The following is a 51821-nucleotide window of genomic DNA, read 5'->3' on the forward strand; positions in this document are numbered from 1 at the left end:
GTGGGGGACACCAAACAGCAGTAAGATCTCCTATCCTATTAAAGATGTGCTAACTGGAGACGCAGCCCAGGCCTGGAGCACTTGCCCAGAACTGAGAGGCCCCAGGTTCAACAACCCCCCACCTTAACTCCCTCACAAACGAAACATGACACAGAATGTACAATACACTTCTTCTGGCAACCTTTTTTTTTTTTTTTTTTCCTTGCCACTGAAATGGCTTTTATTGTCAATTCTTCCAGAATGCAAGCTGCAAGAAAACAAGGCCTCTATTCCACCCATCAGAGCTCCTGATTGTGTCCTGGGCATCCTTCAAACAGAAATGAGTTTTCCTGTTTGCGGAGGCTCAGCCAGTGTTCCAAACCACAGCCATGCAGGGCTCTTCTGGCAACTTTTAATCTACTTTGTCTCAGCCAGTGGTTGTCTAGAACCAGGTATTACTCACTGGTTAAAAAAAAAAAAAACAAAAACAAAAAACTGGCTACATATTTTAATTTAAACCTCCAATGAGTAGGTACAATGTATTTATTGACTATTTTCTTTCTTTTTAGAAAAAATTATTTAGTTGTATGGGTATTTTGTCTATAGGTCTATGAATCAGCTGCATGGCTGGTATTTATGGAAGTCAGAAGAGGGCATCAGAGCCCCAAGAACTGGAGTTACGATGGTTTGGAGAGGCTATGTGTGCGCTGAGAACTGAACACAGGTCCTCTCTAGAAAAGCAGTAAGTACTCTTAACCACTTTCTCCAGCCCCTTCTGGCTACTTTTTAATTTCAGGAGCCATACCCCAATCTGCTGGAAACCAGTGCACTTTCAAAACGTTACACATTCACAGCCAAGCTGTGCTTACAAAGGAACTCTTCAAATTTCAGAATAAGTGAGTCTAACTTCTCCATAGTCTCAGACTGCAGCAAGGGAAGACTAATAGTCCAGCTTCACATATTTCTTTTTCAGAAGGACTGCTCAGCAGGGGTGTATGTCTGATTTAGGTTCCCCTTATGTGCAGCCTTCCTAGGCGTGCCTTTATAGGCATGTCTGTCAGAGCCAGCTCATACTTCAAGCTCATCTTCTAAGGCTCCACTCATTAGGTATAGTGCTGATACAAGGCCGTGATATATTACAACTACTACCATATTGAAGATTCAGCACACCCTTCTGAAATGCAATCCCATCACTCATTTCAAGAAATAAAGGCTCTGATACAGAAATACTTGCTCCCAGCTGGAAAAATTATTCATGTACTTTCATTTGCCAAGCTGGCAGACCACACTCTTCTCACTGCTGCCAGTTTTTCTTCCTTTGGCTGTTTCTTTTTATCCTGTTGGGACATATGGGATGCACAGAGCAGCAGGAGCTGTTTCTCTTACCATTTCACTTTATACTTTCCTTCCTTGTTCACTAACTGCAAAAAACTGTGGCCTCACAATACAATACCATGACTGAACTCTGTGCTTGAAGAATAACAGAAACGACTGAGAACACGAACAGTGCAATCACAGCAAGGCCAAGGTAGCTGGCTGGTGAAGAAGCCAGGAGTGCAGCATCGGGAAAGCACAGATTCCCTTACATTACCAGGAAAGACCTCATCTGAACCATCTCAGAAACTACATCAAAATGCAATTTCTTAATTTATTCATTTGTCTATGCATTTATTTATTTATTTACTTTTTTTTTGAGACAGGTTTCTCTGTGTAGCCCTGGCTGTCCAGAAACTCACTCTCTACACCAAGCAGCTTCTTCCTCCCATGTGCTGGGATTAAAAGCATGCACCATCACTGCCCAGCAAAATGTATTCTTTTAAAAGCTCCCATCACAGGCTGCTGGAGAGATGGTCCAGAGGTTAGAAACTCCTAATGCTTCAGAGGACCAACTGTGAGTCCCAGCACCCATATCTGGTGGCTTCCCTGTGACTCCTGTTCCACAGGATCCAGTGTCTCTGGCCTTCTTGGGCAATTGTACTTACATGCACAGACCCACACACAAATGTATACATACACATAATTAGAAATAACAAATCTTTAAAACAAAATAAGGACCCCCAGGATTGAGGTGGATGATGTTGTTTTCAAAAAATGAGTTAGTTTTAAGATATTCAAATGATGCAACCAAGGGAAAGAAGAGGCACCAGTTTATAAGGCTCTTCCTTAAATTCAGATGGACAATTAGGAATCCTTCCAATGCCATGCAAGCATGAAATCCAGGCCTGGTATGTCACAGGCTCACTTTTTCCAGGTGAATTCAGTGGCTGGTGAATATCCATACCCATAGAAGAGCAAGCCATGGAAGAGGTAGGTCACTGCACTCATCCATCCACCTGGGCTCTTCAGGATTTGGATCCCTGAGGGCTTCTTCAACATTTTACTAGCTCTTTGTTGGTTGAAGGTGCTGGGACTGTTTCTCCGCACATAAACTGATCCTAAAACAGAAGAAGAAATGCTATTGGCCACCAGGTTTTTGTCCACAAATGCATTAACATCACTTTCAGAATTCAGCTATTAGTTTTTTCACTACTGTCATTTCTCTCTCTCTCTTTTTTTATTGCTAGCAATGAAAAATTAACATGTGAAATTTAGGGGAAAATCCACTTCTACTATTATAAAAATTCCAACAAATTTAAAAAGTTTAAGACTTTATGTACCAAAAATTAACTATTGTCCAGAAATGGACTGTATGCCCTAAGATGTTAGCAGCACCCTTGATGTACCCGAAAGATACTAGCAGCTATCCCAGTCAACGCAACTGGAGACAAGGAAGCGTTTTAAAGAGTTCTTTTTATTTTTACTTATATGTATGTACATACCCCATGTATGTGTGGTGCCCGTGGAGGCAAGAAGAGGGCATCAGATTCTGTACGGCTGGCATGACAGATGGCTGTGAGCCACCATTGTCGGTGGTATAAATGGAACTCCAGTCCTTTCTGGAAGCTCTTAACCACTATGCCATCTCTTGAGCCCTAAAAGCACTTCATTTTTGCACAAAGAGCTGGCATCAGCACTAGAACTAGAATCTAAAAGCACCCTGAATTCATTGTTTAATTAGCAGTATCTTATAAACATCTGTTTGCGGGGAGCAAACAATTCCCAGAAATAAACATGTCACATCTTTTAAGGTTTTGCATTAATCAGCTCAATGTCTGGTCATTCCAATATATACCCTCTTCAAAACGGACAACAAAAGGAATAACCACCCCAGTTACTGCACATCTCCTACGGTGTGGTTCTGGAGTCAGCCTCTCTAGTCTGTCCTCGTTATTTCTTTGTTCCATAGGCCATTTTAGTCCAAGAATGGATCATTACCTTTCTACATTATTGTACAAATGAAAGCCTGCTTCTCCCATGAAGCTCTGTGCTTTGCTCCAATTTACCCTATACTCATTTTAGAATTCATCCTTAACATGTAAAATTTTTTACTTTTGACTCCAAAGCACTAACTGAACTTTGGGTGGGAAGTAAAAGCATTTACCCCTTTTCTAGGGTTATCCTTATTGGAAACAAAGGAACATGAATTTAACATGAAACTGTAAAATTGCAACTAGGAGGATTATCTCAAACAAGATAATGTAGATTCTATACATAAACCAGGGAAGCAATAAAATGCAATCTTTTTTAAAATGTCCTGGAGCTCTGAACAAACTTAACTAAATATTAAATACAAAAGAAAGAACATCAGTTAAAATAATCTCCATGAGAATTTTTCATTCCTGATTAAGTCATCAATTTTCCTTACAAAGCAATTTCTTTATTGCCCTTTCCAAAGTGAACACAACGTTTAAACTTAAACAAGAGTATCATACAGCTACTTACTGACGTTTTTTAAAGCTTTTTAAAAACAGCCCTTCATCTAGCACAGGGTTAAAAAACACTCTTCTGGGTGTGGTAGCACACACACACCCTTAATCCCAGCTCTTAAATGCAAAAGCAGAAGGATCTCAGCGAATTCAAGGACAGCCTGATCTACATAACGAGTTCCAGTACAGGCAGGGCTACATAAAGACCCCATCTCAAAAATCAAACAACAAAACACACACACACACACACACACACACACAACAACACCCTTCTTCACTTTTATATTAGACAGGCTACTTTAGGCCTCTGTCATTACCTCCCGACACCCGCCCCCTTCAATGCCTCCCTTACTTTGTCATAAATCACTTTTATAATGAGAGAGCAGCTAGGACACGTTGCCACATCTTCTCCATTCTCCAGATCTTCCTACAACGAAATCAAACAACAGGTGGTCAGCACAGCTTCCCTTTCGTCATCCTCCCACGAAGCTCTCCCACGGCTAGGTGCAAGCCCTGGGTTGGATAACAGCACAAACAACTTTCCCCAAGTGTCACCTAGGAAAACTGAGGAAATAGTCTGGTTCGGTCGCCTCCAAAATTCTGGGGTACAAAATCGAGTTCCCTTCTCCAAAGAAGTTCCCAGAAACAGATTTTAAGGGTGAGGCTACGGAGAAGTGCGCCCTTAACCATTCTGCGTTCCCATGACAGCTTAGGTAACAACTTCAGGGGCGGGGGTTCAGAAGAACACGTGGGTGACTAAGCCTTCCCAGGGACACCGGAAGCGAAACGCGCAGGCTCCAGAAGTCGCCGGCCGGCCCTAAAATTACCTTGGTGATGGCGAAGTTATCCCCACAGGGGCAGGGGTAGAAATACGTCTCCGAGTCCTCGTCGTATTGAAAGTCCTCGATCTCCACCTCGTCGTGAAATACCGCCATGACCACCCGATCGGCACCGCATCAGCCTGCCTAACTCCGCCCGTGCGGGGTAGGCCGGGGTTTCGCGGGCGCCCTGGAGCAGGGACAACCACTTCCGGGCGCACAGGTGATGACGCAACCTCGGCCGCCGCGGCCAAATGGGTGACCCGGTGGCGGTCGCCAAGGAGATAGTCTAATCAGCGGCAAGATCGCGCTTCCTGCGCAGCGGGGTTGCGCAGGTCTCCGCCTACTCGGTGGCAACGACCAATAGTGTGAGGGGCTTCTTCACACGCCCGCTACGTCACTCTGGGGCCCGGAGCGGTTGGGGCCGGGCGGTAAATGAGTTTGTCATGCGTCCTCGTCGCTGACTCCGGAGAACCTTGGAGGAGTTGGTTGCAGGCTGCGGCCCTCAAGAGAGAGGGTCGCCTCGTCACTGAGGCTCAGGGAGCCACCCAGCGTCCTCTCCGGCCCTCCTCGGCACACAGCGCCCCGGGGGTTGCGTTTCAGGCGGCCTTGAGCTCTGACTGATGCCTGGCCTGTTACAGTTCCTGCTCTCAGGTACATGGCCGCCTGTCTCGCCCCAGCCACTTCCAGATACCCTGATTGTGTTGTAGAGGACCAAGATCTGCAAGAGGGGCACGAGTTCTAGCCATATTTTAATTATTGTTGCTTTTCGTGGGCCACCTATGCCTAAGTGTAAGTCTGTTGATCTGGGGTTCAAAACTACATTTTATTCATCTTTAACCCAGATTAAGAGACTGGGCAGCCTGCCCAAGATTATATACCTGGGCCATAATGAAGCGCCTGGCTGTCTCCAAAGCCCGGGAACAAATTATGTATGTGAACTTTAGTTCTTGGTAAAAGGAGTGGGCTGAAGAGATGGGTCATCAGTTAAGAGCACTGGCTGCTTGAGGACCCAAGTTAAATTCCTAGCACCTATGTTGAAGCTAGTTATGTCCATAGCTTCAGTTCCAGGCCACCTTTTTCTGGCCTCTGAGGGCACTAGGCATGCATATGGTGCACAGATGTACTTGAAGGGAAAATACCCGTGCACATAAAACGGTAATAATGAAAAAAATGGAGCAGGAGAATTGGCACAGTGGTCAAAAGCACTTGTTGGCCTGCTCAGGGACCTAGATTTGATTTCCAGCACCCACATGGAGACTCACATCTGTCTGTAACACCAGTCCCAGGGAATTCAACTCCTCTGACCTCCATAGGTAACAGGCACACACATACATGAAGGCAAACATTCATACATATAAAATAATAGCATAAAAAGATTTAAATAATAAAATAAATTTTTAAAACATTTCTTTTTACTAGTAATGGTGGTTGAACCTTCTATCTTTTACATGCTAGATACATGCTGTACTAGCTTAGCTATACCAACAAGTCCTGATCTCTTAGAAAACAATTCAGACTCATCAAAAACAATTTTTTGGTGAATCTTAAAACCTGAAGTTACAGAAGCTAGCTAGCTTTATATTAGAAAGCTTTTTGGCAAGTAAGGCTTGATGGGGCTTTTTCTGTTTTCTGTCTTTGTACTTATCAATTTATTGTCTCTGCTATTGTAGGATCTTTGTGGGAATTTCAGTATATGGAAAACTCTGTGTTTCAGCTGGTGTGAATCCAGAGGTCGTAGTGTAGTGCTGGAACCAAAATACTGTATCAGCCAGCTGAGCACTCCCAGAATTCCATGGGTTTCTAAAGTAAGTTCTGCTTGCTCACTTTCAGTGACTAACACATTGTTTTTGGTTGGCACATTTAAAGGGGAAAAGCTACCTTATCAGTCTTGCGTGAGGTAGCAGAGACCTTATACCTCTTTCACTTACTGGAGATGCCTAGCCGTAGCATGTTGATTCTCAACATTGTCAAACTGTACTGTGATAAGAACTCTGTCTATCTGAATGAAGACTACTCTAGGGAGCTGTGGCTTTGGAAGCTTTCTTCAAACCTGCACTGCCAAAGGTTAGACGAGCGCCTGCTTCATATTGATCCCTTAGTGGTTTCCATTGAAGGAAAATATTCTCCTAACACTTAACTTACCATAGTCAGTTTATATAGCGCCTTCTAAAATGCTTTGGGAAGACATGTTCACAGATCCTCCCACCTGATCATGCAATTAAGATATCAAGTGATGCTGGGCGTGCTGGCACATGCTTATAATCCCAGGACAAGGCAGGAGGAGCCCAAGTGTGGGGCCAGCTTAGGGTACACAGTGAATTCAAGGCCTGGCCGCTTAGTAAGCTTATCTCATAAGCCCAAACAGAAAACAAAAGTAGAGTGTTGAGACTCCTTCTGTTTTGTTTTATCGCATTTTTATTAAAGTGTAACATAGGAAGTGTCCGGCACCTACAGGGACAGCATTCGCGCACTATAAATAACAGCGATGACGGCGCATTTCACTTACATGCAGCAATATCCAGTCATAGGCTGCAGGTAGCAAATCACATGAAAGCAGGTAGACTCCACCGAGCATATATTCTTTGATACCAGCTACATAGGGTGGCAAGATAAACAAAATAACCTATAATGTTAGAAATCGGTCCGTCTTGAAAAGTGGCTGTTAAGAGTGCTGTTTCTGTGTACAGGTACAGGCCTCAGTATGTCCACTTTGGAAAATCTTTAAGCTGTCCTTGTGGGTGGGTGCTTTGTGTTTATGTGTATAGGTGTTTTTGCCTGTGTCTGTGTCTGTGCACCATGTGTTGGTACCTGCAAAGATCAGAAGAGGGCATCAGATCCCCCAGAACTGGAGTTGCAGATAGTTGTGAGCTGCCATGTGGGTACTAAGAGTTGAGCCCTGGTCCTCTAAAAAGCAGCCAGTGTTCTTAACCACCAAATCATCATCTCCAGCCCACAAGCTCTTTTTCATCTGCCCCTAACATAGTCTGGCGTTTTTCTACTTTCTCTGAAAATGGTTTTAAATTTCAGTTACCTTTGCCCACGAAGCACCATGGCCCATGTCGTGATTCCTTGGCTGTCTCGTGGTCCCGTGGGAGCCATCTGCGCTCAGACTGCTTTGTGGAGATTGACAGCCAGCACTTTACGTCACTTCACCCTAACCAGGTGGGTTGTCAGCCTCTGGTGTCATGTGGGTTGCTTCTCAGGGACCTGCTCTGCCCATGGTTTGGGAGGGCCTTCAGGCTAAAGAGAGTCAGCATGCTGGCCTCAGTGAGCATGCCGTCAGATTGGAAACTCCATTGAGTGTGCAGCTTAGCACTCGCAGAGTTGCAGTATTTTGTAGAATCCACAATTAATTGTTTTTTCCATAGCTTTGAATTTTTTTTTTTTTTTTTTTTTTGGTTGGGGTGCAGGGGAAGCTAGTTTTATTATTATAAGGATAATGCTTAATTACCTAATTTTACCTTCTTTTAAAAAGCATAATGAAATCCAAAAGGAAAACTGATCATTTGGAGAGAACTGCAAGTGTCCTCCGACGGGAGGTTGGTATCTTTGGGGCATGGTGGGTTTTCCTGGTTGAGCAGCTTGCATACTCGTGACTGGCTTATAGGAGAGGCATTAGGTGAGACTGGTCCCCATGAGGGACAGTCAGAGAAATTTTATTTTCCTGTTCTGGAACCTCCTGAACAGGGTATATGGTAACGAATTAGAAAGCAGTGGCTAAGCAGTACTAAGGTTTTCCACCAAGTTTGCCGTGAGCTGCCTGTTTCAGTGAGGGAACACAGCCGAGACCAGGCCCCCTCCTCACAGGTTCACTGAAGCATGCTGTAGGAAAGCGAACTTGTAGAGCCTACATGTTAAGAATGGCTTACCTTTTTTCTTTTTGTTTTTGCCATCATGTCTCAAAGTCCTTGTTCGTCCCACTTTAGAAGCACCTGCTAGCTCATCAAAGCAGCACTAACATCTGAGACAGGAAGGTGGACAAGCCCATTGCCCTGCCCCTGCAGACTGTCAGTCACACTCAGGCTATAGAAAGCTAACCTGCCACCTGAAAGGTGCTGAGGACTGGGCAATAGAGGAGCCTCACCATTTATCTCAGTGAGTAGCCTTGTTTCCCCTTAAAACACACAGTGCATATTTGCTTTTACTTTTTGAGTTATTTCAGGTGTATTTAGCTTAGTATTTTAAGTCTCTGTATAAGCCAAGAAAAAAAACCTGTTTGTATGCACTTCTACAAACATGATTAGAAATTGTATTGTCAGCATAGTTTCATTTTATGCTTTAATACAAGGAGATACTTTAACATATATATTATTTAGGTCTTACTTTTAAAACTTAATTCTACTGTAGAGAATTGCTTTGGTACTAAAGGTGATTGTTGATTCTATTTTAAGTTTTTTTTTTTTTTTTGAGAAGTATGTAAAGCTAATTCAGCAGAGTTAAATTTATAGGCATATAAGAATAAGAAAGTAGACTTTTCCCACTGAATCTGAAAACACGTTTTTCAACACACAAAAAGTGCTGATAGTGTAAATGTGAAGCTTGTTAATGCTTTCTTTATGAAAGTAAAGTCCTGTCAGTTGTAAAGAAACAATGGTTTATATCATATGCTTATGTGTACTCTTTTTGTGGTATGTGGAGGAGGATAGATAAACTTTGTCCAAAGATCCAGATAGTAAGTCATTTCATCACCAAATAGCATCTCTGGAAGGATGTAAGCAAATCAGGCTTGCTGTGTCCAGTCAAACATGACTCACCAAAGTGCTGAGATTTGCCCTGTAGGTAACAGTAACCAGTGTTTGAATTAGAGTCGCCATTTCAGGATCTTATCAGGCAGAAGTATTGGGACTATTGGGAGGCTGTTATGATCCCAGTTTAGGACAAGAAAGGCTGCTGCTATTACAATTGAAAGCAGAGTACCTGGTTCTGATAGTATTGCTATCTTCAGGGGAAAATTCTAACTCCCTTTTCCCCTTTATTTATAATTTTTATTCTCCCAAACATAACGAGAAGTGAGAGGAGATGGGAGGAACTGAAGAAACTAGATGACTTCTAGGGCCAGCACCCAAACATTATGTGGTATCAGTCCCTTCCAGAGGGTCTTCCCTCAGAGCAGAGGCTTGAGCTTGGGCTACACAGATCCTCATGCTGAGTTGTAGCAGAACTGGACCAGTTCTTTATGACCTCACCTTCTGCTCTTTACTTGATAGAACATCTCCCCTTGGAGACTGCAGAATGAGGGTTGGCCATGTTAAGTGGAAACGCTAATGCTGGAGTCCAGGAGGACCTCACGCTGGAAGGGTTCCTGAGGATATCTGCTTCTTTTCGTCTCCTAGCTGAGTGATAGAAGGCTTAGGATGTCTTTGAGCTAGAGGATAAAGTGAATTGACCCAAAAGGAAGCTAAAGTAGTGATGAAAGTGAAGAGAAGAAAATTCTTAGGACAATTGAAGGCCAGAGAAGGAAAAAAAAAGAAAATTCATATATGTATATGAGCTGAGTCCATGGAACTTGGATGTGTTAGAGACAAAATACTAGAAAGAGCGAAAGAACGTTTGTGATTTTATATCACCTGAAAATGGACTTGACCTTGTTGAGCCCAATAGAGTCAAGGATTGACTCTCAATAGTGGAAGAAGCTGGTGTTGCAGGGGTATGAGGCTGGAGTAGGTTTCTCCTGTGCGTCCCAGTTCCTTCTCCCACGCCCAGATACTTGGAATTGACCAAGTTTGTGGTAGGATCTGCACTGCATGCAAGAGACTTTACTACCGGGGACAGCTGTCAGAGGGTTAAGTGCTAGTGTGGCCTTGATTCGAACCTGGCTCAGCATTGCTAAGGCAGTTTTCTTGAGCAAATATGGAAACTTTTTTTTTTTTTTTTTTTTTGCCAGCAAGGGGAAGAATAATAATATTGGCTTGAGATATTATCAATATCACTGAAATAAATTAATGTACTTAAAACATTGAACCCAGTACCTTGTATGTATCTAGAAGAAAAGTACCTTAGGGACTGGCTATCCTTACTCACAGGGAGTGTCATTGTAAGCCTTAAGTAGCAGAAAAGGAGTGGACAGAGGGTGAGGGCCTCGGGCAAGGAATGCTTGCATTGAGGAAGTGGGAGAAGGAAGAAAGCACCAGGTCAGAGCTTAGGAGAGGCCCTAAAGAGGACCATGTCAGCTCTCCCAGCCAAGGAGAATTCCTGGGGGTGAAGCTCAGCAAATTCAGAGGCTGGGATGGTGAAGTATGCCCTGGGAGGGTTTGCTGATGCTGGACACTGAGTGTGAGTTTTAGGACTTCTACCAGCCTGGGAAGAAGTAGTTTGAGGAGAGCAGAAGCCAGGTTCCTGTGGTTAAGAGCAACAAGAACAAAGACCTGGGGAGTCCTATTGAAGAAAAGGCCAGACTAAGCTAGCATCAGAATGGGAAGTTCCAGAGTATCCCTGGGGCCCTGGTTGGGCACCCTCCATTGAGGGTTTGATCAGCTCCTGCCCAGGAACAGAAGGAAGTTGAAAGGAGTCATGTCTGTCTTCTACTTTCAGAATAATGGAGAAAGAGACGTTCAGAACATAGATGGAATAAAGAAAGTGGGGATATGTTTACATTTGATTCGTACTGAAGCATAGATTACCCTTCACTGAATAGTTCCCAAGTCACTCGGTTTGAAAGTTTTCAGAAAGCAAATGCATCATCAAGAGTAGTGCTTCCCCAAACTCCTAGTAGGAAAGGGCTTTGTTCTTGTACTAAGGTCATGTACTGTTTAATATTTTGGAAAAATTTAATAAATTATAAAGTAAGTACATGAGTCAACCATGATGGTACACACCTTAATCAGCACTCAGGAGGCGGGGTCGAGTGAGTTCAAGGCCAGCCTATTCTCCTTAGTACCAGGCCAGCCAGGGCTACATAGTGAGACCCTGACTCAAAAAACAAAAGGCAAGAAGGAAGCTTATGCATACAAACGCAGTTTTCTGTTTCTTTGCTCTTAAAAAGGTGCTGGATGCTTTCTGTGACCGCTGCTGTTAGGGTGACATGGACTTCTTATTCAGAAGCAACTGGGACCTTACCTGGCCCGCTACTGAAGGAGACTTCAGAGGCCAGGCAGAGTGGCTGAGGGCATCCCACCCACAACTCTTCAGGGTGCCTAGCCTAGTGCCCAGATGGAGCTGGTTACATAGTCCATGTAAGGGATGATTTTTGTATTCAGAATAAAATAGCATTGCAGTAAGTCTCGGTTTCTCACCCAGTGGAGGGCAGAGCAAAGTAGTGTGTGCTTTGCCTTGGACAATTTTTCAAAACCACGTTTCTAGACCATAGACCTCTCTGCTTCAGGTCGTGGCAGCTGCTAAGGTGTGTGAAATCACCTACCAGTCTCCATCAGTGAAGAGCCTCCGCTTGCTTGTTGCTGATAAAGACTTTTCCTTTAAAGCTGGCCAGTGGTGAGTGGTGTTTCCCATGACCAAGTATATATGAGTTTACATACTGTGTGTGTGTGTGTGTGTGTGTGTGTGTGTGTGTGTGTGTGTGTGTATGAAGGTGCCGTCAGGTGTTACATTTTCTTCTGTAAAGTTCTTCTGTAAAGGACTTCTGTGGCTGGGTATTCCCCACCCAGAGAGAGGAATTCCGTGTAATTTCTGTTATGGCATGGACAACGTGATTCTTTTCTTGGTTGGAACCCATGGTTCCCTCTGTCCTATCTGAAACCGATTTTCATAGGCCAGCTTCAAACAAAGCAAAGTGCTGATCTGTGGAACCACAGCTGAACAGTTATGTCTGCAGACAGGCTCAGTAATAGAACACATTGCAGTCACCTGATCTGCTCTGGTTGTGGTGCCGGGCAATCACTTGTTTCTAAAAATCAGTCTCTGTTTTACTGCAGTACATAGAGTGGCTGAAAGAAGGGCCTTGGCCTCAAACTCAGATCTGCGTGCACCACCACACTTGGTACCTTATATTTTTGAGAAAAGTTTCTCATTGAACCTCATACTCAAGTTGATTTAAATTAAAAAAAAAAAACAAAACTAATGAGGTCAGATCTTAAGCCAGCTTTATATTCTTAGGATTTTTCTGTCTTCATTAAATGGATTTTGATCTATAGTTTTCATTCAGAGTCTTTGATTATCAGGATAATATCAGCTTCATTGGAGTAAGTTCCAAAGTGTTTTTTTCTTCTGTTTGGGGTAGTTTTTGAAGGGTTGGTATTAATTCTACTTTAGGTGTGTGATACAGCTCACCAATGATGCTGCCTGAACCAGAATTCTTATTGTGAGGTTTATTAATTCACTTCTTTGAGTTTATGTAGATCTGATCAGGTGTTTCTATTTTTTTAAATAATTTAGTTATTTTTTATTAAATGTACATTGGTATTCTATCTGCATGTATGTCTGTGAGGGTGTCAGATCCCCTGGAACTGGAATTACAGACAGTTTTGAGTTGCCATGTGGGTGCTAGGAATTGAACCCAGGTCCAGCTGGAAGAACACACAGTGCTCTTAACTGCCAAACTATTTCTCCAGCCCCAGGTGTTTCTGTTTCTTCTTGTGACATTGATAGGTTATGATTTTTTAGTAATTTGTGTAGTTCATTTAAATTAACTAAATTTTAGCATACCAATTTTTCATAAAATTCCTGAAAAATTCCTTTTCTTTTTTTAAGATTGGTTATGGTTGTTTCTCTTTTATTAGTTGAGCAGTTTATCTATTTCTTAGTCTAACTAAAATGTTTCAGTTTTATTTGTTGCCTGCTGCTGACAGTTGTTTAAGTTATTGCAACAGTGATGGTTTGTTTGTCCTTTTAGGGTTGATTTCTTCATCCCAGGAGTCTCAGTGGTTGGTGGGTTTTCAATTTGCTCCAGTCCCCAACTGTTAGAGCGAGAGAGAATAATAGAATTGGCAGTGAAATACACAAACCACCCTCCTGCTCTCTGGGTTCACAATAAGGTAAGCAATTACCTTGAAAAAATAACTTTAGATGTGTTTATTTGTATGTGTATGGGTGTTTTACCTGCATGTTGGTTTGTGCACCATGTGTATGTCTATTTTCCTCAAAGGTTGGAAAAGGAGGGGCTGGAGAGATGGCTCAGAGGTTAAGAGTGATGACTGCTCTTCCCGAGGTCCTGAGTTCAATTCCCAGCAACCACATGGTGGCTCATAACCATCTATAATGAGATCTAGTGTCGCTTCTGATATGTAGGTGTACCTGCAGACAGAACATTGTATATATAATAAATAAATAAATCTTTTTTAAAAAATGGTTGGAAGAGGTATCAGATTCTCTGCGACTGGAGTCACCCATGGTTGTGAGTCACCATGTGGGTGCTGAGAACCGAACCTGAGTCCTCTGTGAGGATGACAAGTGCTCTGAACTGCTGAGCCATCTCTGCAGACCCTCAACTACCTTTTATATTTGGAGATCTGAGTAGCTCTGCCTCCGATTAAATCTGTATCCCACTCATTTGGTTCACTTGTAACCCGGACCTGCCAGAAATGAGGGTCCTGAATGGCAGGGTGTCAAATGGGAGGATCAGGGATGAGAAATAAACTTACGCCAAGCAAGTTTACTTGGAAGTACAGCATTGAATATACTAATTGCAAGAGGAAGATGTCCAAGGTCAGCAGAGAGCTCAGTCAGACAATGCTGGCAAAAAGAACACAGGATGCCTCAGACATAGCTGCCTACAGATTGATAACCATAGCCAAGGGGGAAGAGTCAGGCTCCCCAAAACTACCACCTTGACTTCTTTGAGGCACTGACTCCAGCCTCAGACTTGCCTTGCCAAGTCCATTCCTGGACAAGGACATAGACCGCAGTTCTTTGTCCTTTCATCAGGGTCTCTGAGACAGTCTTGGATCAGTCTGACCCATACACACTTGGTGTTGGCTATGTAGGGTGCAAACTTACCCTGAGCTCCCCAAGAAGGTCGAGAAACAGAACCTTGTTGGTGAGTTAGGTTTTAAAAGGACTGGAAATATTTTTGTTTTACCAAGCATTCTATATGAGTGTTTGAAAATTAACTTTGTTATGTAAATAATCTTACTGTGACTATCCTAAAGGAAGGAACTTGTGTCTAGTATTTGGAGGGAAACCATCTGCATTTACTGATAGTGTTCAGAGGTCAGTAAAGCTGAATCTGTGGTGTTCCAGTCTGTCATGGGGGGGGGGAGGGCTCTTCACATGAGAGGTTCTGAGAGGACCCAGATCTAATTATTGCTTGTAACTGGTGCTGTATCACAGGCTCAGCTCCATTCCTGCATACGCCAGCCACCATTACCTGCTAGAAAGCCAGGAAAAAAAATGAACTTCAGTATTTACCCTTCTTTTGTTTCCCTCTTCTTCCTTACCATACTGTGTCTTTTGTATTTTCCTACAGGTTTTCTTATCTCCTTTACTAAAGTGTACCCAGAAACCAAACATTGTTTCATTCTTTTCCTGAGAATCATTGATAGTCAACAAAAAAAAAAAGAACAGAAAACAAAAATTAATTTTAGTCTCATCACTGTGTTTTTAAAGGTGGCAGAGAATTCTTATTTGAATAGGAACCACATGAAAGGAGAGGAGTGAAGCTAATAGTAGCAGAGCCAGAGTGCGAGCAAAAATGCTTGATAGGGTATGCATGTAGCATTGTTCTACAAAACAGCTAGGAAAAGGTTGAATTTAGAGGCTACAGGTTGGCTTGGTTAGAAGAGCTAAACAAAGAATCACAGACGTGCCATATTTGTAGAAAGTAACATGCCCTGTGGCTGAAGAGACCTTTTGTGCAGTGAAAACTTGGAAATTCAGTCACTTTCTTGGTCCGTCACCTAGTATAAGACTAAGTTTCATGTGGATCTTCAAGAAAAACAAACAAAAATTGTCCATCACAGTCTCATGAAAGGAATCAAGGTATACAGTTTTCCTGGATTGGGAGACTCAGCACAAGGAAAGCGGTTCCCCTTAAATTGATTGATGATTTGTTGTAACATACAACAAAATCATAACTTTTTACAGATACAGACAAGTGACTTTAGAGTTATGAAGGGCTCTAATTAGCCTGGGCACGGCAGACAGAGCTCTGGCAGGATTTGCCCTTCCCTCGTTCCCTCTTTCTTGGTTAGATTACTTTCCTAAAGCTAGCCACCAATGTCTAGTCCCTTATTTGGCCATTTCCTTTTTCTTTCTAAGGCTAACTACCAAGGTTCAGCTATCAAACTATTGAAGTCAGCAATCAAAAGCCCCCTTTGGCTCACCTAATTAACATGCCCAATTAAAATTAAACACCTAACACAGGGTTTCCCCTTTCCCCTTTATAAACCGCCTTTTTTTTTTTTTTTTTTTTAGCACAAATAATCCTCCCCCTTCTCCCTTGTTCCCTTTTCTTTCTCCGTAGTCCTCTATCTTCTGTCTTGTCTCATATTCCCTGCCCTTTGTCCCTCTGGAACAAATCAATCTCCTTTGTGCTGAGAACATGGTCTTGGGGTGTCTTGTGCCAATACCCATCCTCCCAGTATATGTAGGGAGAGAAGAACTCAAATAACTAGAACAATTCTGAAAAAGCACAGAATAGGAAGGTCTGGGTGGCACACACCTGTAATCTCAGCTGGAGGTTTGTAGTTCAGAGCTAGCCCGGTCTACTCAGTGAGCCCTGTCTTAAACCAGCAAGGACAACAAAAAGAAAATTCCCTTAAAATTTTAGGTGCAAAGCAAAATGATAATAATCAGAAAGGTACAGTATTGATAACAGGAGACACATAAAGAGTTCAGAAAGAGACTGACGTGTATGGCCATTTCAATTTGAACAAAGGTGCCAAAGAAATGGGTGGAGAAAGAATAGCTTTTTCAGCAAATAGCATAGAAACAACTGTACATTTAAGTAAGGCACACATAAACATTGGACCTAAATCTCATAGTTTACTTCAGAGTTAAAATGGCTTGTAGATATAGATGTGAAACATGAAACTAAAAGTTCTAGTTGAAAACACTGGAAACATTTGGAACTTGGAAGTAGAGAAAGAGATATACGTGGCACTAAGAGGGAGAACTATAAAAGGAAAATAAAATAGATTAGAGTTCATTAAGAGAAAAGCTTTTCTGCAAAAGACCATTAACAGAATTACAGATAGCCTACAGCTGGGCAGGCAGGAAATAACATGTTGACTGTCGTTAACCAGCAGGGAAACGCAGACTGTAGCCATACACAGTGGGATACATACAGTGCCCACTGCCTATTCTGCTCTGCCCAGTGGGAGTTGCCACCAGCCATTATGAATTCAGAGTTGTCCTGCAGCCATTTTCAGGAGGCTCCTTCCCTCCTGAGCTGTTAGGGCTGTGTGTTGTCCTGCCTGCTCAGATGGAAGGTTGTCTTGAGACTCAGGAGCCCAGGAACCACACAGCTCTGAGGTGGAAGGCATCCTGAGGCATGGGAGCCCTGGAACCACACAGCTCTGAGAGGAAGCCTCCTCAGCCAGAGGCATTGCAGCTCCTAGGGGAGGGTATCCCCAGCTGAGCTGAGGCACTCAAGAGCCTATTAGAGTCCTGCTCTATTTCTTCACTTCTTCTCTTCTGTACATTGCTTCTTGGCTTCTTGTGATGAGTCACACCAGGCAACAAATATAAGAGATTTATTGAGAGTTTCCAGGGTGTAGAAGGATGAATACAGGGTTGGCCCTGCCTCGGCTCTGGGGAGAATACAGCAGGAAACCCAACAGACACTGCCTTTATTTAGGTTTGGGGGTGGGGGAGTAGAGCTTTCCAGGGCAAGGATTGGTGAAATCCACTTGGGTGGATTTCAAGTTCTAAACTTGGAGGAGCTCAGGGATTGGTGGGGTTTTGTTCAGACCTTTCACCTAAAATTAGCATAATGTGGGAAGAAGCCTATGGAGGGGCTGAAGATGACCTTTGTGACAGTTACAGAGGCTGGAAACACCTTTATGACAGGGAGATCTGGGGCTCCTGGAACTCCTCAGGCAGGGCTTCCAGGTCACTTTGCTGCTTTGAGGATTTACAAAGTTTACAAAGGGAGTCCCTGTTTCTCATGTCAGCATGAACAGCCAACACAGTGGAAATGTGTCTAATGGCAGCAGGCTGCTCAGTTGACATGGGATAAAAGTGCTTAAAGTCATCTTCAGATGGCTGCACCGTTCTGCTCCACTTGCTGTGGAAACGTAGAAAATCTGTATTCAAATTTAATACAGTGGTCTCTTTGGAAGACAGGTCCTTTTACCTGCTTGCATGTTAGGGCAGTGATTTGATGTGTTCATGCTTCACCAGCAGTTTCTGTTTGTAAACAGAAGACAAAGGTAGCTTTTTATTCTCACGTTTCTAAAAACAATGGGCAAAAAAAAAAAAATTGTTTTTCTAAAAACAATGGGCAAATGGCTCTCTTTGTCATTATTGCTGCGCACACCTGGAAGAGGCATCAAAGAAAATGATCCTTTCTCATTCTCAGAGTCTCTCCTCTCACAGGACTGAAGAGAAACTTGCTATGCGGTGAGCAGGGCTGCAGCAAGGGGCAGAGCCTGGGATGCTTTAGCTTCTCCTTTCAGGGCTTGAAAGGAAGGAGCTTTTTTAAAGCAGTGCGGTAGCCAGTGCAGCCATGCCTGGAGTTACGTTCTTCTGAACCAGCAGCTCCCATGCTGCCTTTTCTGTCAAAAGCACACTTTATCACCTAACACTCTCCAACATATTTAAAATAGGTCAGTTCAGGTGTTTTTCCCCAAGGAACAGCTTTCCATTCATTTAACAGTTCTTTACCAAAAGAGGACTTGTTTTATGAATTTAAGGGATTGCTTAGATTTTTTTTTTTTTTTCTGTAAGTTTGGTCATCATAAGTCGTTGAACCTCAAATTAAGTCCCTGTCCGGAAATGTCTCATACTCACCTGGTACATGATGCCCAAAGACTGAATGCCAAGGCTTTGACCCACCAAAAGCATGTGATCTGTCACTGCTTCTAAACTCTGTTGACTTATGCCAGGAGCTTGCAATGAGGCAAAACTGTGGTTTCCATGTATATGTATTTCTGGATTCTGGTTTTAGAAGGAGGCAGGAAGAACGTAGACATACCCAACAGTGTTTCTTCTCTGAGAACCACGGTGACAGAGACTACTTTTCATACACAACCCTATGGTGTGTCGTGGTGGCCGGTGGGATCCAGTCTACTGGCCTATTTCTACACTTGCCCCAGAGGCTCGGAAAGGGTTAATGATTGTGCTTAAGTTAAACCTGTCAGATCCATTCTAGAACCATCCTGAAACAAAATATATAATTATAGGAAAAACGCATAAAACAAACTTAAAAAAAAAAAAGGCGCCCAAAATTCACAATTCTCTAACTGAAATACAAAGGAGAAGTAAGGGAAGGAAAGAGAGGCATAATCAAAGAATGTTTATTTCTGAATACTCATGTTTTGGCGAGTAAAAACCATCAGATAGAGTGAAGCAATCAGAGGACTTTTACTAAAAACAGCACAGTATGTGGTCTATAAATGTATCTGGTGTAGGCCTGCTCTGTGGGTGACAAAAGGACACTCATGTCGCCACCTGGGTTGTGGTCTTTCAGAACAGTGAACACAGCCAGTATAGTCTACACACTACTTACATCCTGGGAAATCCAGGTGAACTTAGATCTGAGCTTATATGTAAGATGAGTCATTGTTGATGTTAATCTTAATTGTGGGCTTAATGGAGAAGAGAGTACAAGATTAATTAGAAAGGCTCACCTCTGAGGTCATTTCCAAGAGGGTTAACCAAGAGTAGAATATGCTCCCTCAATGTGGGTGGGCAGCATGGGCTGACTAACATTTGACTAACAGATTGAGAATGTGGCCTCAGATCATTACAAACTGGCATTTGCCTACATGAATAGCCTATGGGTCACTCAGAAGTCATCCTGACAGTCCTGTGCATTGTAATAGTGGCATGCAGGTAATCCAGCTCCAGTGCTCCGAATTTTAAAAAGCCCATAATTTGTAGTATGTGAAAAGTTCTGTGTTCTGAATATTCCCACTGTAGCTGATTCCAAACAACTAATGAAGAATAGCTCACTGCCGATTTACCCGTCAGTTTACTAGGAGCCAGATCCAGGAAGCCTGCAGTTACATGGGACATCTAGCCCTATCCTCTAAATGTCACTTAAGTTCCTCAAATCACTGTGACGGTGAAAAAAGAAATGTCGCCACAGGTTTCCAGAACACCCCATCAGGAGCAATATAGGCCTCTGTGGAGGCAGTTGTGTGAGTGATCTCACCAAGTACTGGAACATTACCCAGGCGGGCTGGTGTGAGACAGCCTGCGTGCACAGCCTCCTCCTGCCTTTCTGTCTGCTAGAGAGAGATGTGTGAACACACACAACTGGTACCACAGTGCTGGGCTTTTAAAAGCAAGCCTACAGTGCTAATCTGACTCAGTCTGCCCAGGTCAGGAGGGACCCCGCGGCCTTCCAGCTTGAGGACAGCAGTCTCATCATATTTTATGGCGTCAGAACACAGGAACATGACTCTAATGAAGAGATGCATACCCCAGAGGTTGCCCTCCCTGAGTCTATTGCCACTTTTGTCAGCTCAGCTCCTCATCTGTGACGTTAACGGCAAATCTCTAAGGCAAGTCCCCTTTTCTGAATGACTAAGTTGTAACAATAGCAAGCTGCTAAACAAGTAAAATCAAGTCCCAGGACCCTGAGAGAAATGAAAACAAGCTGTGTAGATCTTCCAAACACTGATACGCAGGCAGGTCAGCCCGTGGTCTCACTTCATAGAACATTTGGTCTGAGACTTGCTCTGCACAGGACCAAAGGATCTTCTCTTTCTTGCTTCAGTGCACACTTGATTCTGAAGTGGCTGTCAGAGTGGGCGGAGAGTTCTTCTTTGACCCTCAGCCCACAGATGCCCCTCGAAACCTCGTGTTGATTGCTGGAGGGGTTGGGATTAACCCCCTGCTTTCCATCCTGCGCCACTCAGCAGATCTCCACCGAGACCAAGCAGACAGAGGAAGGAGCCGTGAGACAGGAACAATAAAACTGTTCTACAGTGCGAAGAACACCAGTGAGCTCCTGTTTCAGGTAAGGTGGGAGATATGCTTACAGAATACTCCAAACAAGTGTACATAATTGTGTAATCAGACAATAGGTGATATTACAAGATAGGTGCAAAGGGGGCTAGTGAGTCTGAAGGGAACAGATGAGAGCTCGGGACAGGAGCAAAGAAGTGTGTGTGGTGGGGCGAGCAACCAGAAGACAGTTCGTATCAAAGTGCCATAACGACACCCAGTACTCCGTATGCTAATTAAAGCGTGAAAGCCATACAGGTGTGTAGAACAAGAAGGAAGTGGGACTACCTAGGGGGCTGAAGAGGAGTAAAGGGAGAAGGGTAGGTGAGCATGGCCAAAGCATGAGATGTACTCCAATGAAAAGCCCATCACCAAACAATATATGACAATAAAAATAAATAAACATGTAAATAAATAGGAAATGTTTTTTTCTGTAGGTTCAGATTTTTCTGCAAAAGTTCACTTCAAATGAGAATTAACAGACACATTTCACCCAGGACAGTTAAAAATGTTTTCAGTTAAGCAGCAGGGAAGATGAGATTTGGTGGCTGTCTTGGATATTTTTCTATTGCTATAACACTGTGACCAAGGAAACCTGCAAAAGGAAGTGTTTAATGTGGGAATTCTGGCTTTAGAGGGTTAAGGTCTATGACTGTCACAGCAGCAGGCAGGCATGGTGCTGAAGCAGTAGCAGAAAGCTCACATCTTGAGACACAAGCAAGAGGCAGAAAGGGCTAACTAGGAATGGGAGGAGTCTTTTGAAACTCAAAGTCCACCCCAGTGACACACCTGTAACAAGGCCATACCTCCTAATCCTTCCCAAACAATTTCACCAACTGGAGCCAAGTATTCAAACTTTGGGCCTGTGGGCCCATCTCATCACCACAGTGGGATAGAATTTAGAAGGTAATGGAACAGAAAGGTCACTAGAGCCAGGCATGGTGTCACACCTGAAGTCCCAGCAGTTGGCAAGCTAAGGCAGGAAGATCTGGCGTTTGTGGCTAATCTCAGCTACATAGCAAATGCAGGGCTAGCTTGAGACTCTGTCCCAAAAAACAGGAGGAGGAAGTATAGTGGTATCAGATGGTGGCTTTGAGACATCAGCCTTGACTGGTCTTGAACTCATAGAGATCTGTCCACCTGTCTCTGTGTGGCGTACCCAGCTATGCTTTGATATATATATATATATTTTTTTTTTAATTGTAGTTTGACCCAATATCTTTGACATTCCAGAAAGATATCCTCGACTTAGTGCATGAATTTCCTGAGAAGATTACTTGCAGTTTGCATGTTACAAAACAGACGACACAAATCAGTGCAGAACTTAAGCCTTACATCACAGGTGAGTCCTCAAAAGTGATTTTGGCCAGTGATGCCTTACTGGAGAGACAGGCCAGTTGGTTAAGCAGAGATATTTTACTGTTAGAGTCACCTGCTGGGAGGGTCATTCCCAGGGGAACTGAGACAATTCATATAGAAATTCTTCGTTGGATTTTGTATTATAGGTAGATTCCTACTGCTTATATTAGAAGTGTATTTTTTACAATTTTTACAAGGCTTGGCATCATCATAGAATACAATAAAAAAAAAGTATACATCTTTGGTTGAATCGGTTCCATATGCCATTAGTTTCCCTATTTAGAAAGAATCTTTAAAGTTATCTGTTTGTTTGTTTTAGTTTTTTTGAGACAAGGTCTTACTGTGTAGCCTTGGCTGGCCTAGAACTCATAAAGATCCACCTGACTCTACCCTCCAAATACTGAGGTTAAAGGTTTGCACCACCATACCTAGCTAAAGCTATTCTTAAATAATAACCTGTATGTGTGTCTCTGTCACTGTCTCTCTCTCTCAGGTGTGTGTGTGTGTGTGTGTGTGTGTGTACAGGTATATATGAAGAGCAGAGGACAATGTTTGGAGTTGGTTCTCTCCATCTGTGAGTCTCAGGGATTAAGCTCAGGCCATTGGACTTGATAGCAAGCTCCTTTACCTGCTAAACTTACCACCCTGAAAGGACTTTCTGTCTGTCTTTCAAATTTTCTCTTTTCTTTCTTTCTTACTGTATTTATTTACTTACTTGCTTATTTATTTAGATAAGTGAGTAAGCTTATGGTCCCTGTCTAAAGAGCAAGTGGTGATAAGCCTTCTGCTTTGCTTGTTCCAGGCCTGGGAGCCTGGAGAGACCCGCTCACAGTGCTGCAGGTGCACCCTCCACCCAGCTGTCGTTGGTCATGATACAAACATGCCTGGCCTGATGTGCGGTTTTTCTGTTTTTTGATAGAAGGAAGAATTACGAAGGAAGAGATAAGAGATCACGTTTCAGCAGAGACTCTGTTCTATATCTGCGGCCCGCCTCCAATGACGGACTTTTTTTCTAAGCAACTGGAAAACAGCCACGTTCCCAAGGAACACATTTGCTTTGAGAAGTGGTGGTAGGAAACAGGCACAGAAGGCCTGAGAGCCACTCAGATGAGTGACACTCTCTTAAGTGTCCAGCACAAGACTGAAAAAAGAAAAAAAGAAAAAAACCAACAACAGATTTACACCATAAACTTTCTACACACTTCACTGGGCAAGCTATTCTAGACTATATTGATTTTTCTTTCATTAATACCTATTTAATTATGTCATGATATCCCATTGTTATAAAGAGTTTCTGACCCCTAGGATAGGGGTCAATTATAATTAAAAGATGTATTCGTTACCCACTAGCTGGAAGACAGTTTCAGAGCCAGATTTGAGTTTGCCATAGAGAAGGGTATGGGGAAAGGCTTTTTAAAAGCAAAAAAAAAACACAGGAAGGACTTCATTATCTATGTAAGCAAGCAAAAACTGATCTGTTCTGCCAAGTTTAAAGAGTTAAAGGAACTCAAAACAATCTTATCTGTGAAAGCAAGTTACAGAAGCAAAAACAAAACCGGTTATAGCAAGTAAATGGTCACGGCTGTACATTTCTGGGTGGGGGTCACTGAGTCACAGTTGTTTTCTGGGAACCAACCATTCTGGAATTTTGAGTGAGTCTAGGGCAGATTGTACTAAGAGGTACTGAGGTGGAAGTCTGGTACAAAATGGAGTTTCTCTGGTTGGCCTTTACACCATCAACTGATTGATACAGATATTTTTGCCCTTGGGGGCAAAAGTAGTTTACTTACATTAATTAAAGGAAAATGTGGGGTTTGTGTGAACTGTATACTTCTTTAAATTATTGTACAGGAAGTCATAAAACTTATGTTTGGTGAATTTATAATTTTAATTACATTCTTAATTTTATTTTGAAAAGTCTTCATGTGTAATGTTTTGGTTTTCTTTTACAAGGCCTGGAGCCTTGTCAGGAAATGAAAAATCTTTAGGAAACAAATTAGGAATAGATAAACTTCTTCTTGAAACTATTAGTATTACAAATCACTCTAGTTTCATTGACATCAGCGTGGATAAATAGTTTTCCAACCTTTGCTTACATTAAAAATCTGAAATTTTTTTATATTAATGAGATTGTACACATCTCCATTTTTCTATCTGTGGATACCTAGTGTGCCAAAATCACCTTAGATGAACAGTTATTAAAGTACTCACCTAAAAGTCTTTACCATGAATGTTCAAATGAAACATTGACCTTGTTGCAACTCAGTTTCCTAAGTTATGAAAAGTTTGACAATCAGGATAAGACATAAGTATCTGTCTTGATTAGATAAAAATTTTTAAGCCAGTTCTTGTTGTGCTATGCCCAGTTAGTGAGACTCCCAAAGACCACCAGGAATTGACTCAGCTGCAAATACATGAGGGTTTATTGTATACATGCTCTAACACGGGTCACAAACTTTCTGTGGAAGCAGGAGAGGAATGTGGCCCTTTTGTCTAGGGGAACAAGGTTTTTAAAGGAAAAAAGCGCAAGCAGGGAGTTACATGCCTTGGCATTACATGATTGGGTAAAGGAAATTGATTTTTGAAATGATTGGTTTCCTTTAGGCGCCAAGACCATAAGCACTTCTGGCCTGGCCATCTGGGTCGGTTTCCTAGCAATTGTATCTCTAGTGATCAGGGAAAGAATGCAGTAAAGCTAGTTCCTTTCCCCAGGTAGCTGGACATATCTCCATTTGGCTGGCCTTCACTCTGGCTTGTGCTCCAAACCCCAAACTAATACCCAAAATAAGACTTTCCAATTATTTGGTTTCTCATTCCCTCCTTCCCATGATCGTTTGAAGGCCCAATCTTAGGTCTTCCAGATATGACCCCTGGAGTCCTCCAGATTTTTAAGGCCCAAAGATAAAAATCAAAATGAGTAGGGGTCCCATCAGAGTGTATGTAAGGGTAGTAAGCCAAGGAGAACTATTAAAAGAGGATTTAAACCATCCTCTGGAATGTTTTCTCTCTAGGCTCTCTCTAGGCTTTTTTTGTTATTCTTGCTAAGGATTTCCTAATCATTCCTGACTGGTTTACATAAAAACAACATTTCTCTCTAAGGGCTGCACATAGCCCATCCTGCTGTAAAAACAACGGATCTAAGCCCCTTGTGTTTTGCAGTACTTTCTACCAAGGAATTAACATTCTTTCCTAAATGGGTGATTGAGTTCTAAAGGCACTGAATATCTTTATCAATATCTGCGTTTAAGATGTTATAATTCGGGCTGGAGAGATGGCTCAGGGGTTAAGAACACTGGCTTTTCTTCCTAAAGGTCCTGAGTTCAATTCCCAGCAACCACATGGTGGCTCACAACCATCTATAATGAGATCTGATGCCCCCTCTTCTGGCATGCAGGCAGAACATGGTATGCATAATAAATAAATAAATGAATGAATGAATGAATAAATAAATAAATCTTAAAAAAATGTTATAATTCTGGCTTTGTACATCCAGTGCTGCAATGCCAGTTCCTACATCAGCTAAGCAGGTCTCCAAGACAATAGCTGATGTCAGGGATCCCCCTTTGACCTAGCATTTCAGCTGATTCCTAGTGGCCTTTGGGGGTGTCACAACTGGGCATAACAGTTGTAAATGTTATCAAGGGCAAATCAGTATCTTGGGGGAAGCTCACCTGTTTAAACAGGTAGTAAGATTCTGGTGGATATCAGTGTGTACTCTTTAGTCATCATGTATGTGCCGTCTTAAAGTTTCATCCTCCACCAACCTTGTACAGCTTACTCAGATACTCTATAACATGATTAAGCTACCTGTTGTTCTCATGTGTTTTATCTTAGGACAGAAATTTAACTTGCCATTCAAAAAGACTCTGCTTCCCATCCCCACAAATGTCTCTTTTCTTTTCAGCCCTTCTACGGTGAATTTTCATATCCATATCATCCTTCACATCTCTTTCTCATTCCTATTTACAGATTCCTTGTTACTCTACTTGTTTTATACATACCAAAGACAAAGCAGCCCAACATATTCACCAACTTTGTAAGAGAATTGAGTCTACACAGACTTTATTGCCATCTGCACTTTTTAAAAAGGTTCATTTACGCATTTTTGTCCTTGGATTCACAAGAGCCTGAGAGATGGAATACTAGAGTCCAGAAAGAGCTGTCCAAAATAACGAAGCTTCTAATGACCTTGGATAATGTGGTTAGCAAGAAGAAGCAGGAGGGAAAATATAGAGAGTTGAAAACCTTCACATGTAAATCCTGTAGTTGCAGGTTTGTATAGAAAAGGTGTCTACCCCATCGTACAAGGAGAGATTGCAATGGTTGCTTTTCAAACAGGAAGGAAGAGAGAGAGTAGTAGTTCAGGTTGGATAGGAGACTTGGTGCCAGGGCCAAGAACGGCAGTCTAAACATAAGCATTCCTATATTCATTTTAAAAACATAAAATATATAAAAACCGTAGAACATGAACAAGGCTTCAAATATTTTGTCATGTTGCACCTATCAGATTTATTTGTGTAGCATTATTATGTCATAAAAATATTTTCTATTTATTATAAACAATTATTGAGTGTAATGATTCCATGGACGTAAAGACCCTAGTATATTATCTTGCGAACAAGACTTTTAATGTTCATAATTTATAATATACAGGCACAGGAAGTTTGATATTAAAAGGGCTAATCTAAGCCTTAAAACAGAATGCATTGCCCATTATAAACAAATTAATTTGAGTGATAGCTTCATCTTAATGCAAAAATAGCCCAACTCAATGCTGACATTTCAAATGAAGGAATCTCCCCACGTGGCCAGTCCTCTGGTGCCTTCCTTCTGCTTTGTATTTAAATGTCTTCGGAGTGCAGACTCAGTAGAAGTGAGGAGGAAAATCTCCAGCTCTTGGAGCTTGTCTAATGAAAGTACGAGGTCAGAAGATGAAGCTCATGATATAAACGTCAGGCAAATCTTTCCCTGTTTTCCCAGTGCTTTGCAGAACATCTCTAGTTGTAAATAAAATAGCTAATTCATTAGTATCCACTCCCCCCACAATCCAGTACATAGAGTAGCCAAACTATTGCAAGAATGCACCTTTTTCTATTCCTTTTTATAGGATCATAACAATAGACCAGTTTGTCCAGACTTGTAGGGGGTTGATCTGATGCTTGTGAATTTAGATGCTAATTACTGGCCCTTAAGTTACTGCCTTCATAAATTTATCCTTGTTGTGTAAACCCACCTAAGACCTTACACCTGATTGGTTGCTTAAAGGCCTAAAACTTGGGCAGGGCAGAATGGGGTAGGTGTGGCTAAGGTTCCCAGGCTTTGGGAACTGGAGAATCACTGGTGACAGATAGACTGTTGTGGATATAGATGTGTTTGTTTTGGTCCGAGGTGTGGGATATGGAACTGATTCAGATAGTTCAGAGGAGCGCTTTGCCAGCTGCAGATAGATGAATCTGAGGACTCTGGAGAAAGAATAAACGCCAGAGCCCAGAAGGGAGAAGAGAAAGAACAATGGTGCTCTGCTTCCTCCTTGCTGCTCTGGGTTGCTGTTGTGAGACAAGAAGTTAGAGATCTCCTGAAACAAGAACTGGGCTAGCTCCAAGGAACCCAATGACCCGACTAGCAGAAAGCAGCTAAGAAAGAACTGCAACCCCCCTACCACTAACCCTTCTCTCCTACCTGGTGTTGTGGTATTGGAAGGGATTCGGGTAGCGTACAGTGAAAAAGATACAAGAAACAGTTAATAAGAGTTTTTGTTTTTGTTTTTTTTTAAGTACGCCAACAACGGGCAGGAAGAGAAGAAGGAGGATGCCACGATGGGTTAGCATAGAGAAGAAACCATGTGGGCCAGGAGGAAGGACTCCAATAATGGCATGGAAAGGCTCAGATAATGAATACAAGCAAGTATTTATAAGATTATGGATGGAAGGTAGCCCAGCCAGGAATGGATAAGGTGGATGGCATTGGATGGGTCTGGGAAAGGGGCGATGAGGTTATTGAGATAGCATAGGTCTAGGTCGAAATACCTGCCAAGCTCAAGGTAAATAGGCAATTATAAAATGTAACAGGTGTCTGGTCTTCATTTGATTGTGATAGTGGGTTTAATAATACCACCATGATAATCATGGAGCAGATAACATTTTACAGCAACACAGAGTTGAAAGGACTTTTGCAAGAGTGGAGCAAGGCTATGCATTCAGCAGAGATCTGAAATCAACAAACAGAACTCTTAAGCCACAGGCCAACAGCCGAAAGAGGAGGAAAACAAGACAGGAATAGAGCAGAACTGCTCTTAAGCCAGAAATCAAGCTATCTGTTCCTGGGAACAAATCCAAACAGTGCAATGAGTCCATTTAAGGGAAAGTGATAGGGAGTATTGGGAGCTGGGGAAGGAAAAGTGTTCAGGTGAAAGAACTTAGTTCCTTTGGGGAGTTTCCTCAGTAACTGAGTGACTGACAGAAAGTCCCAGAATCTATCCCAGCCATCACCAAAATATGTAACTAATACTGGAGTCATGTTCCCTGTCAACACAAATGCCAAGGAATAGAAACCAGCATTGAACCTGTAAGTTTCACTTTATTCCAAGAGTTCTGAAGTGAAAGGTCAGTACCCAAGGAAGGCCCTCTGAACATCACATCTTCATCCAACAGGTTGTTTTTGTTTTGTTTTTGGTACATTTAGGGGGTGGGGGTGGGGTGTGTGTGTGTGCAACTTGAAGTAGTCAGTTGTCTGATTCCACAATGTGGGTTCTGAGGATCAAACTTACTTCACCATGCCCCGTAGTTGCTCTTGCTATTTTTCTAAGACCTTATGTTTCCCATGGTTACAGAGAAATTCTTCAGAGGTTGTTTTCCAAGTTTCACTTGTTATTTACATGGCCTTTATCAAGGCTTCTGTGATTGGGACCATGGTGGTCCAGATCCTTTCCAACCAATGAGAGGCGAGACCCTGGCAGTGCTGTGCCCCTGTGCCTGCACCTGAAGGTCTTGGCTGCACCTGTCGTGGCCTCCCTCTGCTGCTTACCTATATTCCCAGACCCATCTCCAGCTAATTCAGCCAGCGCAGGCCTGCATTGGGAGAGAGCTTGTCTATGTTCTTGTGAACGTTTTGTTTTCTTCATTAACCTTTGTTTCACCTCCTCATTTCTGTCCATTTCATTCTAAGTATTCTGTTAAACACCTGTTTTAAAAATTACCTTAGCTGAGCAGTGGAGGCGCACACCTTTAATCACAGTACTTGGGAGGCAGAGGCAGGCAGATCTCTGAGTTCGAGGCCCTGTTTTGGAATAGAGCACGTACTTTGGTCACAGGCCATGGAGAAATAAAGCTGGTTCTGCCCAGGGTGCTCCCTTCCTGCTGGCTGTCTTCCGCAGCACTGAAAGGTGCTGGACAGGCTGCTGGAGGGAAGAGCTCACCAAGAGTCTCATCCAGCTGTGAACTCTGTGAACTGCAGTAACGACCACTGTGATGGCTATTCTTTGTTATCAACCTGCCTGCATCTGGAATTAAAACACTAAAATGGAGGACACACCCATGAGGAATTTTTGCTTAATTTGAAGTAGGACGACACACTATTAATCCAGATCATTTGAGCTGGGGGGATGGGGGAACATGCCTTTAATCCAGATCTAATTTGGGCCATGCCTTCTGCTGGAAGTCTACATAGGGACTTGGAAGAAGGACGCTTTGGCTCTTTGCCTGCTTGCCCTCCCCTTGCTAGCAAGTCCATTCCTCCACTGGCATTAGAGCCTACTTCTGCAGGATTCCAACATGTACTGAGACATCCAGCTTTGTGGATTGAGCAACGACTTGGTTCTTGGACTTTGTTCATAGCAATTGGCAAGATGAGCCCCTGAGTACAGTAGTGGCCTCAATATTTAGGGATAACCAACTGCTTCCTGATGACAATTAAGGCCCGTCCACAGGGGCACAAGTCCTGACAAAATCCAGCCAGTCAACATTGTAGCAGGAGGTGGGAAGGGCTCACATATTCCCATCTCTAACTGGGGAGCTCTTGGCAGATGGCTTCAGACAGGAGAGTCAGTTTTCTTTAAGGGTCTGGCCCCTGGTAGGCCAGCCACTCTCCAGTAGATGGCCCCACACTCATGAGTGGGAAGCAGAACTTGGACTCAGGTGGCTATTAGGGTTTTTAAAAAGATTTTTTAGCCAAGGTCTCACTATATAACCCTGGCTGGCCTGGAACTCACAGAGATCTGCTCTGCCCCATGAATGCTAGGATTAAAATCTTGCACCATCACATCCAGATTAAAAAATAAAATTAGAGGACTTGAAGTTAGGAGGGTGTGGGGAAATAAGAAGTAGAACTGAGGAGTTTGAGAGAATAAAGGGGCATGATTATGGTCAAAATACATTGACGTTCTCTAAGAGTTAATGTTTTAAAAGGGAAAGAGATTCTGGTGAGGAAATGGAGTAAAGAACCCTCATATACTGATGGGAATGTGAAATAATGCAGTTACCATGGAAACAGGGAGGGGCTCCTCAACATAATAGAGCATGTGACACAGGGGTACCACTCCTAGACATTTACTCAAAGGACTCTGTCAACCTACCCTAGAATTCACCCCCATGTTGACTGTAGCACTATTCACATGGAACCAACCGAGGTGTCCATCAGCAGAGGAATGGTACAGAAAATGTGGCATACACACAGGGAATTCAGTCATAAAGTAGAATATGTCCTCTGCCGAAAGATGGATGCAAATGGAGATATCCATATTAAGTGAGAATTCAATCTCTGAAATAAAATATTAGTATTTCTTCTATCTATAGACTGTAGATTGTAAATATATATATTTATATATATATATAAATATATAAATATTAAGTATATTCATATAAATATATATGTGTGTGTGTAATGAAAATAGATGCAAAATTTTGTAGCATAACAAAGGAAAGTAATGGAAGGGAGAGGAGGAAGAATGAAGCAGACTGTGCCTAAATTCATCTTGAACTTGTATCAAAGAAGGCAGCTCTGTGGAGGACACTTGCCTAGCAAACACAAGGACAGTGTCCTGGGTTAGTCCCTGGCACCTGAGATGGGAAAAACAGAAGGAAGTAGCCCTAGGATGAAAATATCTTTATAACACCAGATAATGTGTACATTGGAAATGTCAGAACAGAACAGACAAACAATAAACGCAAAGAGAGCAGTAATTAAGAAATAAATAAATACATATAAATGACAGGATTCTCATTCTCCAGGTGGCCGCCAGCTTAGGGAGGGTGCCAACTTGCCACGTCCCATCTTGCTTTTCCTTCGATGAGGATCTAGGTTGGTGTCTTCTGATGAGGGCAGAGCCTTCGTGATATTTCCCTGCAGTGCTCGCCTCTGTGCCGCTGTCGCCCCAGGCAGAGGGTGTGGCTTGCGGGCTGGGTAGTGGCTGCTTGCCTCTGCCTGGTGGTTGTTTGTCTAGGTTATGGAGGGGACTGCTCTTGGGCTTTAGACAGCGTGATGGATACTGGACTTGTGGCAGGGCCCAGTGGCTCCTCTGTGTATTTATGTGTCACTGCTTTTCCTTCCTCCGGGAAGTCATGGCAGCAGCTTCACTGCTTGGTGCCCTACAGGGAGTGAGTCCCACTCTATTCTATGCCTCAGCTAAATGTCTGTCCCATAGTGAGTGGAGATTCATTCACTGACTAACTATAGGGATTCCACAAACCAGCTCTGAGAGTGCAGTTGCCTGAGGCTTGCCCTGAGTTCCCATTTTCCTCCAAAACCAGTGAGCTCCTTCATCATCAGGCATCTTTTTTAAAAGGTGTCCTGGCAGGGCTGTTTGAAATGCTGAGATAAAGAAAGTTGCTGTGCTCCCTTGCTTGGTTAGGTGTATCCGTAAGTCCCATCCATTGGTAAAGGTGCTCCTAGTAACCGTGGAAATTGGATACCTTCCCTTTAGCAATGAATAAACAAGTTGACGGACATGATAATCTTCTGTTCCTAACTAAACTTCCAAAAACTAATTGCAGTGGCTGTGCTCAACTTAATAAGTTTTAAGATGTAATGCATGCTGTGTGTGGTGAAGCACACCTTTTATTGGAGTATTTGGGAGGCAGGTGGATCTCCATGAGTTCCAGGACAGCCAGAGCTACATAGTGACACCCTGTCTCAAAAATACACAAAAAAAAAAAAAAGAAAGAAAAGATGTAACATACATACAATGAAATGCAGCCTTTGAACTGTCAAGTATTTTGACAGCTATGTAAAGTGATATGAATGTCAATTAATGTATTTATCTCTTCCCCAAAAGAGTGGAAATGGGTTAGCTTGTTTGTTTATATGTTTCAGCTATTTTAAAGAATTTATTCATTTGTTGTGTATTTATGGGTGTTTTGCCTGCACATGCATCTGTCACCTCATGTGTCCCTGATACCTATAGAGACCAGACAGCACTGGATGCCCTAGACCTGGAGTTAGAGATGGTTGTGAGCCACCGTGTGGATATTGGGAATCAAAAGTACTGTGGAAAAGAAGCCAGTGCTCCTGACATCCCTCCAGACCCTGGTTTTGTTGTTATCTTGAGACACTCTCACATACCCCAGGCTGACCCTGAACTCCTGATCTCATATTTCTACTTCCTAAGTACTGGGATTTCAGGCATGCCCCACCATGCAAGCAAAGCTTCAAAACATGGAACTTTTAAGTAATATTGTGGGCAACAGACATCACCTAGACATACTCCACCCTAATCATAAGGCGTTTCTGTATCTTTGCTTTTTCTGAACCACATCATATTGAAGATTATCATCTGGGAAGGAACTCAAAACGGAAGGCATCAGCGATACCCAGTGTGGAGCACTGACAACTTGGTGAAGATAGCCGTGCCTCCACCCCAAATTGGTGGACAGGTAGAAGGTCATAGGTCATCAATGTGTGAAAACGCATCTACACACGTTTCCAACATCCACACCCTCCAGTCCAGACCCTACAGCCTCACAGCCCTTCCCGGAACAAGGGCAATAGCAGATGTCTTGCCTGGGAGCTCAGGGGTCCGTGCTGTGCTGTGTCTGCTCCAGGCCTGAATTGGCACAATGGGTAGTGGCTGCTTGGCTCTGCCTGGTGTTGATGTGGGGATGTGTCAAAATTTCTTGGCTTCAAGACCCCACAGGAGGTAAAGATATTTTTCCTACCCCTATTTGCCTGCACGGTCCTCTAATACCTGCCCCAGGGCAATCTGCTCCCTGCCAGAAACCAACATAGTTAATTCACATCAATAATCTCTCTCCTATCAGGCTGGGTGTGGTGCCATGGACTTTTAATTCCAGCCCTTGGGAGGCTGAGGCAGGCAAATCTCTGTGAATTTGAAGCCATCCATAGTGACTTCCAGGCCAGCTAGGACTATATAGGAACTCTGTTAAAACAAACAAAAACCAAACCAGTATCCCATATCTAGCTCCCTGCCCCTTGGCCTCTTGGTATCATCATCTAGGCTGGGTAAGCTTTAGAAGGTTTGGTGTGTCCGTTGGTGCCAAGAAGTGGATTGTCTGATGCCCCTAAAGCCTTTCTCTGCTAAAGCAGTTTGCTGCGGCTGGAGAGATGGCTCAGCACTTAAGAGCACTGGCTGTTCCTCCAGAGGTCCTGAGTTCAATTCCCAGCACCTATATGGTGGCTCACAGCCATCTATATAGTGAGATCTGGCGGCCTCTTCTGGCCTGCATCTGTACATGAGGACATAAAACACCCAATATAACTAAATGTTTAATAAATGAATGAATGAATGAATAAAGCAGTTTGCTACAAAACTGGGAGAGGTAATTTTGTAACAAAACAGTTGAGCTTTGGTCTCTTCTTTTTTTAATTATTGTAGGAAACAATCTTCCTGAGCCCAGAAACTGGGGAATAAAGAAAGGGACAGAACTCAGTGTGTAATGCTTGTAAATGCCATGGAGGTTGGCTAGCTACCTTGGAGGAAATAAATGGAGAGTGTTTACCTACTTTAAATATTATTTAAACAACCTAAAATGTTTTCTTCTTCAAATATTAACATTAGTGATCATAATCATTTCTGCTTTGAATTCAGGAAAATAGTTGCTAAATATTGATAATAATTCCTTCTGAATTTTCAGACAAATCAGATTAGGAAATATCTTTATGGACTTCTATTGTTTTCTCTGAGTGCAGCAAGGATACAAGGAAAGGATATGAAGACAATGTAAAGAGGCTGGGAAAAGAAAGAGCTGGCTAAGTGCTTTTGGGTGGACCTGGCGAAGAACCATGTGCCTGGGCCCAGAGGAGAAAGAAGGGAGCTTGAGTAATGGGAGGGTCATGGCACCTGTGCTGGCTAGACGGCATGGAGAGAAGGGAGCCAGGTCTTCAACATTCATTGTTGTATGAAAATTAATATTCACTACTGGTTTATCTTTTAGTAATGCTTGCTTTTAAGCCTAACAGCTGTATAACAAAATCACCACTCAGAGACTGGGTTTTTAGTTAACCTAGAACACAATGCTGGGCAATATTCACTCCCTCCTAAACCTCCAAGCCCTAAGTTTCCTAACATTTAGATTTCCCACATTACACTTGCTTTTTGTGAAATCTTAGGTCTGGTTCATGCTCCATGTCCTCCAAGATCTCTCCTCCAGCTCTCTCCTAGCTCTCCCCTCGCCCCTTCTCCTTCCACTCATTTCCTGCCTTCTGGCTCCTCCCCTCTTTCCTGTCCTCTGGCTCCTCCCTGATCAACATTGTGACTAGTTGCTTTATTTTGTCCTGTTTACACAAGAGTTGAGACACGATGCTTAGAATGAGTATCACAATGCAATATCTGGATTGAAACCAGAGAGTGGGGGGGGGGGGGGGAGAAAGCAATAAAAAAAAAAGGGGATGAATGAAGAAAAGGTGTATAAATTAAAAAAAAAAAAAAAAACCATTATACCAACAATTCATCTCACTGTGCAGTATTTCCTGTGCCTCTACATGATGGGTAGGGCTGGTCTCTGGCCAGGAAAAGTCTTCTGTCTAGTGGCATTTTACCTGGTAGACACTTTCACAGACCTCATCTTAGTTGTCAGGTGTGTGGCCCTAGAGCACAGTTCCCTCTCAGGGTCCTCTTTAACCACCTACCTTATCCAAAATGCTTAACATTAGTACATCACATGAGAAGACTCAGGAATGGGAACCACGTGGTTTTATAGAAACAGAGGCAGAAAAGGCCTTTGACATTATTCAACACACCCACATTGTAAAAGCTTGAGACTAGGAATGAAGAGAACCTGTGTCAACACACCAACAGCTACATACAGAAACCTACTGACAACATCATGCTAAATGGAGAAAAACTTTTGAACATGACAGAGAAATTTTACTCCAGAAGTCACAGCAGCTTGCCCTGAACTTCAAGTACAGCCTTGTGCTACTCTAAGTCCAGAACCGTCTGTATAGCATAAAAATATGTTATGCAAGCATAAAATTATGCAAACAGACGAGAAGACACGTTTCCTATGGGAATCAGCTTCCTGGAAGTCCCTAGCAAGAACCCTAACATGGCCATCTAAGCCAAAAGACGTATTTTAAGTCCCACGCTTATTTGGTTACAAGACTGGAATTGATGAGCTCCTTTTTGCTGTTTCTCTATGATTCTTGAAACAGTACAATTAACTATTCAAGGAAACATTTCTAATAGATCACTAAAAGCTTTAGCAAATAAAAGTAGAAGGAAAATAAAATTTTAGAAGATGTAATAAATCAGATTCAGCATCAGGAATTGCTTGTGGAAAAACCAAACATTGTAGGTGGTAAAAGGACAAGAGTTTTAGGGCTTTCTAAAGAAAATGTTTAATCAGGATCTGTTAGGATAAATGCTCTGGATATTCCCACTGCAGTAAAGCTACTGCAAAACCATTACCTAACACAGGTGTTTATGAGGAGGCAGAAAGAAGATAGGCAAACATAGGAGGTCAGAGAGTTTTGTATTATACTATAAGTTTTATGGACAGGCTAACTCAAGCATCTTATCTCTAAGGAAAGATTGTAAACCCTTAGCAAGCCAAACAGTGCTTACCTCCAGGGGGGTTGTAAATCTTTAGCAGACCTAGTTCGGAGGATTATCAACATCCCCTAATTAACTAACAATAAACTACGTAAACAGACCACAAGTTTTACAAGCCCCTGGCCCTCTACTTACTAAATTGGCAAACAAGTCACTAGTTCTATGTTTGCTCTGCTTAAGAGGCTGTTAGGCCAAGATTTTTTTGTAGACACTGCTTCTACCAGGTTACTCTTTCGGTTAAAATATAAACTTTGTAAATGTTCTGGGGGATATGTCAACTTTAAGGTGCTTCTTTGTAAGATTACTATAAAACTGTTGGCTTGACTTCAGTAAAGCACAGAAGATCCAAATCAACATTACGAGGTGTGGTCTCTATCATTTCGTCTTTCTGTGCCTTCCTGATATCCGTCCGAATTCTCTGATTTTCCCTCGGACTCGGGGCACCCGAGGGGGCCGGTCCGAGGCAGCCTCGGTCCCATTGGACCACAGGGTCTGTGTGCTGGCCCAGAGAAAGCTCTTCCCAGCCATCCAGTGAGGCACAGATGACTTCAACACATCAATGCTGATCTCTTATTAAAGAACAGCTTGTCCTTCAGCCCCACAACAGCACACAGATCTTAGCCAAAATCTGACAGGAATGGTCCTTCTCACAGTTTGATAGGAGTCCTTGAACCCCTCTGAAACCTCCCCCAAACCAGGCCTCAGCTGTCTATGTTTCATATCTTCCATGCTTACACCAAAATGGCCCATTGAGCCCCAAGAACATCATTCAATTGCTTTTCTAATCCAAAGTTTCACATGCTTCTGCATTCCACTCACAAAATGGTCCAAGACATATGGTCATGTTGTTAACAGCAACACCCACTCTCGGTGCCAATTCCTGCTCAAGTTTTATCTCTGACGTTGAGCTAAAACTGTGACGAAAATGAGCTTGGGGGGCCACAGGGTGGAATGAGACAGAACTCAGGCTGGAGCTTGAAGCAAGAGCATGGCCTAGCTACTGGCTCCCTTGGGCAGGCTGATGCTTGAACAGCTTTCCTACACATCCTAGGACGGCTTGCCAGGGGATGGCACTGATACACTGTGCCAGGCTCTCCTACATCCGTGACCAGTCAAGACAGCCCCGAGAAGAGAAACGCGATCAGGCTAGTCTGATACGGACAATCCCTCAGTGGAGACCCTCTTCTCAGGAGAGCGTGTAGACTGTAGGAAGCTGAGAGCCAAAGCCAACCAACACAAGGACCCGTCCTCGCTTCCAGGTAACCTTAACCCCTAAAGTTTGGCTTGTGGTTTTAAGTACACCTGCACATATCCCGGGCTACCTGCTGTAACCCTAGGGAGAAACAGAGGTGCTGGAAGCTAGCAGACATGCAGATAAGGCTGCATGCTTGTGGTTCTCCTCCTGCCTGGGGGGTTGTCTCCCACTGGCCCACGAAGTCAGGGAGGAGCACAAGATGAGGCACAAGGCTGGAAAGGCCATTGAGCACTGTATGGAGATCAAACACTCCGGAAACCACTTCAGGGAGCTAGTTTTGTAAGACCTGGGGTCTCACAGCTCAGGAGTTTAAGATTGCGCCCTTCCCAGAAACTCCCCCAGACCAAGACTCATTGCAAAAGCAAGAGGTTTATTAACCATTGCGCAATGGGGTCACCCCTGCCGGTCAGCAAAGAGTGGCACCGGGAGACAAAGGCCTTTAGGTTTTTAAAAGAAAAATTGCGGGAGATTTGAAGTTGCAGTCTTGGCAATCTAGGATTGGACGAGGAAGCTATAAAGTAAGATAATTGGTTAGTCTTAGGTGCTCAAGCTTGGCCAGTCCTGCCAAGTGTGGATGCAGCTGCAATTTAAGGTGGGGGTGGTTAGCTTATTCTTGAAGATTAGGGGCTGCGGACTTTTGGCTGCAGGTCAAAAGCTACTCAGAACAAGTCTGGGTTCATTGCTAAGAAATGCTATCTCAAAGACAAGGGTCTGGTCCTTTTTTTTTTGCTGAGTGAAGGTCATTGCTTGCTTGCCTTTTTTTTTTTTATATCTGTCCTCACAGATAGGGTCACATTCCTCCATTCTCTGGAAAGGTACTAAGAGGCTTTAGCTTAACCTGAACCTAAAACTCAAAGCTATAGGCTTTAGAAGACATACAGGTTACAAAGTTAGTCTAACCCTTTCAGTTCAACTTTAATTTCAGAGAACAAAAGCTATATTATATACCTCTTGGAGAGTGGGTGGGGGGCCCCAAGTATAGGTGTACATAATTGGTTGGAACTAGGCACTTTAAAGATGCTTGATTTGCATTAGACAGCATTCTCCTATTGTACGATCCGGAACACAGTACCTAATTATCCTACAGGCACGGGGAGGGGAGAGCTAGGAGGGAGCTGTGTCAAAGGCCATATATCAAATGTTGTTAGGGCCATCTATGTCTAGACAGGCTCTCCAGATGGAGTCAGGCAGAGAGCAGGAGGCCCTGCTGGGGAGAGGGGGTCCTGCACCTTAATACTGAGCTCAGAACGCTATCCAGACTGGAAGGACTGCAACCTCACCCAGCAGAGCCCTTCAACATATTCTCAGAATACCATGAATACCAACTGGCAAATGTCCCTCTCCACCTGACAGCTAGAGCTGCAGAGCTTTGTGGTCCCAGTCAGACACGAACTAACCTTGCATCAGCAAGGAAGAGTAGAAGAGTGAAGTCATCCTTCAGCTTCCTTGAAAGAAGATTTGTCAGTGTTTGGAGTGGGGAATGAAATAATAAATAAAAAAAAGGTATAAAAAGAAACAAGGCTGGAAACCCTCTCCACCAAGGCTGACATGCACAAAAGCACAGATTACACAAATGATCTACAAAGGTCCTACCTTGGAGCTCAGGGCTGCCATCAATCATCTAAGCTCTCCACTCACTTCTTTCTTTGGAAGTTTCTCCTTCTTGATAAATGGTCTCTGTTTCTACAGCTGTCCGCATGTCTCTGTCCAGCTTCTTAGTTCATCTCACAAGAACCTAGAATTCCTGGCAGCTGCCATCAGATTCTCATGTTTGTCTATAACATCAAAACATGCCCTCTATCATCTTCCATTGTCTAAATGTTAGGAAACCATCTCAGACTCTGAGAGAAGGAGGAGAAACAAGGTCATACTACAGAAGAACAGACATGGCTTTGGCCATTACTGCAAAATAGACATGGTCTCAAACAGTTTTGCTTGCTTTTGATTTAAACATTTATGTGGAGGATTTTTAAAATCACAACATAGAGAGAGTGTTGTTTTAAGAAGTATCAGTAGTACTGATAACTAATAATTCTAACTAGTTCTCTGCAGATAGGTATTTAAATAACATTCTCTTTCTTTGTCCCACTCTCTCTTTAAATTTAAATGTCTTTTCCCTAATAGAAATCATGTTGAAATTATTCTAGCACATACATTTTGTCATATATTTGCCAATATATGTAAAAGGTAAATACATGTATTTTAATTTTGCTTATATCTATTGTCTCTGGCTTAAGTTGTGAAGAACCCTACCATCGCAGAAAATTAGAAATCACACAAGATATATTAAGCAATCCTTTATTGACATAGGGTCTGCTGCATTGGAATCAAATGTTAGGCCTGGCTAAATTGGCTTGGGGACCTCTTTATGTGCAATTACACTCTGGGGGTGGGTTTTGGGAATATTCTTTAAGTGTGTCTCCAGTTGGTTCTTCTCTTCTCTAACATTTCAGAAGACTCATTCAATTTCTTCCCTGTACGTGTATATCCATGCATGATGTGTTTATGTAAGTATGTGGGAGAGGCTCACAGTGTAATCCAAAATAGACCTGAACTTGTAATTGCTGCCTCAGTTTCTTTCAGAACTTGAATGCCTGCACCGCATACCTGTACCCCCACACGCTGTGAGTGGGAAAACTAAAGGCTTTTTGGTACTCTGCTATGATTCTCTTAATGTGAAATGTGTTCCTTGGGCAAGGCATGGTGGCACACACCTTCAAAGCTCCAATGGCAGAGGCAGTTGGATCTCAATGATTTCATACCAGCCTAATATACATAGAGAATTCCAGGAAAACCAGAGCTACATAGTGAAACCTAGTCTCAAAAACAAGCGATAGATAGATAGATAGATAGATAGATAGATAGATAGATAAAATATATTCCTCACAAAGCTAAAAATTATTAAATTTGGGTCATATAGTTGTCCCAGTACTTAATAGCATGCTTGATTTCTAGTAATGTTGGGGTTTTCTTTTGCAGGTACTCAGTCTTTAAGATCAAAGACTTTTAAAACAGAATCAAAAGAAAACTTGAGCACCATTAGATTCTTGGAGGAAAACAACAGAGCAGGCAAGCTGTGAATTTGAGCCCTTGCCAGAAGTAGGGAGAAGGATGAGAGAGAGAGAGAGAGAGAGAGAGAGAGAGAGAGATGTGTGTTTGAGCTAGAGATACGTGTCTGCGACGATTATGAGGACTGATAGGACATCGCAGAGTCACGACAAGCAGGCCTAGGATTCGGGCCCATGTGGTGGTCAATCTAGATGGGATTTAGAATCACCAGTAGAAACAGACTTGTGGGCAGATCTATGATGGAGTTTCTAGATTTGGTTAGCTGAGTTGAGAAGACACACCCCAGATGTGACTGGCACCAGGCTGTGGGCTGAGATCCTGGCCTATATAAAAAGGAGAAAAGTGATGTGAGCATCTGCATTTGTGAGTTTCTTCTTCCTAAAGATGACCAGCTACATTTTGACCTTGTCACCATGTCTCCTATGCCAATATGGGCTCTGACCTTCACCTGTGGGGCACAATAAACTCTTCGTTCCTAAGTTGCTTTTGTTGTGTGTTTTATCCCAGCAAGAAGAGTGAGAATACGTTCAGTGTCTAGAAAGGCAGGCAGGACCAGAGAAAGAAAAGGCGGGCACTCTCTGTGACAACGGGCAGGCTTGGCAGCAAAGACCATCAAGCAGCCGTATTGATGGTCCCGCGCAGCTCTCGCCACACTCAGGCGTGCTTCCCTCCTTCTCGTAAGCGTCTCCATTTCTACCTATAGCACTGACTCCCTGGTCCAATTCTTTGTTCTCGGACATGAGAATCTGTAAGGCCACTGGCTGCCACCGAGAGAACCACTGTTTGTTCCAGGCAAAACCTGACTGTAGGCCCCTGAGCTCTTTGTCTTAGAATATTTATTCGGAAATTTTGAAGTTGCAAATACCCAATAAATCTCCAACCCAGGGTTACCTTTCTTCCCTTTGACTGTAACCACCAGAAAGTGAGAGACCAAAAAATTAAAAAGTAGGTTTTTGGGGTTATTGGATTAAAGTTTAAAGCACAAGCCTGAACAAGGCCAAGCATGTCGAGACATGTCTGCCCAGGTGGGACTAGAAATACTCTTGCTAAGAAATCAGCTCAGATCGCCCTGCTCCCCTGGCAATAGCCAATCAGCACAGGACAGGACATTCCAATTGAAACCCAAGACCACACACACAAAAGAAAGAGAACCAAAAAGCTAGAACCATATATGGGTTTGGCGCCTTCCCACTGAGAGACCAAAAGATTAAAAATCAGCAGTTATTATTGGTATTTAAGGCCTTAAATAGCTGGGTGAGGTCCAGTAATGCCCTGAGGGTAAGAACCTGCTGTGCTGCATTCTTTCCCCACCACTAGAGGTACAGTTGCTAGAAAATTGGCCCATCCCCCTACGGAGGGACACCAGATCATTAATGGTCTGGGGACCTTCCTATAGCCAATCAATTTAAAATGCAGCATTTTGACTAATAGATGCTTGCCAGGCAGGAAATGCCTCTGCCTTGGGCATGCTGGGAGGGACCAGAATCTTTGAATCACCCAACTAGCCTAAGCACAGGGCTCTCAGCTCTCACCTCTTCGGCAGTGGGGGTGTGAGCCTGAGCTGCAGCTTGTAATTTGTAATAAAAAGATCTTCATGCGACTTGCAATGGACTCGGCTCCTGGTGGGGCTCCTGGTGGTGGTCTTTTGGGGTATCTCGATTTGGGCAGAACACCACAGCCAATCATTTTAAAATGCAACATCCCCTTTTGTTTTTTAACCAGTAAAAGCTTACCAGGCTGTAATTCCCCTGCTTTGGGCACACTGAGAAGGAATGGGACCTATAAATCATCCTCCCCACCTTGAGCTCAGGGCTATACTCCCAACCTCTGCGGCAGTGAGGGTGCGGGCCTGAGCTCAAGTTCATAATAAAGAGACCCTACTGCATTTGCTGGAATATGCTTCTTGGTGGTCTTTGGGGTCCGTGAGACTTGGACATAACAAAAGAAGGCCACTCTGTCCCGTCTGTGTAAGGCTCAGAACTATAACTGATAGTGATAGCTATAAGTTAGCAAACACAGTGATCAAACTTCCCAGCCAAGGCTCTTTCTCCTGTTAATTCCTGCAATGGGATTAATTGGATCAGGAGGAGACAGACATTCTGCAGAGGGGCAGACAGCCCATGCTTTTGTCTTTGAGGAGTGTGTTGAGCTGGGCCACAACCGTGTGTCCAACTGAGCGCCCAGCTTTGTAAAGACACAAGTACAATGTTCAGCTTTAAGGGAGAACGAAATCCTGTTATTTGCTGCCAAATAAACAAAACTGATGATTTCATGTTAAGTCAACTGAGAGAAACACAGAGAGAGATAATAGCTACGTTTTTTCGTTCTCATGTATGGAAACTGAAAAGTGTCTCGTAGACAATAGAAAAGTGAATACTGGAAACGGGAAAGACGAGATGGGAGGAGGTGAAAAGGGAGTGGTTAGATTTGATTATGTGCATCAGTTTAGGTCTATGGATGGTAACATGTTACCCTTAATTTAAATCATTTTAATTGTAGCTTTCATATAAAAGTTCTTACACTTCTTTTCTTAAATACATTCTTCAGTATTTTCATTTCCTTTTGATACTGTGGTGAATGAAAGGTTAAAAAACTTAAGAGTTAATTCCTGGAGCTGGGGCAGAATCACCAGACCACATTCCTTTCAGAATAGAGGGCCAGCAGCAGTCCCCACCCAGATAAACCTCAGGGTATGACTGGAGTCACACAGCCCCTAAGAACCAGAGGTCACATGTCCCCCAGGTAGCCAGGCCTGACTGTTAGCAGTCTTGGCGCCTAACAACAGACCAATCATTTTAAAGGTCAGCTTCCCTAGAGACCACCCTGCTTGCGTTTTGTTCCTCTTACCCAATCCTGTAATGCCAAGGCTTGTACTACCCCACAGGCGTTTTTGTTCCTTTAAAAACCTTGATCTCCCGGAGCCGGGGGTCGCTTGCCCCTATGTCTTTGTAAAGGCTCAAGCTTGTAATAAAAAGACCCTCGTGTGTTTTGCAATGGAGCCGATTCCTGTAGGTCTTTTGGGGGCTCACGCACTTTGGGTGTAACAGTGAATAGGTTAACGTTTTCAGATTGTTCGTTGCTAGTATTTAGAAAGACAGCTGGATGGTAGTGGCTCGGTGGGTAAAATGCTTCCTGAGCAAGCAAGAGAGCCTGTGCCTGGATCTCCAACACCCACATAGGTAGGTCACGTGTGCATCTGTTAGCCCAGCATTGGAGGCACTGTTATCCACTGGGAAGATGGACCCAGGAAGATTCTGGAGAGTAGATACCAGCCAGGGTAGCCAATCAGTGAGCTCCAGTTAGTGAGAGATCCTTTCCTTATTTAGGCCTACTTAGCTTTTCTAGTCAGTTTGAATAATTTGAGTCATCACAGGAATTGTGTATACTTTCTTGTTGTTAGGAAGAGCTCAACAGAGATGAGCCCTCACCCAGTCTATAGACAATTGACAGTCTTTATTTCAGCCCAATGTGACTACATCCCAGCGTTTGGGGGTCTGGGGGTGGCCCTGAGTGTCCAAATAATGGCATTCTTAAGCAGAGACCTTGTCAAGGCATCTGGCTTGGCACACGCAGAGGGGACTTCAAAGAATAAGCAGTTGGAAGTGAGCAGTTTCACCAGAAGCTAACTAAAATAAGCAGTATTTTGGCTGGATTTGTGTCTTAACTTGACACCAGTTAGAGAAAGGGCACTTCGGTTGAGGAAATGCCTCCATGAGATTCAAGTTGTCAGGCAGTTTCTCCATTAGTGATTAAGGTAGGAGAGTTCAGATAATTGTGGGTGGTGCCATTCCTGGGCTGGTGGTCCTGGGTTCTATAAGAAAGCAAGCTGAGCAAGCCAGGGGGAGCAAGCCGGTAAGCAGCATCCCTCCACGGCTTCTGCATCAGCTTCTGACTCCAGATTCCCACCCTGTTTTAGTTCCTGTCCTGACTTCCTTCAACGATGAACAGTGCTGTAGAAGTGCAAGCTGAATAAATCCTTTTCCTCCCAACTTGCTTTTTGGTTGTGGTTTTCATCACAGCATTAGAAAGCTTAGCTAAGACAAGGAGTTAGCTAGCCGGAGTGTAGTTCAGAACACACAGGCAGCTCAGATGGACAGTGAGCTGGAGGAGATGCCACACAAACAAGCAAGCATTCTCAATAAAGGCTAAGGTACATCAGCTAGGACACCCTGATCTTGGGTTCCGAGAACAGCTGTGTAGATTTCCATGGGGTTCTCCATCAAGGGGTTCAAATTCTAGTTAAACCTGAGATAGCCTCAGCAAGAATACGAGATGAAGAAAACTTGGTACTACCTTGCCTCGTCACATTGTGAACAATACTGATTTTATCTTGGTAATTTTATAGTATGCATGTATACCAAATCAGATATTAAAAATCTAATCTCAACATTTTAAAAGGGTGTTGCCAGGTTAAGCAATAACTTCATCTTTCTGAAACCTGAAATAGCCCAGCTCAACAGTGACAATATACATGTACATTTCATATGGAGCCAAGACTGGAAATCATGAAGTGAGAGACCAAAGGATAAAGTCGTTAAGACCTAGAGTAGGTATGGTAAAAAGTTAGTAATGCCCTGAGGGGAGAGCTATCTCACTGCATTCTTTCCCCACCCACTAGAGATACAGTTGCTAGGAAACTGGACCATCCCCCTAGGGAGGGACACCTGGTCATTAATAGTCTGGGAACCTTCCTATAGCCAATCAATTCAAAGTGTAGCATTTTGACCAATAGATGCTTGCTAGGCAGGAATTGCCCCTGCCTTGGGTATGCTGGGAGGGACCAGAATCTATAAATCACCCAACTAACCTGGGCACGAGAGCTCAGCTCCCACTGCTTCGGTGGTGGGGCTGTGTGGGCCCAAGCTGCAGCTTGTAATTTACAATAAAAAGACCCTCATGTGTTTTGCAACTGAGTCGTTTCCTGTAGATCTTTTGGGGGCTCGCGAACTGGGTATAACAGAAGGAATCGCTCCATGTGGCCAGTCCTCTGGTGCCTTTGTTAGGCCCAGCAAGAGCCTAAATATAAGAAGGTATGAAGAGAACCCAGGAAACTAATCATCCATCAATGCAAAATCGTAAGAGGTTCATTTTGACCATTGCGCAATGGGGTTACCCCTGCTGGTCAGCAAGGAGTGGCACCAGGAGACAAAGACCTTAGGTTTTTAAAAGACAAGGCGAGGGAAATTCTAGGGGTTGCCTTCTTGGCAATTCATGATTGGATGAGGTATTTAACTTTAAAATAATTGGTTGGTTCTGGGCACCCTTAGGTCTGGTCAGCCCTGTCTTAAATATCTGATCTTCAAGTCAGTTTGGAATTTCCTGCCATATGAGATATGGCCACAGTTAAATGTGGGAGGGTGATTAACTCATCCCGTGTCTGTTCTGAGGAATGGGGGTTACAGGCTTTGGATCAAAGGTCAGGAGATGGATTGGGGCCATTTGGCCCAGTTTCCAAACAAAGTTCATCTCACAGGCGCCAGCCGGTGATTTTCTCTCCATTTAGTAGAGATCTCTGCTTGTTCTCTTCCTTATCTCTGCCCTCACAGATGGCTGATGTCAGGAACTTTTACATTCCTCATTCCTTGGCTCTCTGGAGAAGCACTAAGAGGCTTTAACTAACATGAGCTTAAAACTTGCAAATATAAGTTATAAGGCAATTAAAGAAACATAGGTTATAAAGTTAGTCTGATTCTTTCACCTTCTGCTCTGTGTTTAAATGTCTTCAGCGTGCAGAAGTGAGGAGGAAAATCTCCATCTCTTGGAGTTTGTTTACTGAAAGCATGAGGTCAAAAGATGAAGCTCATGACATAAACATCATTCAAACTTTTCCCTGTTTTCTCAGTGCTTTGCAGAACATTTCTAGTGGACACAGATTCATTAGTGTCCACTCCCCCACAATCCAGTACATAGAGTAGCCAAACTATTGCAAGAACGCACCTTTTTCTTTTCTTTTTCATAGGGTCATAAACATAGACCAATTTGTTAGGACACGTCCCAAAGGCCTGTTGCCAGGAATGGAGCTAAACCATGACTTTTACAGATAGGGCTCTGACGTGGACCAAACAGAATCAAACAGAAAGGTACCTTTAAACCGAAGGCCAAGGGGCCATGAAGTGGGAGGCAAAACAAACAAACAGAACCCTGAGCAGAATACTAAGTGTGTTTAAGCCAGAGAGCAAACTCCCTGTAACCTGAGAACAAAACCTATTCAATTCTTAGGCAGTGCTGGGAGCTGGAACAGGAGAGATCATCCAGGATTTCACTGCCTGCTTGTAGTTTTCCAGCCCAGAACCCTATTCCCCTCAGTCCAGTCTGGCAGGGAGCAGGACTCCTTGATAATGCAGTGACTGAATAGAGGCCCCCACACTGTCCTGGTGTCACCAGGGACTGGAATTCTGAAGCTCATGTTGCTTTTCAGCAGAGATGCCAAAATACAGAAACAGAAAGAGGATCTTTTAAAAAACATTTCCTAGGTTTATTTCTTTACTTATTTTCATGTGTGTGTTTGCCTGCACGTGTGTATGTGCACATCGTGCTTGCCTGGTGTCTGTGGAGGTCAGAAGGGAGATCCCCTGGAACTGGACTCATGGTTGCTTGTGAGCCTGTTAGGGTCTGGAGCTCCCTGAAGAAAACACCCCAGACTCAAACAGTAGGAAAACAGCACAGAGCAGTTTATTCTGCATAAATCCAGTGCCCTGAGGTTCACGCCTATGCAAGGCAAAATGGTGAAGAACCCTGAATTGAGCTCACAGGTTTCTTTTATAGGTACTCAGGGGAATCTCAGAGTGAGTTAGGTAATCTTTAGTATAATTGAAACATTAAAACTTATAAGCTCCGGCAAAAAACTGAGGGCAACTTTGAGGTGCTCAGCGAACTTTTGGGTTGGTCATGAGTTAAGCAACCTTATCTTTCCTGCCAGATGTCCAGCAGAGGGTCCAGCAGAGGGTCAGGAGGCCTGTGATTGGCTGCCCGTTTTCTGTGGGTTTTCTAGCACATGTTAGCTTGCGGCAGGGAAATGGAAACTCAGGCCTGCTCCTTTTGACAGTGAACTGAGGCCTGTAAATAAGTCCAGACCTTCTTTCAGGCTCCAGTGGGGTTTTCAAATGGAGCCTCAACTTCTATCAGGGTCCCACAAGCCACCATGTGTGTGCTGGGAACTGAACCCAGCCTGACCTGCATTGTAACCAACCTAACATCCAGGGCTACATAGTGAGACCCTGTCTCCAAAAGAGAAAGAAAGAAAAAGGAAGAAGTGAGGAGAAGAAGTAGGAGGATAAAGGGAGGGTGGGAGGTATGAAAGAAGAAAAGAAACTAGTTAGCTCAGTAAAAACTAGGGAACAAGCCAGTACACAGTGCTCCCCATGGTCAGTTCTTTCTACAAGTTGCTTTTGGTTATGGTGGTTAGCCCGGAAAAGAAGACAAACTAGAACTAAACATTTACATAAGTTATCTGCATATGCTATGTCATTGTATGTAAATGACTTGAAAATCCATGGATTTTGGTTTCCACAGGGAACATAGAGTCAGTTTCCCAAGAATACCAAGAGACAACTCTGCTCCTTGTAATGACATCAACTACCTGTGAGAAGCCACTGCTTTTACTCTCAAAACCCAATTACAGTCCAGGTGATGGGGAGTGTGATACCAGTGAAGGTGGCCTCATATCTGTTGAGGACAGATAACAAGTCACAGAGACAGAACTGAGCAGGCCATTGCTAGCCTTCCCCACAGTCTTCTAGAAGAGGCTTTAGGCATCCAACTCCTGGGCGGACAAATGCAGCCAGTCCCTGTGGCTTGATGGTATCAGTCATTATAAAATATGATGATGATGAAGTTTGGGACAGGCTTTGTGCCATCCATCCATAACTCTGGATCCAGGACAAGTATAAGAGGTAGCTTTCCACCAATGTGTCACAGTGCCTAAGATAACATACTAGAAGGAGAAACTTGCTTTGAGTCACAGTTTCAGAGACTTCAGTTCATGATCTCTTGGCTTTGTTGTTTCTAAACTTGCTGTGAAGCTGAACATTATGGTGGGAGGGAACGTACTGTGCAGCAAACTGCTTATCCTCATGCAGACTGGGAAGAATGAGTGGAGAAGAGACGGGGTAGAGAAGACAGAAGAGGGTCCCAGTATCACCTTCAGAGGCATGCATAATGACCTGAATTCCCTCCACTAGGTTCTTCTCCCCTTAGTATCATGGGCTGAGGAGCAGATTTTCAACACATGGGCTTTGTGGGATATTTAAAATCCAGACTATAGCAATATACCGCGTTAGCAGGATTGTTTTGAAAGAATTAAATTTCAAAATAGGAAGTTAGATCTGGAGCAAGTGGTATAGGATCTGCCTAGCATGCACAAAGGAGGCCCTATCTTTGTTCCCCAACAGCACTCAAAATAAGAAGGGCACTTGGACTCCATCCTTAAAATCCTCTTATCTTAAATTACTCTTCTACTGCCATGACCATGACAGTGGTAGTTTGAATGAGGCTGTCCTTCATAGGCTCCTATATTTGTATAGTTGGACTGAAGTTGGCGGAACTGTTTAGAAAGCACCAGGAGGCGTGGCCTTTTTGTCAGAGGTTTCTAAGGTCCACATCATTCCTAGTTGTCCCCCTCTTTCCCTTGTGCCTGTGTAAGAAAATGTCCTGTCTTAGTTACTGCCCCAGCACCATGCCTGCCTCCCTGTTGCCATGCTCCTTGCCATGCTAGTCATGTGGACTTATCCTCTGGAGCTGTAAGCTTCTAATAAACTCTTTCTTCTTTAAATTGCCTTGGTCATGATGTAACCAAGAGAAAAGTAACTTGCTTCTCTGACCTGTGAACCTGGCCATTTAAACATATTTTGGTGAATATGTGTGTAATTTACTCCTACTGTTTATCTTGTGTCTATTTAATTACTGATAATAACTCTCAGCATAGTAAAAATTTGCTTTCTCTACAACCTTTTATCTACAAACCCCTTATTTTGCATGTCAATCCTCAGAGGTGAGTAATCATCTGTCTCTGTTTCATAAATAAATAGTTGGAGGTGTGTTGGTATAATGTTCTTTTAAAATGTATACGCCTTACCCTTGTTAATTTAAATGCTGATTTCCCCACCCCTAACTCTCTGGCTTTCTGGTTTCAATCCGGATATTGCATTGTGATACTCATTCTAAGCATCCTGTCTCAACTCTTGTGTAAACAAACCAAAATAAAGGAACTAGACACAATGTTGAGCTGGGAAGAGCCAGAAGACAGGAAAGAGGGGAGGAGCTAGAGAGCAGGCAATGAGTGGGAGGAGAAGGGTCGAGAGGAGAGTGAGGAGACGGAGCTGGAGGAGAGATCTTGGAGGACATGGAGCATGAACCAGACCTAAGATTTCACAAAAAGCAAGTATAATGTGGGAAATCTAAATGTTAGGAAACTGAGGGCTTGGAGGTTTAGGAGGGAGTAAATATTGTGTTCTAGGTTAACTAAAAACCCAGTCTCTGAGTGGTAATTTGGTTATACAGCTGTTTAAGATTAACAGCAAGCTTTACTAGAAGATAAACCAATGGTAAATATTAATAACCGACTACAACAGAGGTCTTAAGTAATTTACCCAAGTTCACACAGCTGTTCAAGGAAGGATGTGGATGAGACCCTTGCCTGCCTCAGCCTCGCCGTGGACTTGACCTTCAAGCATCTGTGAAGGTCGAGCCTGCTAAGGGAAGAGGCTGTTGTACACCATGCTGCGTGCTTATGGGATGTTACCCCCAAATCACAGGTAGACATCTTAACTCCCCGTGCTAGGCTATTAGGAGAGGAAGTTACAGCAGGAAGTATGGTCATGGGGTGGAGCCATTGCACTCTGCTGCGGGGATACCACAAAGCCCCAGCCCATGCCGCCAAGTAGAGGGTGCGCGCTAGAACCTAAGCATGATGGGAGCCATTGCACTCTGCCATGCCGGGAAACCACAAAGCCCCAGCCCATGCCGCCTAGGAGAGGGTGCGCGCTAGAACCTGGGCCTGACGGCACGCTGGGCTTGGACTCGGAGCCTCCCAGTCTGTGAACGAATCTTTTCAGCCGTTGCTTGTGCAGCTCCAGGCAATGGCCCTTGCTGTGCCAGCCCTAACTGATGCAACATGGGAGAAGTGAGGCTGGTTGCCTTTGGACTGAGGATTATTTTTCTCCTGAAAATTTTTTCATTTGACCTCCACTTTACAACATTGAAATTGGATTATTACCTTATAAGCAAATACGTAAAATCACAAAATTATGCCTACTGAGAACCATATATATATATATATATATATATATATACATATATTTTTTAATGTATGAAATGTGTGAATGCTCTGTCCGCATGTACACATGCATGCCAGAAGAACACATCATTTCCGTTTATAGATGGTTGGGAGCCACCATGTGGTTTCTGGACTTGAACTCAGGACCTCTGGAAGATAAGCCAATGCTCTTAATCCCTAAGCTGCCTCACCAGTCCCACGTGAAGCTTTAACGTGTTTATGTTGTTAAAATGATTCATCTTCTTGCATTCACTTCAGTGCTGGGATTACAAGTGTGTGTCATTGTGGCCATTGTGTGTGGAGTGAGTGTGTGTGCGTGTGCAAGAGAGAGAGAGAAAGTGCAGGTGTCTACGCTTGGGTGTGGGAGGCATATGCATACATGTGGAGGTCTTGTATGTCACTGTTCCCGAGACGATATGAACACACATCTATTCACCCCAAATTAACACTATCCCCAGTGGCAACCATGGTGAAGCCAAGAGTTTCGTGGGCTAGTTTTTGCGAACTGGTGAGGGGTTGCATAGAGAAGCAGGGGTGGCTGGGAGGCAGGTGCATTCCCAGGAAAGCCTGGCCAAGCGGAAGGTGCAACTCCCGCGGCAGCCCGGGACTCTGCATGACTTACGGCAGATCACAGGCCAGCGTCTCCACCAGCAGCTGTCCGCTGGTTCTAGAGCCTCCCGGAGGGCCCTGCTGCGTCTCGCCACGGTTTCAGCCTCCTGGGCAGGCTCAGTTCAAATATGTCCTGAGTCTCATGAGCCTATCACCATCTTTTCCCTTAAGGGAACATTTCAATTTGGGGAAGAAAAAGAAACTGCGATATGAAATAGGGCAGATAGCAATCTCACTTGTTCCTCAGACGCCATCCACACTGTTTTTGGAGACAGAGCCTGTCATTAGTCTGGGGCTCGCCAAGACCTGACTAGGCTTGCTGGCCCATAAGCCCTGGGATGCACCTGTTTCTCACCGCTGCTGGAATTACAGTCCTGCCCATTGTGAGCAGCTTTTTGGTGTTAGGTCCTCATGGTTGCAGCCGAGCACTTGACTGACAGAGTATCTTCTCAGCCTGCACTGGGTCTGGTTTTATGCCGTGTTGGAGATCAAACCCAGGACACACACGCTAGACAAACACTCTGCAAGCTGAACTACATCTCATCCCCAAAGCTTGCCCTTTTCTGGCTGCATGTCTCCGTCCGTATTCATCAGCTGTGGCCACAGGGGCACTCCATCCTGTGGCAACAGTGAGTAGTGCTGC

General features: G+C 43.4%; 2 protein-coding genes across 5 annotated transcripts; one reads left to right on the forward strand and one right to left on the reverse strand.

The window, feature by feature from the left end:
* Window positions 1–1626: 1626 nt before the first annotated feature.
* Window positions 1627–4813, reverse strand: Dph3 (diphthamide biosynthesis 3). The gene is made up of 3 exons (XM_055612329.1): window positions 4613–4813; window positions 4138–4212; window positions 1627–2414 (listed from the first exon to the last, which is right to left on the reverse strand). Exons 1-3 carry the CDS (start codon window positions 4718–4720, stop codon window positions 2349–2351), a joined length of 249 nt encoding a protein of 82 aa, XP_055468304.1. The 5' UTR covers window positions 4721–4813; the 3' UTR covers window positions 1627–2348.
* Window positions 4750–24314, forward strand: Oxnad1 (oxidoreductase NAD binding domain containing 1). Of its 4 annotated transcripts, XM_055612326.1 has the most exons (9): window positions 4865–5257; window positions 6277–6411; window positions 7634–7768; window positions 8082–8145; window positions 11928–12034; window positions 13392–13533; window positions 20382–20624; window positions 21845–21953; window positions 22890–24314. In XM_055612326.1, the coding sequence occupies exons 3-9, from the start codon at window positions 7656–7658 to the stop codon at window positions 23042–23044; spliced, it is 933 nt and encodes a 310-aa protein (XP_055468301.1). In that variant the 5' UTR covers window positions 4865–5257; window positions 6277–6411; window positions 7634–7655; the 3' UTR covers window positions 23045–24314. The 4 variants fall into 4 exon arrangements, with proteins under 4 accessions (XP_055468302.1, XP_055468303.1, XP_055468301.1 ...); XM_055612327.1 differs by lacking the exons at window positions 4865–5257; window positions 6277–6411 and adding an exon at window positions 4750–4826; XM_055612328.1 differs by lacking the exons at window positions 6277–6411; window positions 22890–24314 and adding an exon at window positions 22773–22863 and having other exon boundaries at window positions 4860–5257.
* The last annotated feature ends 27507 nt before the right edge of the window (window positions 24315–51821 follow it).

This window comes from Psammomys obesus, unplaced genomic scaffold (assembly GCF_907164565.1).
Source record: "Psammomys obesus unplaced genomic scaffold, mPsaObe1.curated_primary_1811, whole genome shotgun sequence".
NCBI classification, from domain to species: domain Eukaryota; kingdom Metazoa; phylum Chordata; class Mammalia; order Rodentia; family Muridae; genus Psammomys; species Psammomys obesus.

Bases quoted from the DNA above. Each gene is read 5' to 3' on its own strand.
- Dph3 (XM_055612329.1), bottom strand. From the start codon at position 4,720: ATGGCGGTATTTCACGACGAGGTGGAGATCGAGGACTTTCAATACGAC. The intron at 4,213-4,612 runs GTAATTTTAGGG...ATTTCGTTGTAG, and splicing joins ATAACTTCGCCATCACCAAG to GAAGATCTGGAGAATGGAGA. The intron at 2,415-4,137 runs GTAAGGGAGGCA...CTTCTGTTTTAG, and splicing joins TAAAAGTGATTTATGACAAA to GATCAGTTTATGTGCGGAGA.
- Oxnad1 (XM_055612327.1), top strand. From the start codon at position 7,656: ATGGCCCATGTCGTGATTCCTTGGCTGTCTCGTGGTCCCGTGGGAGCC. The intron at 7,769-8,081 runs GTGGGTTGTCAG...TCTTTTAAAAAG, and splicing joins CGTCACTTCACCCTAACCAG to CATAATGAAATCCAAAAGGA. The intron at 8,146-11,927 runs GTTGGTATCTTT...TCTCTGCTTCAG, and splicing joins CAAGTGTCCTCCGACGGGAG to GTCGTGGCAGCTGCTAAGGT.